This window comes from Dermacentor silvarum, chromosome 9 (genome assembly GCF_013339745.2).
Source record: "Dermacentor silvarum isolate Dsil-2018 chromosome 9, BIME_Dsil_1.4, whole genome shotgun sequence".
NCBI classification, from domain to species: Eukaryota; Metazoa; Arthropoda; class Arachnida; order Ixodida; family Ixodidae; genus Dermacentor; species Dermacentor silvarum.
The window spans coordinates 88,533,253-88,605,341 of NC_051162.1; the positions used below are offsets into that span (position 1 = coordinate 88,533,253).

General features: G+C 45.2%; 1 protein-coding gene across 1 annotated transcript; it reads left to right on the plus strand.

Moving 5' to 3' along the window:
- The first annotated feature begins 12,101 nt into the window (after nucleotides 1–12,101).
- Nucleotides 12,102–33,939, plus strand: LOC119465370 (uncharacterized). The gene is made up of 8 exons (XM_037726157.2): nucleotides 12,102–12,337; nucleotides 16,111–16,285; nucleotides 18,097–18,370; nucleotides 20,545–20,700; nucleotides 23,130–23,424; nucleotides 30,084–30,444; nucleotides 32,466–32,815; nucleotides 33,814–33,939. Exons 1-8 carry the CDS (start codon nucleotides 12,155–12,157, stop codon nucleotides 33,859–33,861), a joined length of 1,842 nt encoding a protein of 613 aa, XP_037582085.1. The 5' UTR covers nucleotides 12,102–12,154; the 3' UTR covers nucleotides 33,862–33,939.
- Nucleotides 33,940–72,089: the final 38,150 nt, after the last annotated feature.

A 72,089-nucleotide genomic window follows, 5' to 3' on the forward strand; every position in this document is an offset into this window, starting at 1 on the left:
AAAATAACGGTAACGCTTACCTGCACAATTCTCACCTCGTTTATTTCTCTGCAGGCAACGTGTGTACCCAGAACTACAAGTCGGCGTTAAAGAGTTTTTTCGAACAGCGGTACCTCCCCAGTCCCGCGCCTGCAGTGACCCATGTCGACGTAAAAAAAGCTCGCAAATTTATTCATTATATAACACGGAAATGAAAAAAAAAACACTCGCCGAGAGTGGTGCATGACTAATAGCGCGGGGTTCCTCGGCATGGCCTCTGAGGTAAGGCGTATGTATGTATAGCAATTGAAGTGGGAGTTAAGGCAGCAAAGCAACCAGTAGGTACCCTCTCCCAACAAACAAAGGACCTAATAAAGAAACGACAAAACATGAAAGTGGCAAACTCGAGAGATCAGATAGAATTCGCTCAACTGTCAAAACTGATCAACAAAAAGAAAGTAAGGAATATTCGAAATTATAACGTGGCGAAGATTGAGGAAGCAATGAAATATGGACGCAGCATGAAATCAGTGAGAAGAAAACTAGGCATAGGACAAGGCAAAATGTATGCACTGAAATATAAGCAGGGTAATATCATCAGCAATTTGGATGACACAGTAAAAGCAGCGGAAGAATTCTATACTGACGTGTACAGTGCCCAGAAAAGCCAAGCCACTTTCATTCGAAGTAGGTATGGACGGGATACAGAAGCCCCTTCTATAAACAGCGATGAAGTTAGAATGGCCTTGAAAGACATGACCAGGGGAAAAGCTGCTGGAGAAGATGGAATAACAGTAGATTTAATCAAAGATGGAGAAGATATGCTTTAAAAGCTTGCGGCGCTTTATCGCAATGCCTTACGATTTCAAGTGCACCAGAGAGCTGGAAGATCGCCAACATTATACTAACCCATAAGAAGGGAGACCTTCAAGAATTGAAGAATTATAGACCCATCAGCTTGCTCTCAGTAGTGTATAAAATATTCACAAGGTAATTTCAAATAGAATCTGGAGAACACTTGACTACAGCCAACCAAGAGAACAGACTGGCTTCAGGAAGGGATATTCTACGATGGATCATATTCATGTCATCAACCAGGTAACAGAGAAATCTGCGGAGTGCTATCAACCTCTTTATATGACTTTCATAGATTATGAAAAAGCATTTGATTCAGTAGAGATGCCAGCAGTCATAGAGGCATTACGTAACCAAGGAGTACAGGATGCATACGTGAATATCTTGGCAAATATCTATAAGGATTGCACACCAACCTTGGTTCTCTACAAGAAAAGTAGAAATTTACCTGTCAAGAAAGGGGTCAGACAAGGAGACACAATCTCTCCAATGCTATTCACTGCATGCTTAGAAGAAGTATTCAAGCTCTTAAACTGGGAAGGCTTAGGAGTGAGAATGAACGGCGAATATCTCAGCAACATTCGGTTTGCAGATGACATTGTCCTATTCAGCAACAATGGCGACGAATTACAGCAAATGATTGAGGACCTTCACCGAGAAAGTGTAAGAGTGGGGTTGAAGATTATTATGCATAATATTGTTCAATAGCCTGGCAAGGGAACAAGAATTCAGGATCTCCAGTCAGCCTCTAGAATCTTTAAAGGAGTACGTTTATCTAGGTCAATTACTCACAGGGGACCCTAATCATGAGAAAGAAATTTATAGAAGAACAAAATTGGGCATGAGTGCATACGGCAGGCATTACCAAATTCTGAGTGGAAGCTTACCACTGTCGTTGAAAATAAAGTGTACAATCATTGCATTCTACCGGTGCTAACATATGGGGAAGAAACTTGGAGATTAACAAAGAAGCTCGAGAATAAGTTAAGGACCGCACAAAGAGCGATGGAACGAAAAATGTTAGGCCTAACGTTAAGAGACAGGAAGAGAGTGGTGTGGATCAGAGAACAAACAGGGATAGCCGATATTCTAGTGACATTAAGCGGAAAAAGTGGAGCTGGGCAGGCCATGTAATGCGTAGTATGGATAACCGGTAGACCATTAGAGTTACTGCATGGATACCAAGAGAAGAGAAGCGCAGTCGAAGATGGCAGAAAACTAGATGGAGTGATGAAGTTGGGAAATTCGTAGGCGCGAGTTGGAATCAGCTAGCGCAAGACAGGGGTAATTGGAGATCGCAGAGAGAGGCCGTCCTGCAGTGGACATAAATACAGGCTGATTATGAGGATGACATAATTAGTTATTATGAATTAATCAACTGCTCAAATAATTCATTGAGATCAAAAATGTGAAGGAGAAATTGTAGACAACTTCTAAAAAAATTCACCATCAGTTACACGAAGCGTCCACTCGATTGCTCGGTCGGGCGATGGTTTAGTTCTGGTATTTTTTTTTTTTTGTTTATTTAAAGTTATTTTTGAATTCGCGGGGAAGTTCAACTATCAGACGCGTGACAGGGCTGTCTCAGGAGCATAAAATTACCATTAATCTGACATGCTCGAAAAAAAGACGGAATCTCTCTTTGACGTCGACATTCCTCTGAAATGGTTCCTGCCGGAATGTTTCTTAGCAGCTACATTGTCAAAGCTATAGCCTTGTTGTTACACGAAGACAGAAACTTTCGCTCTGTGTCGTGACATGCAAGTAACGTCGATGACGGCAAGTTCAGCATTTGGAGACGAAATTAAGTTCAGGGTTAAATTAAAATATACTATAATGGTTCCCTAACTTTCAAACTTGCTAAGTGCTCGCACTTTTACTTGTGAGAACGGTGTACTGTAGTGTCTAAAGCGTCGAAAATATGCGTGACCATGATAAAGAGTAATAACGCAACAATGTCAACTTTCTGGCGTTCTTTTTAAGGTAAGTGAAGGTCGTTCATCGCAAAACTTTATAAAAATACTAACAACGCTCAGGTCGCACAAAAGAATTATTTATTAAATAGCTCTCATATTAATCATTTTTTGTTTTCGCTTCCGAAGAGGCCACTATGTTTTGACGTCATGGCTCCCAAGGCGATCACGCGGGAACAGGACATCGCGGCATTATAACGCTCGTTCCGGCACGCTCGATAGTCCCTTATGGTGCTAAAACGGGTCGCTTAATGACGAGCAGCATATGCGACAACGGAGCGCGCCTGAACGAGTGCCAAAATATCGTGATGTCCTGCTCGCAGCCTTGACCACATAGCGCATCATGACATTCCGATTCATGCACATCCTGAGGAACGAAACCAAATATGGTTCGTAGGAAAGTTATTATAGTAAATTATTTAGAGCAAATGTTTTTTTTCTAGGGTTCTCAGGTTAAGGGCCCTCATTTAACGGGAATGTCATACCAATACTTGCTTACATTAGGAGATCTATTTCGTTATATTCAATATGAATACGCGTTTTCTTGTACAATCCGCAGTAAAGGGCAAGCGCCATTACTCGGGTATAAGAAGAAGAAGAAGAAGAAGCTCATGAAGATGGATGCGCGCCCCTCTGAGCATCAGCGCTCCACGTCAGGAAAAATGGCGCCAGCTACTATCACAAGTTCAACACCGCGCGAACTTCATTGTCCAGGGAGGAGCTCGACGCCCCGAATCAGCACGGACTCTCCCTACTCCTATCCGAGCATGGAAGAGTCCATAAACGCCGTGAGTATGGACGCCATCACGCGCTTTGTTTACAGAGCTATCGTGTGACGACTAGGACGAAGCTTCTCAGCACGCTGGTCCTGCAACACGGCCGTTAAGTTGACGTCAGTGACCCTTACATTCACAGCGCCGGATAACCTGCTTCGGTGCCATAGAGACGCGAACGAAATGCTGCTGGCAGCTCTGCCATAACCACGGCATTATTACCACGCGAGATGCCAACAGATGTAGTTTTTCACCGTGCCGGGTCCTCTAACCTATGTCTCTAAGATGGCGGCTAGGACGACGTCAGTGCGAGTCCTAAACCGAATACAGCAATACTTCCTGTCACAAATATTGCTTGCAATCAGTGCTTAAAATGTTGCCAAGATGATATGTTTATGATATTTCCTACACCCGCCGGGGTGGCTCAGTCAGCTAAGGCGTTGTGCTGCTGAGCACGAGGTCGCGGGATCGAATCCCGGCCCCGGCGGCCGCATTTCGATGGAGGCGAAATGCAAAAACGCCCGTGTGCTTGCGTTGTAGTGCACGTTAAAGAACCCCAGGTGGTCAAAATTAATCCGGAGCCCTCCACTACGGCGTGCCTCATAATCAGAACTGGTTTTGGCACGTAAAACCCCAGAAAGAAGAAGATATTTCCTACTATTCTTTGTTTTGCATTAGATGAATATGTATGACCTCCAACCACACAGAAAGTACTTTAACGCCTCAGAACGCAATAAACATTTTAATGTAATAGCTTTTCCACAGCAAGTTTCGGTTTCGCTTCCCAGGAGGTGTACTAGTCGCGACATCAGAGGCAGGAGGTAGTCAGGTGGAACTGGGACGTCGCTGATGTACATGTTTTGGCACTCGATGAGGCTGGCAAGGTCGCCGAGCATGCTGCTGCATCGGGCCTAACAACTATTTACAGCACTGGAGGCAACCGAGGACGCAGGTGAGAATGGAAAAAAAGTCGTAATGGTCCTGCTCTCACGTGACCACCTTCTGCGTCATGATGTCGGGACTCGTTCACCTCCTCGGAAACGAAATCGAAACTGGCTGTGGAAAAGCTATTATATTATTTAGGGTGCTCTAAGGCTTTCCCAGTATTCGCTTTCTTTTTCGGTTGTGGTTTCAAGGCACAGGACCTTAATTACATTAACAACAAAAATGAATACCCAAAAACACACTATTAGAACTCTTTTAAAGTTAGATGGGAGTTAGGGATGGGGCGTGGTGCTGGTCGACATCTCTCACGTGAAAAAATTAGCCGTTCAAAGCGACCGAAATGAACATGCGCAAATAACAACTAGCGACACAAGAAATATGGCTTGCACTGCTAACCATAGGTTAAGTGGATAATTTGCAATATTTCATCGATTGACTCAATTATTATTAATCAGCCGGACCGGCAGTAATTCCGTTATCCTGTCAATGTAATGGAAAGGCTAGCGACTGTTTAAGTGTACCTGAGACTTGGAAGAATGCAATCATATTATAATGAAAAAATAGTGAAACGTCGAAGAACCCATTAGGTTGCTCTCGTTATTTTCGAGAATATTCATAAAGGCAAGTTTAATTCAACGCTCGAATTCAATCAATCCAGACAATCGCCACTCTAGGCCACCAATGCACATAGAGAACATGCAGCCGGAATTACCAAGTCATGACCGGTACCTTACTGCGATTCTTGAGAGGAAAAGTGCACAATTTATTGCATACTACCAGTACTAACATATTTAGTAAAAAAGTTGATGGTTAACGAAAAGGCATGAAATGTTAAAGACCGCGCAACCAGCGATGAAACGAACAATGTTAGGCGTCACGTTAAGAGACAGCAAGACAGAAGTGGGGATTTAAGAATAAACTGGTTTAACCGATATCCTATTTGATATTAGGAGCAAAATGGAGTTGGGCAGGCTCTGCAATGCATAGGGCAGATAACCGGTGTCCTATTAGCATTGCGGTGTGGGTACCAAGAGAAGGTAGGAGCTGGGGACGACAGAGAAATACGGGGTTTGATGATGGCATTAGGAAATTTTCAGCCATACGATGGTGTCAGCTGGCACAAGTGTGTCTACTGAATCTTGTTGGGAGAGGTCTTCGTCAGGCAGTGGGCATAAATAGGCTGATGATGATGACAATAACGATGATGACCATCAGCTCAAGCGCTTCATCCTGCGCAGTCTGCACCGTTTATCCCCTGGGAGCAGCGTGGTCGCCGCCGAGGCCATCGGCTCAGGACGATCTTCACGCTGCTACTGTCAGCAGTAACCGTGGCCGTTCTTCTGGTGGTGTTCACCTTGCTGCTGACTCGGTCGCACACGGCCCGGAGCACCAGGGAGCCCTGCTGGACGCTGTCGTGTCGCCGCTACGTGGACCTCCTCGAGGCTTCCATGAACACCTCACTAGACCCGTGCCAAGACTTCCACGCTTTCGTATGTTCTCGCTGGAAGCCCGGTGGGTGCGAGAAGATGCCGTGATTGAATTAAATACTAAGGTATTAAGCGCCAAAACTATACAACGTCACGATGGGACACGCCGATCGAAGAGGGGGAAACTGGAATAATTTTGATTACCTGGGGTTCCTATAGCGAGCACATAATTCTCAATACGAGAGCGTTTTTGCGTTTCGACCCCTTCGAAATGCAGCCGCCGCGCGGCCGGGATCATCAAACTTGAGAACTGTAATCCAAAAGCACAACGTAATAGCCACTGGGGAACCGCGTTGGGAAGATGCTGGGTGAAGAAAATCGGGTAGGCTGTATCAGGGACGCAGCCGCAGTGTGGGTATACGTGAAACGTCTTGTGCGTGCTTTAAAGGGTGTATGGGCACTATAGAGTACAGAAATGCCGTAACCGAATGCCCAAGTTACTTTTCTTTAGGTATTAAAAAGCTGATATGTCTAACCTACGTAACAGCTAGCGGGCGTCTTACGATATAATTTTGTAATCGTGCTCACTCCCTAGCTATTCGTAGTGGGCCGGTTTGTTTCTATATAGAGAATGTCTGGCAAAGAAATGTACTCTTTTTGGCCCTGCGTATCAAAACAATCAAAACAAAAATGGCGGCCAGTACATTGAGCGCGTTGAGACGGTGCAGTCTCTGTCAATAATAAATGACGTTAACATCAATGAGTTGGTTCATTTGCTTCGTAACGTCGCCAAGTTCACTTTGAGGTAATAGAAGCCAAGACGGCCGCGCTTGGCTACCAACGGACATGATAACCGCTGCTGACACGCTAGGAAATTTTATTTTTCGGATACAGTACGCTACGTTACCGCAAAATAAACGTCGCGTAAATTTTCCCACGCGGACAAACGAAGGAGAACCTGAGGAATGTGCCCGACCCCTTCCGGGAATTATCAGAGCATTTCACAACGCGACAGCAAAAGTAGGCTTATCGGAAGTGGGAGAATAAACTTTCAAATATGATACTATTAGTGGCGGAAGTTTGCTGGAGAAAGAAAAATGCACATTCATGTAAACAGTGGCGTATGATTATATGCGATACAATAAAAAGAGTACGACACGCATCTACCGTATACATGTGAACTCGGCTAGTGGTTTTGGTGCTCTGCTGTTGAGCATGGTATTGCGGGTTCAATTATCGGCCACGGCAGCCGCACATTCATGGGACCAAAATGCGAAAACGATCGTGTACATAGATTTAAGTGCATGATAAAGATGTCCCACGTTTGTAGGTGTGCAAGCTAATTACTAAGACGTTCTTCATGAACATGTCTTGTTACGGAAAATTAAACCTTGTGAGATTGATCATAATTTTGAGTCATGGGGAAATTACTGCTTGAATATTTTAGGATACATTGTTCACAAAACGTGGTAAATTTAAGCCGCAATGGTTACGACATGTTTATTGTATTGCAGTTGAAGGTTTGGTGCATGAAGGTTGCTTTTAAAACAAATATGGATGCGTGGTGACAGACATTGGCTTCTCCAAATAAGAACAAGCGGCCAACCACAGACATTAATGATGGCCCCACTAATTTTCATTGTGCCAAAGAATGCCAACTGGATTATATTCACAAATTCATAGCCGCATGCGTTGGTTCGGGACGTTCAACCTCATGAAACATAATGGCTGGCATCAGTAACATAAACGCATCTGTTCTCGCAGAGGCCGGAGGTCGTACCTTCTTGGAAGACGCGATGCTGACCTTCCAAAACGTCGTCATAAAGCGCGCAACAGCCGCAAAAGTACCCGCGACAAACCAGAACCGCTTGCAGAAAGCAACCATGCTATACCAAAGCTGCCTCGCCAAGATGGTGAACGGAACGGATTCTTTTAAAGCATTCCTGGACATAGTAATGGGAGCACCGTGGCCCGACATCAACACCAGCACCGACCCTCTGGGGATCCTCCTAGACCTATCCTTCCAATGGCGATGCCCGGTGTTTTTCTACGCCTTCTACGCGCAGCATGCCTCTGACGTACCCGAGCTCGCGTTCCTCGACTCATCTGCGGGTTTGGACTTTCCTGCGCTCTTCACGGAATACCAGTCGCGGCACGACCACGACCGCTACATCTGCGAACTGCACGATGCACTCAACAAGGGGTCAGATTTAATTGACGATGAGAGAGACTCGCCCAACCGCACCGGATGGTGCAGGGATCTCGCTCGATTTCAACGCGAAGCTCTTAGCGAACTGGAACCACACGGCCGCGAGTCCCGGATGACATCTTACGCGAGCGTCTACGAGTTCGCCGTCGAAGCGACTCCGGATGTCTCCGAAGACCGCTGGATTCGCGTTGTGGCTGCGCACGCTCGACGAGACGAGCGCCTTCTGAGCACTACGCCGGTGGATGTAGAAAAGCCGGCTTACTTGAAGGCCCTTACGAGGATCTTTAGAGAGAAGCCGAGGGAGGAGGTTCTAAGCTTCATCGGGCTGACGGTCGTCCAGGTCATCGGGCGCTTCGCTAGCCCCGATCTTGCGACGCTTATATACAACGCAGCATCGGTCGCAGGCCGGAACCGTCAGAGGGACGTTCTGCTATGAGCTGGCTGACGTCGCCCTACCAGCAGCGCTCAGCAACGCGTACCTGTTCGAGGAGCACCGCGTCAATAAGGCGAGAGAAGTCGCCGGCGCCGTGGTGGCATCCACCAACGAACAGCTGAGAAACGCGGGCTGGCTGACCACGCGCTCGAGGGTCGAGGTCACCAAGGAGATTGCCGAAGCACCACTCATCTTTGAAGGGATGCTACGAGAATCGAAAGCTATGGACGAGGAGTTCCCGGCAATGAGCACCTATTTTCTAGAGAACTCGAAGAACCTGCCGAACGACATCTGGGTTCGCTTCAGACGCCCGTATACCGATGAAGTAAGCGCGACCAACGGCGGATGGATCGGACCTCCTTGGCGTCGGGTCGGCTCTCAGAAGGGGCCTTTCCGACTAGTCGTTCCTGACGTGTACATGTCGGAACACGTGTTTCCCGACGCCGCTTACGGGAGCATAAACTACGGAACCGTGGGGTCCCTCGTGGCTCGGCAGGTCGCGTCAGCTTTGGGCCTCACGGGACGACAGGTAGACAGCGCTGGATTGCGGCGTGATATGTTTACTCATAAAGAGAGAAGCACACTGGAAAGGATGATCGAATGCTTGGTCGGTGAGTTTGAGCGTCGCTACAACTCCACGAGGTTGACGTCGGAGGCAGACAAGTCGGCTCTTTACGCCGCGTGGGCGAGCCTCGCGCCTCTTATGGACGCTCAGCTTTCCAAGCTTCAACTTCCCGAGTTCAGCACGGGCTTGAAGCAGTACTCGCCGCAGCAGCTGCTCTTCATTACGCTTTGCTTTGTCGCGTGTAGTCGGGAGCCGGACAGTGACGTCAGTGCTGCGGGTTTCAGCGCGGCTTCATGGTGCAATTTCCCGTTAAGCCTCTTCAGCCCGTTCGCGGACAGCTTTGAATGTCCAGTGGAAAGTCCTATGCGCTCGGTGCATGCATGCAAAGAACTAAGTTTTTCAGGGTCACATCAAGCACTCCACAAACTAACTGTAGACGAACCTCCAATATCTTTAGAATAGCAGTAAATCCTGTAAAGGATAAACAAGAAAGTGCATCAGGCATCCGAACATTGGCATTTGTGCGCTTTTGGTGCATGAGAATGAGTGCATGGCAAGACACTTATTGTATACTCAAGATACTTATCGAATTATTTCGCTGAATAACGAGGTATACTAATTTACTTTTGTATCAGGGTTTCTTTACTTTGTGCAGCAACTCCCACTAACGTCGGTATTGCTGAATGGTATATGTATCGACCTGAGATAAATACATTCTTTTGCGATGTCTTGAGAACTGATGTCGAGCTTTTCTCCCCTGGGGTCCCTCCTCCTCCGTTCCGGTAGACTCGAACCTCGCATTGCCATTAGTAACCTATGCAGATGTATTACAGCACGTGTGCTTATCGCGACGAAAATACCCGGGTCCTGCCAAGGGATTCGATAAAGCAGAAGAATGCCATTTACGGAGATAACAAACCATGTAATTTAACAATCTAGCAAAGCTGCATGCTATCGAGCCACAATCCTTTTCAGCCGGACGTAAATTCTGTGGCCAGAAAGCAGATTTGTACTATATGGTATGGGGCCTGCCAGGCTAATAGTGTCTTAGACACCACACAACAGCCAACGTGGGAAGGATGGGTAGCAGCCCTGTCCAGCTCAACCCTCCAGGACCAGCAAGCCCTCGTGAAAGGAGACAGGGTGGCGGCCTTAGCCAAAGGAATCCCGGAACAAGGACCTGACCAGCCTCCCCCCCCCTAACCCCCTCCCCTTTACCTGTCAATAAACCGTTTTTATCACCATCTACTTATACGGAATCTTCACATTCAATGCGTATATTTGTCCTCTTGTGAAGGATATGGGTGAGGTATCTCGAAAAGTGACCATATATCTCCTTACCTGAAACTACACAAGAATAAAAATTAACAAGCGTGAACCTACCGATGATTTCGTGCCGTATCTTGGCTGCTTTCTTCGGAGCAATATGAAGAAAAAGCACATTGCATTACAGAGAAGGCTGGAACACCGAAAACACCAACGGAGGAAGATTCTGATGATGATGTTTGTTGGTACCCCCTTTGAAATGGGGTGGATAAAATTGTCACCTATTCTGCTTGATTTATTCAGTCTTTATTACATCTATCGCCATCTAGCCTTTGGCCTAACTGATCTCGACCTCAACTTTCGCCTCTAGTAAACTATATTTTACCATTACATACGCTTGCAGCGACTCCGGTTTTATTAATGTCATCAATGCTTTTTTTTTCACCGGTACTCTTTTTGTCTCTTGCTTATCTCGGCTGCTGACCAGTTAATCCTCGAATCTTCTTTGAATACCACCGCTTCTGGAAGGTGGACATTCCCTGCGGGTATCGCTGGGTGAACATCTTGGCATTCCATTACAATGTGCCGAGCCATTTCCGGGTGTTATTTGCAGCACACACGTACCTCATACTGCAGCGAATATTTGCTGCGGTATATTTTCGTACTCGGGCAGCCAGCTCGGCCCTCATATAGCAAGGCACTGCCCTTTGCGTTATCATACAGACTTTCTCTCCTGATTTGTTTCTTGCAATTTTTGTAGATCTCCATGATCTTTTTGTTTCCCCCCTTTGCATCTAATTTACCGTCTCTGTTTCTCTCGCTTTCCCTTTTGTGACTTTTGGTTGTCTACACTTTCAATTACCCTGTGCTTGTGTCGTAATCATCGGTGAATTTCCGCTACGCGAATTTCCGCTACAAATTTCTGCTACGCGAATAAGCGCCTCATTATCTCGTCGTCAGCAATGGTCTCATTTTGCATCTTTTTCTTTATATGTGGCAAGGGGTACACGGTGTCACTGTACTCTGGGCTAAGAACTCACTGGGCACATTTGCATTTGTATCAGCGAGGCTACAGACGTTAGTAAACTGGGAACACTTGGTGAAAATTTCTTTACTAGTTGGTGCGTTCTGCTGACAAGCACAAGAATAATTAATTCTGGGCTATTGCGTGCCAAAACCACGATATGATATTAGGCATGCCGTGGTGGTGGACTCCACGGGTTTGACCACCTGTGGTTCTTTAACGTGCACCAAATGCACGGTACACGGGTGTTATTGCATTTCGCGCCAATCGAAATGCGGCCACTGCCGGGATTTGATCCCGCGACAACATGCATGATTAGCAGCGCAAAGCCAAAGCCACTAATCAACCACGGTGGGTGTATGGCACAAGATTACTTACACATGCGCAAAACGTGTTTAGGAACAGCGCTTGATTGGCAGGACTACTCATCTTTCAAGAACGAAAGGAAATCGCACGCCACGAAAGTGCATATTTTAGCTTGCAACTTATCTCACGCGGCCCAAAACAACAAATCGCTGCCAGTGAGTGTTCAACTAAAGTTTACGGCTCACCCCGATGAAAACGTGACTTTCCACGCATGCGCAGAAGGGTCGCTTTTTGCTCTACTCTTGGTTAGGCTTCAAGCGGAGCCAGATGTTGGTCTGAGGCCCTTCACGGCGCTTCGTCGGCTTCGTACTCGAAGCTTAGGAGCAGATAGCGCGAAGCATGCGCTGTGCTGAAGAGCTCGGGAAAGCTAAGCGCCTCCGCCAGCGGTCTACCTCAGCCGATGAGCCGCCGAAGAAGAGTGTGAAAGGAGGAAGCGACGAGCGTCTCCCGTTTGCCGGTGAGGACAGCCTGGTCGCAGTCAAGTTGAACTCTTGGTTTGGGCCTACGCTAGCCCGCGTGAAGGTGAGTGCTGTGGCGACGGACGTTCGGAGTGTCTTTTACGGTTGAAGTGGCAAGAGGAAGGTTTCATTGTTCTTTTGCCTGTCGTATGCTAGCGCTACGAACCCACGGCAGTACAAAGAGTTCTATTTATTGTGTCCCTCTCTATTGTGCTCATGCGTTCAAGACACAGGGTTCACAGAAAGATTGACAATTTAGGTAATTAAAAGTGGTTCAGAACAGAAGCGTCCACTTAGTTGCAATGTTACAACGAGGGGATTTTGTACCCGTCGTGGTGGCGTTGCGGCTGAGGCGTTGTGCCCGAGGGCACGGGATCAAATCCCGGCAGCGGCGGCCGAATTTTGGTGTGGGCGAAATGCGAAAGAGCTCCTGAAACGTGCGTTGAGTGCAAGGTAAAGAACCTCATGTGGTAATATTTAAATCCAAAGTCACCTATTATGGCGTGCCTCATAATCATATTGTGATTTATTAACGTAAAACCCAAGAATTAACTTATATTTGTCAGTGGAATCATGAGGGCTTCAGGATGAGATTTTACTTGTTCGCACCCTATAATGTTCATAGTTATATTTTTATTGTAGTTCTGTTGCGTTTCATGGTATGTTGATTACTAGCCTTCTTATTCCTGATTGTGTGCGTTTACTTTCTTGGAAAGTGGTTATTTAAGCCAGGTTCGGATACGTTCGTATCTAGGCCAGTTGCGTGAGGCGAAACCGAACGTTGGCTTTTCGAACGCGTACAAGATAGCGGCCCTGGTTCAGATACGGTTGATTTTATTCCATCCTTATAAACTATTAACGAGCGACTGAAGCCGGTGATATTGGTGAAGCAGCACTTTGACCACTGATAAAGCGCGTGAATGAATAGCACTGAAATAAATTCGTTACATTATTCCGGCCCATATGTTGGCTAGTGAAGGGACGAAGCTTTCGGTTACTAATTGCAATGAACTCATCTGCACGTATAGTTAAGCCATGCGGAGGATGTACCGTAGAAGCATTCTTAGAATGACGCGTTGGTATCAATTCAAGGCCACAGCGGTCGAACAGCTCCAGCACCTAATGTATCTTGATTGCACATCGCACGGGCGAACGGGTGCTGCGTCGCAAGTGAAATGGCTCACTGGTAGCGCTTCCCACTTTTTACGACTAATACGACGAAAAAAGTGGATGATAACGCGAAAAAATGCTCAAGTCGTCCGTTGTGGCTTTCTGGTGGCGTTTTAGGGCTCTGAGCATGGTGAACTTGATTCAGTTTTTGTGATGGTCAATGGCGTAAAACAAACTTGCACCATACGGACAGGCCCCAACCGGCAGCTTTTCTTGTAATGAGACGTTCGACTTATGTATAGCCAACAGTTACGTGGTTAGCAATATTTTATAAGTGCAGGGCCATTATTTTGAAATGTTACGCTTTATTTTTATTATTTTCATAACCAGATCGTGGTTTTGACACGTAAAGCGCCTTAGTTTAATTTTTAATTCTTTTCATAACAAGGGTCCTACCGAGTGGTCCATTCCTACGATTACGGCAACGCGGTGGCGTTCAAGCCAATGAAAGAATGCAAGAAGGTCGAAAAGAAAATATAATGAAACCGTTTCTTTCCAGCACGTATACCCCGCAATTGATAAGAATCGTCTGAAAACACCGCCACTGAGCTCTTATTCACAAATATTTATCGTAAGATCTGCTCGCTCTTGCTTACCAATGTGTCCTACATCCCGATTGCCTCGTATCTGCCTTTGCGCACAGCATAAGAACTTTGTGTGAATACTGGCACAGTTCGTTATCGAGAATGAACACAGACGTCATGCCGGCACGTGCAATCCTTATCATTTCGTCCTTTACGTAACAGTCTTATAATACTCCTTTCTCTTTCCTCTTTTATTATGCCGAAAAATGTGGTCTGAGGAAGCTTCAGACAACATCAGCGCTGTTATAACAACCCGCCGTGGTTGCTCAGTGGCTATGGTGTTGGGCTGCTGAGCACGAGGTCGCAGGATCGAATCCCGGCCACGGCGGCCGCATTTCGATGGGGGCGAAATGCGAAAACACCAGTGTACTTAGATTTAGGTGTACGTTAAAGAACCCCAGGTGGTCCAAATTTCCGGAGTCCCCTACTACGGCGTGCCTCATAATCAAAAGTTGTTTTGGCAGGTAAAACCCCATAATTTAATTTTTTCAGCAATGTATAACAATTGGGCTGTCATAAACCGTTTCATATTGTTGAATCTGTGCTGCTAAAGCTCAGTTGCTACTTGGCATCTGACTTCTAATTTCTTTTGCCATCTCGTCTGTATTGCGCTATACAATGTCCTGAAATATTTAAACAAGCAGCTCTAACAAACATTTCGGTTCCAACGTGTTCCGAGCGGTGGCATGCGCCATAGATTTTCGCTTCGCCTGAACCACCGAGGTGTAACGCCCGTGAATTTGCCAATGCATAGAAAACGGCCAGCTGACAACGGGAACAACCTGGATGTGCAGGTTGCTCACGCAAAGACAAAACTTTAAAGGGACAATAAATGGTAGCACCAAATTAGTTTGGACGTGTGGGTCATTCTTCGATAAACCTTTTTTTTGCGATAGAAATTATATGGACACTCCAAAGCAGATTTCTGCCGTCGGCGCCGCCGTCGCCGTGAGGTTCCGTATGACGTCAACGGCGATGAAATAGTCGCTGCTTTCTGGACGCTGTATGTGCGAATGAAAGAGCGTGAGGGACGCGCGCTTTCACGGTGAGCGAACGCACGTCGGAGAGCAAACGCGCGTTCTGCACCGTGCTCCCTGAAGGGTTACAGAATTAAGCGTCTATTTCCTGCTTTTCATACATAGAGAGCAAACGCGACTTTCTCCGTCGCGCGAAAGGCTGTAGGGGGACGGGAGCGAGTGAGGGGAGGCGACGTTTAGCTGCGGCACCAAATATTTATATAAAAACCCCACGCGCGTTCGGTGCGAACGCGGGCAAAACGCCGACGGCGTCGACAAGTCCTGCGCGTGGCTGGTGCTGCTGCATGTCCAAGTTTATACAGCTGATAAAAGTACTATTTACTCCGTATAGCTCTCTACTAATTTGCTATCGCAATTCATGCTTCGCCTTGCGGGTAAAACTATGACAGTCTTTTTTTATATAGCGGCGGTGAGGCTTGGCCTTCCCGCCCAACGTGGGAGCGGCCCGCAGTCTTGCCGCTATAAAAACGGCGTGAAGATTCTTCTGGACCTAAATAAATTTTACTACCTACCTACCTATAGCGGAGAAGTGCTGATAACTGAAGGCGAGAATGGACGCCATACCTTTTCTTTTTGAATTTCGCACCGATGCCGCGGTGTAACGTCACTGATCCGAGGTTGTTTTAGAGACTTCAGTCGGCGATTCGAGAGCGTATAAGCAATTGTGTAGGGTACTTAGCTCAGATGTCAAGGACCACGTCACCACGAAAAGAGGCCCGGCAAACGTTGCGGTTTCGAAGCAGCACGTCTCTTGAGAATGCAATCCGGACGGGTATCCAAACGTGGAAAAACCAGTGTGCGCGGCTTAGTTGCATGCTTAGTTGATTCGTGAGGGCCGATGAAGTTCATTGTCCATTAACTGCTGGACTATGATGGTGACTACAGCATTTTACAGTCCTGAGGGGTCACACGGCGACAATCGCCGAGCCGCACAACGTATGGGTGCTTCGCAACTGCGGTTCGGACAAGATGGCGGGCGTGGCCAGTGTTGCCAGATCACACTGCATTTTCACTATCTCCTATTGAAATAACGAACCCTGTCTTAGGAGGAGCTGATACAGAACGGTGGTAGTGGCCTTGGAAATCAAGGATCTGCCAATCACAGTGTGGCCGCACCCAAATCAAGTGCCGCGACGGCCCTTTATCGTCGCGAAAGAAGTGCCCAGCCGAGCTCAAGCATCAGCCGCCCTGATAACGAAGGGCATCATGCAAGCACTAATGGTAAGTGATATGATTTACAATGTGAGAACCTTAGTTGGCTGCCTTCACTTTCATCTTTGAGTGACTGATTGCCCATGGAGCGGTATAGAAAGGCGTCGGCATTACGAAAGGTAACTTTAGCGATTGCGCTCCTGGGTTGGCAAAACCACTACGTCATTAAAGGAAGTGTGACTTTTTCAAAAGAATCAACAATAATAAAATACCCCCCCCCCCAAAAAAAAAAAAGTAAAACAAAAATTGCCCGCCCATCCACGCTGAGAAGGTGGTTGGAAAGCGAAGCTTTTTACGCCACCCTCAGGGTGACTGCGGCGCACTTGATATTTCACACACTACAACGTAACTTTAACCACGGCCTTTATTATTATTTACTTCACAACAATGTTCACTACTGCTTTATGATCAGTGTGATATACACTACTAGACTACCCCATAGTGGGGTAGTCTAGAAAATGAACCGAAGCAGTTACTAGGCTGGAAGGGTTTCGAATGACGTCAACCCTCTTTCAAGCAGCTGCATAAGCTTTGCAACAGCTGCAATCTAATCTTACGGACCGCGCCGAGCCTGTTTCCGTTGTTTGCACGCAGCCCTTATCATCCATCATGTTGGCTCATCACTTTGAAGCTTGTTTTTGTGTTTTTTCTTGCGAAAACGAGTGCTTAGTTGTACGCTGAATGCCTGAATTCAAGTAAGCTATACTGTTATACCTGCAATTGTTAGCGGTTCGTCGGGATCGTTTTTTGATTACAACGATGGACACGACAGAACCCTTGGCTGGTAGAGGTACAAAGCTTCGCTTTAATAAACATGCTCATGGTTAAAAGCATCATTGCCCCCCGCCCCCCCCCCCCGCCAAAAAATAAATTTGTGTTTTCTAACTGCATTGCATTAAATCTTGTGTGTTTATTTCCGCATCTGGTGCGTGAGCTTTACTAAGGCGACCGAGGTTTAGGTTCTCCTGGATCACCGTGACTATGTCCATATCACGTAAACTAATGTTGTAAGATGGTTGTGGCACTAAGGTCAGCTTACCTACACGTGCCGTGTTTATGCATAATTTTTATAGCAGTGTTTGGCCTCTAAGCCCTTAAGAAAACGCTTCTGTTAGGCCGTCTGATGATCAAGTCAACTGAGGGTGTGGCGGTTGAGCCGGAACGTTTAGAACGGCAGTTGTTGGAGGCTTAATGGCAGTCTGAGAAAGGCGCCGATTAATATAGTAAACCCTCGTTCTAACAAGGTTGCTGGGATAGGAAACGGACTTCGCAGTGAGGGGTACTTCGTTAAAAGCACGGGTGCTCTAAATGAGCCAAAGTAAAGCTGGTTGTACACTCCAGCACTGCAGGAGCTCGTTGAACACTAATTGAAACAATGCCGCACTTGATATTGGCGACATCCCAATGGAGTATTTCTACTGCTTCCTCGTCTCTTTGTTCTCACCACGCCAAACAGTTAGGTGCAGGAAGCTGCCTCCAGGTGGCAGAAGAACCTTCTTAGCGTTCTTTGCCTTTCCGGGTTGTTACAAAACAACGCAATTGAAGGTCATCGTGCATGCTGTACCGAGCAATCTGGTACGAATTTCCTTCTACTTCGCACTTCGTAGTAACCGTTGTCCGGCGCCATCACGCTTAGAGTAATCTGGTTTAAAATGCGTACAATTGCAGTCTAGGACTGCAAAAGAGTTCGAAAGGAAAAGCGATTGTGTTAGATTGAGGAGTTGCTGTATTTAATTTTGAAAGTGAGAGTGGCTAATGTGGACTGATTCGTACTTGTAATTGATGTGCTGGAGTAAAATTCATAATTAATTTTTTTTCAGCTGACACACGAAGGTTGTTCGACGAGCACCCACAGCCACGCAAGGTCGCCATGTCACCCGTGGCTGATGGCCCCGCAATGCGACCCACTGTATTGAGGTTTGGAAGTCGTGCCCCCAAAAGTGGAGGTCAATGTTCGCGCCATTTTAACGGCCACGACAACGGTGGTAGGGTGGTTATAACTCCCCCTTCCGAAGCCGCATCAAAGGCGGAGTTTCCGGTGCAAGAAGTCACGAGATCCACTTCCGTTGAACAAGATATTCCTAAGTTCAAAAGGTAAACGCTTTGCTCAAGGAATCCTCTCTATCCGCAAGTACGACAGGTACCCTTTCAGAAAGTTAATTCAACAGCGAATGTAGCTGCTTAATTATGCCCCTTACCTCGACAAAAGTTATGCGTTTCTTTTACATCGCTGTCGGAGGGCTAAATCAATTGGCCTGCCTTCGGGACGTTGAATACATGCCTATTACGCGCCGAGTACGAAGAAGCCGTGAATGGCTTGTTCGTACTTTTTAAATATTTCTGTTTGTGCAGGGAAAGTTCCCGAATGCCATAAGATCGGTTACTCGCTTACATGAGAGCACAGTGTAATCCTTCTTTGTGAGGTGCACAATATAGCTTGCCCCCGAGCTCGATGACGTAGCGGGGATCATGACGTCACTTAAACACAATGTGGTGTCATCATGATTATTTTGTACATGCGCCGTTTATGGCTCACCAATCTTCCAGTCGTGGTCATGCTGGTCTGTCCGACGCACATGTAAGTGGCACGTCAAAAGAACCCCTGCTGGTCAAAGTAAAAGTCTCCCACTGCGGCCTGCCTCATAATCAGATCGTGGCGTTGGCACATCAAACCCCAGAATTAATTTTTTTATCTACTTGAAAGGAGGTATTAATTACTCCAGCGGTGTGCATTCATTCTACGCAACTAACGGCGATGCACGCATTTGCTTTTAGCGTCATCCTACACGTGCAACGTGCAATCTCATGCAATGTTTGTGGTTTATGCACGACAAAGGCCACTTTAATTTCGCGCTAATTTCGTATTTATCCGCTGCCCTGCTCACAAGATATGCCGAATGCAAGCACCGTAAATCATGAAAATGCAAATTGTGAAGCGTCTTCGCTGTGGTTTACGAGGATGAAAGAATACATAGCATCTAACACATAACAAGTGATCGCTCGTAGTCACCTAAGTATCTCTATATAACTCATACACAGTTAAAACGTCTGATATAACAGTAACACCATTGTTTAGCGAGGCTTTTTACACCTTTGTCACTAGGAGATTTTTGCCCCTGTTATATATGTCCGACTCTTGTATTTGTATTATAAACCATTGAATGTATCCATAGATTTGCCACTCTTTGGCCAAAAATGCCCTTGCGCCAGGTGAATAGGGATTTATGAGGCCGAATCCAATACGAATCAAATAAGACCAGGAGCGAATCAAATCTCGAATAGTTTTCGAATAATGAACAGCTGTTATCACAATTAATATAAGACGACGTTCACATTCCAGTATTCTTAAAGTTGGCAAGCGTGTGCCATTACATAGTACGTTATGAAGCGTTGTCTATTAAAAGCATTAGAAGCATTGAATTAATTGGAGCATTAGAAGCAAATAAGTAGTTTCGTCGCATGCACGGGACTCTTCAGAGAGTGCGAATGATCGATGTACAGCCTATAAAGTATGGCTACCTAAATGACGTAGCCTGCTTCACTACGCAAGCTGTCATGTTTTTTTTTTGTATATACTACGCCCCTGCAAGGGCTAAATTTTACCGTACTTTTGCTCCAATTTTATCTGTATTTGGGCGCAGTAGGCGTTCTAAATTTCCGAAAAGTTCTCGAAAAATATTCGCATTTACGAATAGCGAGTATTCGATTCGAAGATCGAATCGAATAGGACACTATCTAGTCGTTATTCGAAAGTTTCGAACTTTCGCACACACCTCGACGACATGTCTATGCACAGAGAAGTATGGCCTTGGACCTCTAGTGCCACATGCCCACTTTGGAGGATAGGCCGACGATGATCACACACCCAGTGGTGCATAGTGTACGGTTAAGTGAAAGAAAGTCTACGATATCAAAGAATCCTTTGAACATAACGCGTTATTCGATCAAGATTTCGATGAGCTTTAGAGAGATCTATGAACCGACATGATATGTTCAGGTTTTGTGTAGGAATTTAATTATTTAATACGCAGAACACAGGCGCGCTTAGCGACACTGCCTTGTCGGTGAGCATTCAGAGGCTACGTAAGCCTGTTTGCTGGTATTTGCATTCGGCGCACGTATAGCCTATACATATATATTCAGCCGAGATATCGGCCAACCTAGCGCCAGCATCCATGCCAAACCCAGGAGGGTAGGCAAAAAAAGCGTAATAAGCTTTAGTAAAATTTTCAATACAGTAGGTCAAGCTGTGATTGTCTTTTTTACAGTTCTGGCGAACAAAGCGTGCTGGACCGTGTGCTGAACGAGCGCCTTCAGCACTTTCATGCCCGCTGGCGGGCTGCACAGCAGATTCTGGACGAGATTGGTGCTCGGTTTGCCCCTCCCAGGCGCCAGACAGCTATGCCCGCCATCGTCGCTTACAGGTATACTAGAAGGCAGTTTTAAGGACCGATTGAATTTGGGCAGCGAGAAATTATGTCAGTGACAACCTACGATGTGCAACTCTAAATTCCACAAGAAAAAAAAATAATACTAGTTTGTAAAATACCGGACACACAAATGCGTGCTATCCTGCTGCAAATTCAATGAATGGAGACACCGGTTGTTCTATGCAAATTGTGGTCAGATGATTTTGCTTCGTGCATAAACTGCATAAGAAGCACCAGTGGCAAGAACAAAGCAATGTAACCAACTGACCGTGGCTTGCATGCAGGAAGATGTCTGCTCTCCATAAAATTTGAATTGGGAGTGCGCATTTGTGGTTCCAGTCGAAGATGTATATCTTATTACAACCAAGGAATTGCGTACGAGCTCTGTCCACTCAAAACAGCATTGCACCTGACCTTTGTGCATTTGCGCAGTGAAACATAGTTACAGAGAAACGCTGATATTGAATGTAGTTCTCCTGATATGCCACGGAAATGATTCATTGCAATTTCCTGGCGCAAGTATAAAATTCTGTTGGTTTAAGAGCGGTGTGTCTGCCACTTCATTCCTAGGTTGTCACCGACTATGGAATTGCAAGTTAGAACTTACACGTACACTTACTGCATTTCGGGTAATAGCAGAACACAGGAGATATGTACGACAAAAGCATGATGACGATTTATTGGCATCTCCTTTAAAACGGGGCGGTGACAAATAGTCGCCTAGCCTGCTTGATTTAATCAGCTATGCTTTACATCCTTTTCATTCTAACGCTTTTGTATGCATCCGCTTTATCTTTTTTTCTCTTCTTCAAAACTTCTCTACCTTGCACAGCTACCTATGCCTGTAACGGATCCGGTCGTATCAATCTCTTCCCAGATTTTTTTTCAATACTCAAAACGCTCCTTGCTTATCTCGACTGCTGATTGGTTGATGCTTCCAGAAATTTCAAATCCAAGCGCCTCTGGAAAGTGTAACGTTACCATGGGTCTCACTGTGTCAGCACCTTTACATTACATTGGGATTTGCCTAGTGGTCTCCGGAATTTTTCCGCAGCAGATACATAAGTATAATCTTGTTGCGAATGTTTTTTCCGGTATGCTTTTTTTTCCTCGAATAGGCCGACACTTTCTTTTGTGTTGACGCAAAGATTTTCTCGAACTGGAGCACTTCGCGCCACATGGCGGAGGTCATGGCAGTTAAGTTAGATGGCACTTGGCGGCGCCGCAGAAGGCGACATCGACAGATGCACTACTTTTGATTATATACTTAGTCGCTGACTACTGACGAGGTTTTTCGGCATATCGCTTGATACGATTTTCATGTTCATACGACATTCAAGTCATCTAGCCGACCTTGTTTTTTTTTCTGGAAGAGGTTAAATGATTGCGAGATCCCAGATACGCCAGCACTGTGTAAAGTTAGCTAAAAAGTTAAAAAGACTTTGTCCGCAAACTAAAAAGAAAGCACTGCGCTGCATAGAAGACATACCGTTGTTAGCGTGGTTATATGGTAACGTATAAACTGTGCTAACTTTTCATTTGGATGCGCATAATGATATGCTGTTTCGAAACTGGGTTTTAAATATGCGGCAAGAATGCATTGAGTATTTCATATGATAGATAAAATGTACTACTTTACTAGGATATACCACGTACATTTATTACGTTTACCCTTGGAGTAAAGCAAATAACAATTTGCTAAATTGTCGCGGTGGCGATAAAAGTTCGTGCCTTCCCGTCTCCCCCACCCCTAAGTTGACCAGTAAAACCGCCATTCTGTCATTGTCGAAAGGGTTATCACTCTTCCCTTTATATGTTTGTGCGGTCTCGGCCGACTCAAAACAGCTTTGCAGACATGCACGCACTTAATTACCATCCGATGTGCGAGGTTCGAATGCATGCGGCCTTAACACAGGCACGATCGAGCATGTTCACTCCTCATTCGGCGAAATGTCCCAAATTCTGAATGCTTTTCGTATAAAATTAGACTGATAATATGGCCACGTGTAATGTACTGGAAAACATAGCCCATGTAATCTGCACTTGCAGCTGATTCCAGTTGGAATAAACAGCCCGAATGTACGCGATACTGTCATGCCTTCAGCTGAGACGTGTACTTGGCCTATGGTCTAACGCTGCGTGTGCATCTCGCGCAACTAAGGCGCCTTTGACCTTTCTTAAAAATACTTCTCCCCATAAGGTACTGCAGTTTTCCGAGTGTTGCGTTTTGTGGGGGTTGTGCATCTGTGACGTGCACTGTATTTTGCTTTTCATCGTATTCATCCGGAGTAAGATGCTAGACATACTGTAAGGCAAACCACTAAAAAAATTGATTAAAGCACTCTCTCTCTCTCTCTCTCCTCTACATTGTATTGTTTGTTGAAAAATGAGGAGGGCTTTCTGTGTTTCTCGCATACTTGCAGGCAATGGCCGTGGCATAACAGCCAACGGCATAAGAGAGCTGCTTCAGAATCTTTGGAGCAGCCAGCCCCTCGCCAACCGCGGGAACCAGACTCCGGGTCTCAGAGCCCAGTGGAAGAGCACACGGTTCCTCCCACGTCGTTTGACGCGGAGTTTAAGCGCCCCTACCCGGTGTCCAAGGAGTCTACTGTGCGTTTGCAGCACCGCACTGCGGCGGCAGACGAGCGTGCTGTGATCGCTACGAAGGCGGCGGCTTCTTCAGAAGAGAGAGAAAGTGATGGCAGTGAATCGCCTCCGGTGAGCTCGCGACTGTTTTAAAAGAGACGACAAAGAGGAATACAGTCAAATATTGATTTAGCGAAAGACCATTTAACAAAATGATCGATTTAAAAGAGTACCAACATGGCACTTTTAACAGCGAAGCTGTTCTAGCTAATCGTAAAAAAGTGGCGCCTGCTGTCCCAAAACCTCGCAGAGCTATGACGTCACTGCGTTGCCTAGCAACCACCTCGCGGAGCGGCGTGTGCCTCGCCTCCTCTCCGTGCCGTGCACATGTTGTCTTGACATGGGACGTTAAGGAGAGGGAAGGAGAGCATGCGCGCGGCGCGCGTAATGCTTGGGAGAGGGAAAGAGAAAATGAGAGCGACATAGAGCGAGAAAGAATTGGTAGCACCACCAACGAGGCAACGCGCAGAGCTGCTGCCGACGCCGCCCGCGTTGCCTAGCCGCGCATGCGCCGAAGCAGTAGCGATGACGTCACCTCGCGCTCGCTTCGCCCGGCACAGACACGGCTCCTGCCTGCGTTTGTGGCATGCCAGGAACACTGTCGCTCGTAGGCGCCGAATCGTCCAGCGCTACTCACGCGAAATGTCGCGAAAGGGAAGGTACCTCCGAAAATGATCGCTCGAGAATACCTTCCCTACATGCGTAGTTAAGTTAAACCAAGTTAAGACCTAGCAGTAGCAGCCAGTAAGACTTGAGGATTGACACTTTCGCTGTGGCTAAGCTTTGCACGACCGAGTGCAAACTTGCCGGTTTTTTTAGTTTTCCCATTTGTCTTGCGTTAAATGAACACCCTAGGCCTCTAAACCTTAGAAAAAAAATACTTGCAGGGCTCACTCAAATATAATTTATTATAAGAGCTTTTAAGTCAGTTTTGGTTTCATTTTCTTGAACGTTATTTAATTAAACACCTTCCAGGCCCGATGCCTTTACAGAAAGGACAAAAAGGAGTGGTGAGTACATAGTAACAAAGAAATACATGCGCAGCCACACAGTTTACTGTAGTTGGTTGTTCACGGCTCACTTGAAGCTGTCATTGTCTGGAATAGTGGCGATGGAAGCAGGCAGGTGATTCAAATCCAGACTTCTCTTTTGAATAAAGTAATCTTGGTGCAATGTTTGGTGGACAATATGGCACACCAACTTTCAGGCTGTGATCAAAACGGGAGGACGTGTAGGATGGACGTGTTGAAAGTTGTTCACTTAAGGTGGGATTGAAATGATAGATCTTATGCAAAAAGATACAATCAAAAACATTTGCGACGAGATTCAGTGTTCAGGTAAAATAAAATGTTTAATACACGCAACATTGTCATAACGACAATAAGTAGACAGCATATAACGAGAATTATAATTTTGAACTTTCAATCACTAGAATTAGAGTACTTCGAGAAATGTCCCAGATAGCCGAAGCATACTCTAGTTTAGCGCACACGTGTCTTGCAGAAGGTTAGTTAGCACTCCGAAGAGGATTAAAGTTACGGAACAGCAATGGAAGTGCCACGACTGACATTGTTAATTCTGCAGTCTCTGTGTACGTTCCGTACAGTTATTAGGTGTTCCGTTTAACGTTATAAAGTCCGGGATTCCGCGGCGGCCGCATTTCGATGGAGGCGAAATGCAAAAACGCCCGTGTGCTTGCGTTGTAGTGCACGTTAAAGAACCCCACGTGGTCAAAATTATTCCGGAGCCCTCTACTACGGCGTGCCTCATAATCGGAACTGGTTTTGGCACTTAAAACCCCAGAAAGAAGTCATAAAGCCCGATATACTTGTATGAGTCAAGAGTCTAGTCTAGTAGTATTGAGGAAATGAGCAAGTGCGTTGCTATTGACGTTGAGACGAGGAGATACACGCATAGATTTGCATTTAATATTAAGATTCATGCGTCAGTTACTACACAAAAAATACATTTTGTCAATGTCACCTTGTAATTTACGCGAGTCACCAGAGCTACTAGCATTTGGTCATAGATGACAAAATTCTCTGCAAGTAGTTTACACAGTAAAAGTCAACGCTGTATGGCAAATGACGGAGTTTTGGCGTCATGACGCAGATGGTCACGTGCAAGCAGCACATCATTGCATTTTGACATTCGCCCCGGCTCCCTCGGTCATCTGGTACGCTGTTACATCGGGCCTCACACCGAGTAGCAACATAGGAGACGATAAATCGAGTACTAAGATGTGATTTCATGCTCCCACGTGACCACATTTTGCGTTATGACATCAACTCCCCGTCGTCAATTTTTACCTGTCAAATTAAGTTCTACCCAAAAGCATATCGGTTGCAACGCTGCGTGCTATAGCAGATGACCACGTCACGACTTTTTCAGTACACGCCTGCTCCGATTCTTCAGCATGTCCATAGGATGTAATTTGCCTCGACGCCACATTTCGTTCCATGATTGCTGCGGATCTATTGCCTGAACAAGCAGCGGCTCTATGCCGCCTTTTGGTTTCCCACCCCGACATCTTCAACCCCAACAATCGACAATCGTCACACTTTACTTGTTAGGCATCACATAAATACTGGTGATGCTAGTCCCATTAATTGCCGGTCATTTCGAGTGTCTGCACCAGAACGTAAGGTGATTAAAGATGAAGTGAACAAGATGCTTGCCAAATGCATTGTCAAACCCTAGTCGAGCCCTTGGGCATCGCCCGTTGTGCTTGTAAATAAGAAAGATGGCACGTGCCGTTTTTGCGTAAATTATTGTCATCTAAACAGAATTCCTAAAAAGGCAGTCCACCCCTTGCCTTGCATTGACGACGTCCTCGATTGTCTCCACGGTGCCAGTTTTCATTAACACACCTTGGTCTGGTTATTGGCAGATTTCTGTGGATGAGAAGGACCAAGAAAAATCGCGTTGGTTACCCTTGATGGTCTATTTATGTCATTCGTTTATGCAACGCTCCAGCAACGTTCGAACGTATGATGGGCTCTTTGCTTCAAAGGTTCAAATGGTCAGCATGCCTTTGCTGCCTAGACGACGATCGCGTATTTTCTCCTAAATTTGAGACACACTTGAGCAAATCTTCAATTCAGCAATTCAAATCAGCAATTGTTCGTCTTCAGCAAGGGTGGGCTTCAACTGAATTAATCGAAGTGTCACTTCAGTGACCGGCAGACTACGGTGCTGGGCCACCTCATCGACGCTTCTCGTATTCAACCAGACTAGGCGAAAATTCGTGCTGTCACGTCTTTTCCTGCACCTCAGTCTGTCAAAGACGTCTGAAGTTCTGTGGGACTATGCTCCTACTTTGGACGGTTCGTAAAAGATTTCGCAGTGATTGCCCGACAGCTTACTGATCTTCTGAAGAAGAATGTGCCTTTACGCGGGGTCTCGCTCGAGCTGCCTTTTTTGCCCGCCGCACCGCCATTCTCACCACGTCAGCTATACTGGCCCACTTTGACCCGTCCTCTCCTACAGAGGATTGTACCGATGCCAGTGGTCACGGGATCGGAGCTGTCTTAGCCCAACTCCAACGGTGACAAGATCGGCTCGCAACTATTTGATTATAGAGCGCAAATGCCTGCCTCTCGTCTCTGTATTTTTCAAATTTCACCCGTATTTGTATCGCACACACTTCTCTGTAATTACGGATCATCTCGCGCTCTGCTGGCTTTCGTCACTCAAGGATCCCACGGGCCGGCTTGGACGCTGGGCTCCATGACTGCAAGAATATTCCGATACAGTAGTTTACAAGTCGGGCCGCCTACATCAAGACGCAGACTGTTTATCACGACTTGAACGCGCAAAAAGTGACGCGCGTACCCGCAGCCAAGACATGTGGTTAGTACCATACAGGCGCACAAATTATCTCCTGCAGTCACTAAGACGCACCTACCCGACGCGGTGGCTCAGTCAGCTAAGGCGGTGCGCTGCTGAGCATGAGATCGCGGGATCGAATCCCGGCCGCGGCGGCCGCATTTCGATGGAGGCGAAATGCAAAAACGCCTGTGTGCTTGCGTTGTAGTGCACGTTAAAGAAAACCAGGTGGTCAAAATTAATCCGGAGCCCTCCACTATGGCGTGCTTCATAATCAGAACTGGTTTTGGCACGTAAAACACCTGAAAGAGCTAAGACACACCCTACCTGCACCGTTAAATAAATTAGGAAAAGAAAATCTTATCCTAAGTACCTTGACTCGAAAACAAATTAGAGCGTATTTTTGTAAAGCGCTCTGAATACACAATAAATAAAGAAAAAGTAATTTCTATTTTACAATCTGTACTGTATGTAATATGCGTTTGCACTCAGTCTTTCATAATCCAATGTATCATAATATGGTGCATCCTAGACATTTTGACTGTAGTGCTTATTTTTGAAATTTGATAGACATCTTTTGGGATCTATAATACAATATGCATCTTAGCTTTGTTGTTCACTCAGCATAATCAACTTTTAAATAAAAGCTATATAATTATCTGAAAAGGTGGATGTTGCTTTACATGTTCCATTTTTTTCTGCTACACTAGCTGTAATTGCATATCCTAAAAGATGAGTGTTTATATGCTGTACGTATGCCGGTAGGAGACTTACTGCGGCCGTGTGAGGGCCTTGAGGCACATTCAAACTGTATGTCGCAGCTTTTCGCCTGGAGGACCCCCAACAAAGTTTGTTAGAAATAAAGTCATTGTCATGTCATTATCCAGTTGATGAGCCGCCCGCTGCCCCTGACACCAATACCGAGACTGGCGTTTTCTGTTTCTCAACTGCTCCACGTATGATGCCTCTTTGCGTGCCGTGTTTGATCGCTTGGAATCTTCGCCTTGCGATTCGTCCCTTCGTTGTTTGTCTTCCGGGATGGTATATTATATCACCACAACCTTCGCCCCGACGGTCCTGCCTTACTCATAATTCTCAAACACCTCTGGTCAGCTGTTCTCTAGGAACTTCACGAGGTACCAACCGCCGGTCACCTCGGCTGATCTCGCACTTAAACCGGATTCGCCAACGCTTCTTTTGGCGAGGCCTTCCCCGTTTCGGCCGGAATTACATTGCGGCATCCGAGAAATGCCAGCGCCGAAAAAACACCATGGACGCTCCCTGCCGGGTGCCTTCAACCACTCGACACCCCGTCGGTACCGTTCTTTCGCGTTGGCTTGAACTTACTTGGCCCTTTCCTTCTATCAACATCTGGCAGCAAGTGGGCCGGTGTGGCAACAGATTACGCCACGCGCTACGCAATCACCAGAGCACTTCCAGAAAGTTGCGCCACAGATGTTGCCGATTTTCTTTTACACGAAGTGCATTTATGACATTCAGCTCCACGCCTACAGCTCACTGACCATGGCGGGAGATACCTTTCGAAATTCATCGCCGACATCGGGCAGTCCTGCTCAACCAGGCACAAGCTGACTACGTCTTACCATCCGCAAAATAATGGTCTCGCGGAGCGTCTGGATCAAACTCTGATAGATAGGCTTGCAAAGTATGTCTCGTGCACCATTACTGATTGCAACCTTGCTCTAGCCTGTGTCGCATTCCCATATATTTCTTCACGCCAGAGCAGTGACGGTTATTCCCCGTTCTTCCTGTTGTTCGGCCGAGAACCAGCATTACCACTGGACACATTCCTTCCATCCACCGCAGCAGAGGCCAGATAATATGCACTTGAAGCCATCACTATAGGCCAGCCCAAGCACGCGAAATCGCCCCTACTTGCCTCCCGACCTCCCAAAAGAACCAACGGCGTTTGTACGGAAAATACAGACTTGGTCTTTTCATCTGGATCACTGGTACTGCTGTGGTCCCCGATTCGTCACATTGGGATGTCAGAAAATCTCCTGTGTCGGTAAACAGGCCCATAACGAGCGCTACGTGCCGTGACTACAGTTCCATATGAAATCTTCCCGGCCAATGCCATCTGCCCCGCAGTCCACTGACGTTGTGCATACTGCACGCCTCAAAACTTATTACTCTTTTGTTAACACCAATATTTAGACACACCGGGACGGTGCTCCTGCCGCCGAGGATAATGCTACAAGCATATCGCGTGTTCCTTTAGGGCGATGCGCATGGGCGCCCCGACGCAGAAGACGTACTATTCCTTGGTCTCGAGCTGTTCGTTGAACTGGCCATCGCCGCAGATATCTTTATAAATATTACCAGATGTTTTAAATAGTCTTCTGTGTTTAATACCCCGCTCGCGTAACAAAACAAAATTAAGTGGCTGCTCATAATCTCAATTTACAACCACTGCAGGTCAGTGGTGGCATCAATTTCTAATTGAATTTTTGAGCAAATGAAAGCACAGGTTTCCATGGAATTTCTCTGCCAGTTACACTAGCAGCATGGGGCGAGGTGCGACTGGAATGGCATAGAAAAATAAATTCAATGGAAACCCATGGTATCGTTTTATATAAGCTGTGATCGGCTATATGTGAATGAATGCTTATGGTTATATAACCTAGTGCCTTATTTTACAATGCACGATAAAGTTACTAAATTTGTTTTATCCACGCTCAAAGTAAAATATACTACCCACTTAGACATTCGCATATCATTGTGCAAGTGCATTTTAATGGGGAAACGGAGTCGGTCTTCAATATGTGAGTTACTTTTCTGTTTATGTTAGCACGCGTTAGCACATTCTGGATGAGACACACGGGACTGCAACTGATACTACTCTTGCTACTATAACAGTGTAAAACTTCTTCAAAGCGCAGGAAGGCGAGGCTCCCTATTCGCATTACCTGGTCTCCTTGTCCACGTTTGTGCACCAACGGCAGCCGGTTCTCTTTCCGCAAGTCGAGAGCTTCCTGCACTCTGTCCTCGACGTGCATCGCACCATCTCCGAAGAACCTGTGGAAGTGCTGGACGCGTTGTGCACTCAAAGTGAGCGGGTGTGTTGCTGGCTCCTGGCTTACCAGGATACCATGAACAGAATGATGGCCCCTTATGAAGTCGAAGTCGTCGAGGTGCACCCGGGATCCTACACCATGCGCCACCTCGGCGACACCTTTCCCAAGCAGGCCACCGCCGAGTCGATCCGCGAGAAAGCACAAGGAATGTGCATAGGGGATAAACGTAAGTGCTGTGTTGTGCATTTTTAACTAATCCTTAAAAGCATTAAAGCTAATGGAAAAGCTTGGTACATTCAACGCACATGCTTGAATCCATGGGAAGCTAAGCTTTAACGCAATTTATGGTTTTTGTTTATTTTTGCTCTACGCAACGTGTAAGATTATGCAATGGATGTTGACTCACCGCGCGGGTCACGAATTGAATTTTATGATGCAATGTGCAATGTTTGCATAAGCAAACGTTGTATCTTACCTGAGCGGTGTGGTGCATAAATCGGGAGTGTGCAACCTGTCAGGTGTGTGCGCATGCATGTCACTAGCACTAACCCCCGTATTCTAGAAAGCTCTTCCATTCAACGTTCCACCTTGATGAGGATAATTTATTGGCATCCTCATTGAAACGGCGTTAGCTCAAGCAGGCTACGTAGTCACGCAGCCTGCTTGAGCTTTTCAGGTAGTCTGTACATGCGTATTCATATAGTATTCTGCCTACTGCTCTCTAATCTTCCCTTTCTTAACATCTCTAAATCTGCCTATGCCTGTAACAGATTTGGTCCCATCAATCTCTCTCCTCCTTTTTTTTACCAGTACTCTCAACATTGCTCGCTTAAGTCGACTGCTGACCCCTTAATGCTTCCCTCAGCTTTAAATCCCTGCGTTTCTGGTAGGTGGGCGTTACCTAAGGGTCTCGTTACGCGAATATCTTCAGCATTAAATTAGGATATGCTGAGTTGTCACCCGATTTTAATGGAATTCGCATTCTTTGGTACTTCAGGCACGTTGTGGGACTGTTTATCTATCTATGTCTCTAACCATATTCCCGCAAACTTGGGTCTCTGGGTAGCCCATGGTTATATGGCAAGCGAGTCGAGCAGCTGTGCTGAAAGCACATGGTCTAAACTAACCTTCGGACCAACTGGGGTCAATGGCTATGCAGCACGAGGGCGCGGAATCAAATCCCGACCCTGGCGGCTGCATTTCTATGGGGGCGAACTGCCGAAACGCCCTTCTTCCGTCTACTGAGCGCACGTTGAAGAACCCAAGTTAGCCAAAATGAATCGCGAGCCCCCTTTTAATGCCGTACCTTATAATGAAATTATGCGTTTGTCCTGTAAAGCTACACAACCGAAGGTCAATTCGCTCGCTGCTGCCGCCGCACTTACTCACTTCCAGCGTTTTGACAGTGAGCTTCCGCGGTCATCGAGTGTCGAGTGAGATGCGTTCATGTTTGTGCGCGCGTGGCACCATGCTTGTTAATTTAGTTAGTATGGCTATGCTTGTGAGTTTATACGGCCGATTAAACTACTATCCTTACTTCGTATAGCGGTCCACTAATTTCCTATTTCAATCGATGCTTCACTCTTCGGGCGAAACTGCAAAATTTTTTTCATGGCAGCGTCAATGCTTTTCATTCTTGTAGAAAGCCTTACGCGTGTGGCGACACCAAGTGCATGATCATAGAGATAATAGCGCGTCCGTGCGTTGTTGAAACATGCATAACTTCCTACATAAATTACTGGAGAGAAATCTGGCGTGGGCGTCTGCCGCATTGAAATTATGCGCATTGTAATTATGGACCAGCAGCTTACCCAAGGCGCGCAATCATTACATTATACCGGTACTAACATATCAGGCAGGAATCGGAGGGCAATGAAGAAGCTTGAGAATAAGTTAAGGACCATGCAACGGGGGGGGGGGGGGAGGCGACGGGAGGAAACGTCAAGATACAGGAAGACAGGGGTATGCATTGGGGAGCAAACGGTAGTATCCGATCTTGTACTTGACATTTAGGAAAGTTGCATGCATACAATAGTGTCGGATGGCACATAAGAGGTGTAATTGACGATCACTGGGAGAAGTTTTCGTACTGGCAGTGTACATAATAAGCTGATGAAGATTACAGGTTAATAAGGCTAGAGGGCTTTCCCTACCAAAACTGCTCCTTGCTCTCACTCGTCTGTATCGTGGCGCTGCTCTTGGCGTATATGGAAGCGTGTGCACAGCCTACTATGCGGGTCCTTGCAGAGTTTGTCCACGAGCGAGAGTGCCTCGTCACGTGGATGTTGCGAGTGCATTGCTGCATTCAGCGGCTGCACCTTGACCTGACTGCGGTGGCAGGGTCACCGGGTGAGTTCTGCCGACGGTTTAGGCTGCACGAAGGCTACAGGGTCGTCGAACTCGGAGTCAGTGGAACAGCGTCGCCCAGAAGGCCGCTTCCTTTTTCCCTTCCTTGGTCACGTGTCCCGCCTTACCGAGCTGTCGCTCTTCGGGCTGTACCTGCTCCTCCCCGAGGACAACTTCCGCCTCGCCGCTCTTGTTGCCTCCAACGTGCTCCTCCGGAAGCTCTCATTGAAGCGGTGCCACATAGCCGACAGGTAACGCCATCTATTTCTTCGTGTGGTGTTTGTTAATACGTGCAGGACCTTTGCGCACAGATATCGTCGCTTCGATGAAGTTACGACTGAGAAGCGACCACAGCTGGCACCAGGAACACGTACTAGATGCAAAAAATGCAGGTTAAAAGGTTTAACATTGAGTTATAAAAGTTCGATGAATTCCTGTTGTTAACGACGACCGAACATCTAAAAAATTCAGGTGTCGCAATCCTGCCGTTTTCTCACGGCAAATGCTTTCTGTCGCAATGACAACTGCTCTTGTCGAAACAAGAGTTCAGGTTTAAGACAGAAATGGCGTTTTTACGTCAGAATCGACTTTCATGGGAAAAACAGGGCTGTAAACCATATTATGCAATCTTCTGTCGCGATGTCGTCAAAACTATTGTAACAAGAGCTTTAGAGGCCGAAATAAGAGTCTCTTAAAAAGGGAATATATTTTCTGATTTCGGGAGAACTTAACCGTAGTCCGGCTTTATTCACGCAGGAAAACGAAGTTGACAGCTTCAACTTTCCTTGAAAATATACTTGCAAATACTGTCGCTTTCCTGCGTGGATACGGCATCACTTATTAATATTATCGTGTTAACAGTATGGGTATTAAAATATATCAACAGCATAAGAAATCGAGATATAGCCATTGATCATTTGTATTCGTACAGAAACCGATGCTAAGCTTAAGTCTATAACCTAATAAGCTATAAATAAGAACCTCAGGTTAGTGGGCTGAACTGTCTTGCAACTTCACGTTGTTAGGTACACGTACCCACATGCCCTCATTACTTTTGTCTCCGGCCTGTGCACGGCTACTTGTTTGTGCACTGATAGTCAAGTGTATGCAACTTTGGTAATTTAGACATAAAATATATATTGGAGTAGACGCAGTAGTCTTCGGTCATGAGAGAATATTCTATAAGTGGACCCGCCACGTCAATAAATGTAGACCAACGTCTCAACTTTTGCATTCATTCCACTTTCAGCAACTTGGCCGGACTGATCGATGCGGCCGTGGGTCTGCCACTCCTTGAATGTTTCTCCCTTTCTCTGTGCAACGCCGGACTCTGGTTCAAACGAAGCCAACAGCTGGCGCTGCTGCTGGCGAGCTCTGGCTCTGAGCGTCTAAGACAAGTTCAATTCGGAGTTGCCTGCGACCTGAAGCCAATCTTGGAGAACTTACGTGAAAATAAAAACGTCGTTGAAGTCCACATCAGTCATGAGCTTGTCGCTCCTTCCGAGCTCATGAAACTATGTGACCTAGCCGAAGCCAACACTTCTCTGAGGCGCCTTGTTCTCTCTGTGGACCTCGAGTCAGCCCTTCCCAGCCGCTACTACCAGTTCATACTGACCAAGTTCATAGAAAACGCGAAAATGGAGCATTTAATGCTGAGTAATTCTTTCTTCACGACGCGAGGTGTACAAGCCATAGCAGGAGGTCTCAAGAAAAATGGAATTCAGAAAAGAGCGTGCCTCCCTTTCGAAGAACCTCCTACAATGAATGATGAGCGTGAACCACGGTTCCTAAAGGCACTCTACCTCAGAAGTTCCAACCTAACTTGCGAGCACCTGAGTATTCTTGTGGAAGCACTGAATGCCAACGATACCCTCGAAGTGCTCGATGTGGGAAAAGTTCAGTCTTCGCCATCAGTCAGTCACACGGACGTAACGCAGAAAATCATTGACAACGCCATCTGGCAGAATCAGCGGAAAACCGTTTCCCAGCAAAACATCTCTGCACCGATTGTTAGGGTCAACAAAGTTCACTTCGCTGAAGAAATTCCGCTTCTGATCTCCGCCATTCGTAAGGATGTGACGTTCCGCAAGTTGAATCTAGCATTTTGCGATGTTCCTGGGGAATCCCTGGGAAGTCGCTCTCTCCAATTCAGCCACCTTGTCGCAATGCTACCGTTTTATCGAGCATCGGACGCGCTAGAGTCATTGGAGATAGACGTGCATTTGCCGGGGATCCGCAACCACAGTTTTCTGGGACTTTCCTTGCTCGCTGCCAGCAGCAAAACCCTGACTGAACTCAGCATCAGTTTGGCGGACACGTGCTGCGAATTCACCTCCATCCTACTGTTGCAAGGTCTCGCCTCGAGCGTCTCCATTCGCTCTCTCATGATGAGCGGATGGGGACTGAAGCATCCGGTGTCGGTCTGGTTCTGGAATTTCTGCCGCCTGAACCAGAGCCTACAGAAGCTTCACATTCACGTTACCAGTACGCAAGACGAAGGAAGCGCAGGCTTTCTAGACGACCTGCCCGATACTATCGAGGAATGCCGCTGGCTCGTAGACTTCAGGCTCACGCACGGAAAACTGCGAGAGCCAATCGTACTTCCGGAAGTGCTTTCAATTGTCAGGAAGAACCAGCAATTGCATCCGGTCGCAGTAACGCAAACCATAACTGCTGCCATGGAGCCTCACCGAGTTATTCAGACTTTTGAAAAGAAGTTAACGGTAGACATAGGCGTCAGACTCCGTCGTTCGTTGGACAAGACAGGATTTAAAGAGGCCCTTGTGGAACGCACGAACTGGTACACGGAGAAGATTGACAAAGCAATAAAGTTCACCAAGGCCTTGATTTCTCGCACCTTGGGCCAGCGAGCGAAAGTTCAACGCCGAGACAGCTCACTGGGGCCTAATTTGAAGGCAAAGGTCAGGGGCCCGTTCGGGGATCTGGACGAAATCACTCAAGAACGAATTTTTAGAAGGCTCCAAGTTCACAACGCTTGTACATTGGATTGTTCAGATATTTATGTGGCTGAATACCAAATGCGTCTTTCCGAGGTGAGTCATGCCATGAGGACAATTTACAACGAAGAGCATCAGTATTATGCATCCGTCTGCAACAAACTGCAACAATTGTTTTTAGGCATCGTGGATATGACGTCACTTTGAAAGCCCTGTCGTCTTCCCTTTCCGGTCCATCAGCAACTATTCTTAACAATGTGTGCCCTTTTTTGTGAGGGGGGTTGGATTAATCGATCACAACGTATGAGAGTGTAACTTCACTCTGTCGAATTTTAATCAGCCGTTGGCGCCTAAAGTTACATAACCTTAGGTCTTGGGGTAATAACAACCCTCTTTATGAAAATGTCACATCAATTCATGACGCTGGAGTCATGAGTCATGCATAAAAAAACGTCCTACCTCCGTCCATTCACCATTTTTTAAAGAACGCAGCTCTGTTTACATACCCAGTCGTTTTTATAGTGTAGCGACGTTGTGTGTATGTGCTAAGGGGTGAAGATTTTACCTGTTTTAATGAAGTGGGCAAGGCAGAGTGTTGACTATCGTAAGGTACTTCAATGAATTATATTTATTTTATGGTACATTTATCAGATAGTGCATGTGTGTAACTCTGTTTCTAGATCACATTGACGAACGGCTTCGACGCCATCGCGGGCATCCGTGGAGAGCATGGCGATTTCATCTTTGTTGTGATAAAGTGAATTGAGAGTCTGTTGTGAAAAATTTAGAAGTTTGGCGCTTTTGTTACGCCGACTTTATGTATGTAATCCGTCGATGCCACATGCTGCGGGGCCAAAGTCGAAATAAAAGGCAAGGAAAACGCATTGTTTCTCATCAATATGCATCAATAAAGGGACATTACAGGAAATATTGAGCTGGTTCGCTAGATTACACTTCTTTGGCATCAAACAGGTAAGCAGAAATGAGACGGTAGGTTTGGCAAACCAGGAACAAAGCATACGTAAATACTAGTGGCAATACCGGTTTCGCATTTCCGCGCTGGCTTCATGAAGTTCGAAAGCGTTGTTCACTTCAACCAATTTCACTTTGAGCTCGAAAATAAACGACCACGCCATCTGGGAGCTTTAAGACTCTTTAGCGCACTAAATGTCACACCTACGAAAATGCCTTAAAGCTGGCTGCGTAGCGCTTACGTCATTGGCGTAAGGGGCATCTCTCTCAGCCGAGGCACAGAGGCAAAAAACTAAACAGTTGTGGCGTTTGCGTGGAGGTGTTTATAGAGAAAGCGCTTGCATGGTGCCCCTCCCCTGCTTTAGGTCACAAATGGCGTGTGTGTACACGAGAATATATTTGTGAACATTTCATTCAGGAGCATCATTTGGTAGCGTCTTTACAAGGGCTGTAGACTCGTTATACGTCGAGCATTAAGCTTAGAACTTCTCAACCTAGACACCTGTATTTGTAGTTCTACGTAAACCACGAGAGCGACAGTGTCTTTGCAATTAGAATGGAATTCAAACCGTTGAGAAGCCTCGCGCCCTCCGAATCGCAGAGATAGCCGCATATATTTTAGAAGCTTATTCGGCACCAGCATAGCCGCAGCCGTCAAAATTTACTAAATGTGATTGGGATAGTCCACAGCTCTATAGCATAGAAGAGTTTCTTACTGAAATTACTAGAGTACTCTGGCTTGTAGTGTTCATGTCTTCAATTGTAAGAAATACGCCTTGTACATCGAGCTCATGTTTACAGTTTCTTTCGTATGTACAAATAAAATTATTACATTAGAAACTGTATTCTAACACACAGCAAGAATGATGACAGCTGGAGAGTTCTGTAGACTGTTGCAACTTGTATTCGCTTGGTAAAAATGAGCTTACGACATTGATGTACATTCCGTTTCATACATCGCAGGCAACTTGTTTCACTGCCCACATTCCTGACCAAGAAATGGGGCATCGCATAGAAAGAAAGACACCGGCTCTGCGTATAGGCAAATTATTTCTTGTCAAAATCCGTGAGCTGGAGGAACGTTCACGAAAGGTAAAATTGCCATTCACCCGCGTATATAACAGGAAGCGACAAAACAAAAAAGTTTATCAAAAAACTTTGCAGCTGAAGAAAAATTTCGTCGTTGTCTGGGGATTGGACACGTCAACACGTTTCCGGGTGGTCACTCTACCAACTGAGCGAACCACCACGAGGCTAACAGACCGCATTTGGAGGGCGAATTGATTGACAACTCGAATAAGCCTAATCTGCAGTTCTGCGGAAATCCTCTAAGTGGAGAAAGTTTCCGTTTAAGTTATGCGTAATGTAGCTCGACGTAGAATTTAGATTCTATGCTGTATGCTGCAAATAATAATGTAATTATACTATAGAAAAGCGTCGCAGCTTTTAATTAACAACCGAGCTGGTTGGTTGACACGTTTCCCCGACGAGCGACAACAGAGCACCACTTACACACCGTGAACAAACTGATAAATTTGCAAATAAAGTTCATGTCTCTCTCTTTGTTAGCTGCTAAGCTTTGAAACTTGTTACAGAGGCTGAAATCGCGACTCTTTCGCGACTTGCGTAAGATAACAGTTAAAAATATCTAATTCTCTACCCCTGCTTGCGGTTGCTGAGGCAAGGATTGTCCTTTCTTTCAATACAGACTTCTTCACAACTGGCCAATGTATTATTTTACCGATACGCATATTCGTAGTTCGGCGATATTGTTCAACTATACTTTAATCAACCTTTTAAGCCAGTACCCTAGTGCAGGTATAAGTTTTTGTTATTAAATGCGTAACAAGACTTGGGACCTCGAAGAGTCACTGGCTACCCTTCTGCTCCGACTGGCAATAAGAACGAAGGTCCTGAGAACAAAGCCATAGCTGCACAAGGGGAACTCGAGGACGAGTTCGAGCGAATCGTTCGCGTGTCGCGACACGCAACCCACGAGTTCACAAGCGAAGATTACAAGCGAAAATGCAAACCTAATGTTGTCCGTCTAAAAAATGACGGTGCATCCATTATTTGAAGTTGACTGAGTGATGTTAATGCGATTAGTAATATATCTTATGGTGTTTGTGTAATTGGTACGCTTTACTTGTTATGATAAATAATATGAGCACATGCCAAGTTGCACATTTTCAGTGAACCAAGTTGGCGACACAGAGAGATAGAAGCTCTTTATTAGAAAACATATTTTTGCCGGTGTGTATAAAGAGGTTATTGAAGAGCTCGCGACACATGTTGGCATGAGGTTCATTGAAGATGGGCACATGCCCAGCATCACATACCTAGTGATCCAGGTTGGTCTGACACTACGTTTCGAGCTCCGCTTTCTCAGCAAAGCAGCACGACGCTCTGCCCATGATTATTTACAGTGACTCAGGTTGGTGTGAAAGAGGACAGACGAAGGCGGACGAACAGACAGACGTACAGACCGCAAGCTTGAAGTAAAAAGAAATATTAAGACACAGTTACGAATTAAGTATGGTAGTTTTTTCGGCCGTATGAAGTTGTAAACATTCGCTTACTTTCTAAATAACCGAGAATGGTGTCACGCGTGCACAAGCAAACATGAACACATGTCGCTCGATGACCGCGCACACTGCGGTGCGAGTATCTTCAAACACTTCATTATATCCGAGCCTAGTGCTTTTATACTCTCCGCAGTATCTAGCGCATGTTCCTGTATGCTGTGCCAGCTCCACCGACTCTGCCGTCCGGCTGCGCCTTGTTATATGGGTTTGTATTGCTGCTACGACGTTAGCTTCGTTGCTGGCTATCTTCTGAGATTTGACGCAGACCACATCACCAAACATCACTGTGAAGTTCAACAACGCAAAGGAAAGAAGGTAGGTGCTTGGTTGTACTTCAGTATCGTAGCTTACGCTTGGCAACACACAAAGAACAAGAAGGTCGTTTGTGCCAGCTTTCAACTAAACGCGAATCACTAAAACGCAGCAATAAGGTTTTCAGAAGAATAACTGAGCCAGTGCAAAAATACGCCGAAATACGGTGTTATCCTAGTCTTATCAAACTATCGACGGACCCTGTTTTACTGAAGGCACTTACAGAGATTAGAATGAAGGACAGAATCGCGCCGAAGCAGATGGTAAAAAAAGACGCGTCTCGACTGAAAAATGCCTGCTTCCGCGCAGAAAAAAATAGCATCAGTAGTTTCATTAGGAGCTCCTTCAATCTCGCAAATAGCTGGTTATATTGGAAGTAAATATAAAGCTAAGTTGGAGATACAGATCAAAGGCTGTACAAGCCTACGCTCCAAACTCCACTCATGTTGATGATGAAGAATAGTTTTACGAAGATGTTGAATTAGCAATGAGAAAGGTGCAAACTCAGTATACTGTTGTAAAAGTATACTGATCCAAAAGCGGGGGGAAAGCAGGCTGGGATACAAGAAATTGGCAACTACGGCATCGATTCTAGTAATAAAGCAGGATAGATGTTGGTACAATTCGCGGATATGAATAGGCTCCGGAAATGAATACCTTCTTCAGGAAACGTAGTAACAGGAAGTGGGCAAGGAAAAGCGCTAATGAAGAAACAAGAAAGGAAATTGGTTTTATACTCTCTGCGGATTCCAGCGCAGTGAAGGATGTAGAAGTGTTAGGTAGAGTTAAGGGCAGTGATCAGAGGTTAGTTAGACCTAAGGTGGCCCTCAATTTGTAGAGAGAAATAGCAAAATTAGCCAAGAAGAAACAGGCCAACCTAGAAGGAGGAAGGGTAAAAAAGACGAATTCAGGATGGTACTCGGAAACAAGCATGCAGCTTTAGAACAGGAAGAATAAGATAACAAATAGGTAATGAATGAAACAATAACTAAGCTGATTGAGAAGCAGCAATCGAAGTGGGAGGTTCCGAGGCAACCAGTAGGCAAGCTCTCCCAAGTCACGAAGGACCCAAAAAGAAGCTAAAAAGCATTAAAGTGTCCAACTCAAGAGATCATATAAAGTTCGCTGAACTTTCAAATTTGATAAACAAGAAAAAGGTAACCGAAATTCGAAAATTAAATGTTGGATATATAGAAGAAGCAGTAAAAATAACCGCAGCATAAAATGAATGGAACGAAAACTTGGCATAGGACAAGGCAAGATGTATGCAGTGAAAGATAAGCAAGCTGCCGTCGTCATAAATTTCAGTGACCTAGCTAAACACCTGAAGAATTCTATACTGACCGGTCGAATACCCAGAACAGCCACGCAACCTTCATTGGAAGTAGTGATGAACAGGATACAGAGGCTCATTCTATACCAAGCGATGAAGTTAGAAGGCCCTTGCAAGGCATGTTCCGGGGGAAAGCGGCAGGAGAAGATGAATGGCTGAGAACTTAATGAAGCAGTTACTTTAAAAGTTCACTAAAAATTATCTTTGTCTTTCAAATTAGGAAAATTCATTCAGATCATTTCAGCACTCAACAAATGAAGGCGCTTCATTGTCGTTAATTCTCACGACACCCATAGTATGCGGTATTCGCCTTCTTTTGGCAGTGCTAGGAAGTAGAGCAGTGCAGGTTGCAATGAAATACACCAGGTGCCACTAGTGTGCGGGAGCCCGCTAAATCTGCTGTGGGAGCCGCTGCCTATGTACGTTTTCTTTACCTTCAGGACATTTTGGATAGCGCTATGGAAACGCTGAGGCATCAGTGCGCATCTCCCGAAACACCAAACTTACTTGAGTGACATGCAACATTCAAGCCAGCAGAAGAGCAGGATGTATATTATGAGTCTTCCTTTGCGTGTTTCCTGACAAGTTTGACGGTTTTAGTTTCAAAACAGGAGCCTGTTTTTCAAGCATGATTCAATGTGTTCGTTCATCGAGCATGATCGAATACCGCAAGTGACGCACATCACAACATATATCATTGCATGTTTGCCTAAGGCTACTGACGCTTAAGGTCACACACGCTGTTGCATGCATTCCTGTTATGGCCAGTTCATGTTAGGGATGATGCTGGCGAGACTTTAAAAGAATTCATGATCACACGATGATGTGTGTCAAAGCATTGAGAGGTAAGCCTTCGCAAACAATATTTTCAAAACACATAACTGTACGCAGTCTGAGCACGTTATGAGTACGGGCCTCAAACGATGAAATCTTACTAACGTACGTTGCTTCATAATTACCATCTCACACCCTGTGGGAATGGATGTTATGCGAAGCAGTGTGCGGGGAGCCTACTAAGTTAACAAAACGACCACGAGAGCACCAAGACGTAGGCGGCTCTTTCATGACCTACACGACACGCATGTCATGTAGGTCATGCCATGTAGGTCATACCTAAGAGACCTTAAGGCGAAAGCCTTAGTCATGCTCACGACTATGACTTCGACCTTTAGCCTTTTCCTTCACTTAGTACCATATCCGAACTCATTCCATTGGTTTTTGAGTGTTAAATCTTTTTTTTGCTGAGTCACTGTAATTTTTGCTCAGTCATGCTCATGACTATGATTTCTACCATCATCCTTTATTGTTTCCTTCACTTAGTAGCCATGTCCGAACCAATTTCAGTGGTTTTTGAGCGTTGATCTTTTTCGCTGGGTCATTATCATGACCTACATGACACACATATCATGACATTCATGTCATGACGAATCATTTATGTTCGTCACATACTCTTGTCATAGTATGCTAATTTTGGTACATAGCAAGTTAATGAAACGACCATGAAAGCACAAAGACGTTAGCGGCTAGATAGATAGATACTGTCAAAGTAGCAAATGCTCGCCAAGAAATGCTTCCCATTTAAAAAGCAAGGAAGTTTCAAAACAGCGAAATATTATTTCAGGTTAAGTCTATGATAAGGTTTCTTCAACTTCATCGCAATCGTGGACAGCGCGACATTTCTCTTTCCTTGTTTTTAGTTCGAAGAAATAAAACAAAATCGCCTGCGACATGCAGCCTTCCGCCTTTTCAGGTACATTTATTGTACCTGAGAGGTAAATTGTTCCGTGAAATTACACAAAAAATCCAATAAATCTGACGGAACAATTTACGGGTGAAACTTTATCTGTTTTTAGAAATCATAGTCGGGGCATGCCTGTGGCACCATTCAGTTTTCATATATCTGCATTTTTAGGGGACCTGTCTGTAGTGTGTATACAAGGTGCCCCAACTATCATGCCCCAAAATTTAAAAATTTGCAAATGCCACGCAGCTGGACAGAACCAAGGTTATGTTTGCCGTCGCTTGGAGATACTCAGATTATTTCTTGCATTCCGCCTAATTACATAATTCGACTTAATTAATCAACTTCTCAAATATTATAACGAGATGAAAAGTGTCGATGAGAAAATTGTAGAGCATCATGAAAAACTCCATATACAGCTTTCTGTTGCTCAATACGTGCTAAATATAAGAGTTTTCCCGAGCGGGAAAGAAGTCCGCGAATACACGCAATGTGCCTAGAGCGGCCAGTCGCGAGGCAGTTTTGCCTGCATTCGCGGGCTTCGTTCACGCTCGCAAAAACACTCTTATGTATAGCACTTATTGAGCAACAGAAAGTGTATTGGGAGTTTTTCATGATGCTCTACAATTTCCTCATCGGCACTTTTCATCTAGTTATAATATTTGAGAAGTTGAATAATATTTAGACTAATTATGTAACTAGACGGAATGCAAGAAGTAATCTGAGTATCTCCAAGCAACGGCAAACAGCATTACATTGGTTTTGTCCAGCTACGTGGGGTTTGCATGCTTTTAAATCTTGGTGCATGATAGTTGGGACACAATGTATGTATATTGCTCTCGGGAAAAAAGAGGCCCTTTGAAAGACATTGCAGAGAGACTTGTCTCCAATTTCAAATTTTCCTTGCGCAAATGGGTTTGCGTACCCAAAGGGACCGTTGCGTACGCAAAGTGCCATGCCAGGCTAGAGTTCTTTTGTTGTATCTCTTGCGTTCTTTTGTAAGCCCGGCTGTTCGCATGCGCAAAACCTAAAACTCCACATTGTCTTATCTGTGGTGGCTGCTTTTAAAGCGACGCTTTTGCTGTTGTCTGGTACGGTGCGTCGTGGGGGGGGGGGGGGGTCTTTTTGAATGTGTACAATGTATATATGGCCGGGGCGCGGGAGTCGGGTCTATGGGGTCTTTCAAATGAGAACTCCGCCACTATGCCCTCTAGAGCTCCCTGGCTGTTGCTTGCAACAATGCCTGCTGAACGGCTGTACTTACGTGTGAGCCCCCCGCAAAGGCACTGCAGAAACTGCAGGGCTTACCTTCGCACTCACGCGCAACAGCTCAGCTCAGAGGGGAGATAGAATGGCAGAAAGAGGAGGAAGAGAATGCTTAACGACGCGTCATCCATAAAAGGAAAACCAAACCAACGTCATGGAAAAACGCATGAATGACAGCATTGCTACTCTTCGCTCGTGGCAACTTGGCTGAATGGGAGGATCGCGGGATAAGAGAAAGGCGCCATCAGAAAACATATTTCCATTGCGGTCTAGTGAATTAAAAATTAAAAATGACGCTACTACTAGATATGACAACAGTTGCGGACAAACTGTAAGCATTTTATTTCAAGGTACGGTACGGCCCGTTTAGGCTATTTCTGAAAAAAGTTAATGCGGTGTTGCTGCGACGGAAGTAGCATTGTCTCGTACGGTCAAGGTTAACGCCCAGCCACTCTGGAAGGCCCCCGCGGGCATTTCAAGCGCGTCCAGCTTATCGCCAACACTGCAGGCTGCTCAATTTCAATGTAGAATAGACGGAAAAGAGTCGTAAGGGGCGCCTAGCAAAAAGAAAAGCAGCCAACATATTGGGGTGACATTCCTCGAAATACTAAATGCAGGGATGCCAGGCGTTCACTCGCTTAAATCAATTTTTTGAGATAAGGACATTCATTCACGCCCTGTCGTCTGAAGTAATGCGCACTAGGTCGTTTATGAGCCCTTAGCACTGATGCGAGTGCTACTGAAGTGGGCCGGTGGGTTTCTATCAGCAGCTAAAGCACACACTGGTCGCCTTTTTGATCTACGGTACAATCTTTCCAGGAGCTCGGGATTAGCATTTTTAGCTGCCCCTTCCTCCTCCTCCTCCTCCTCCTCCTATAAGAAGCTGTTGCGTTGTTGATTTCCTTTTCTTTTACTCGAGTGTGAAGGCTCGAGACCTTCACACACTCTGTTGGCTGAAAGTTGAACTGAATGCTTCATATTCGCAGTGAAGTGGGCCCACAAATATTGTCGTGCAGTAAAAATGAAGGTAAAAAGCCTTATAGTGTGTTTTTCTTGCAACAACCAACAATATTTCTGAGAATGTTGTTTCAATAACTTTGTTCTTTGCAAAATTTATACATTGCCAAGAAAGTAAAGGCATGTTTAAATATGAATTTACCTTTATTTTGTCTCGTAGAGCTAGGTGATCTACGAAAGGTATTTCACTAGAGCGTTGGAGGCATGCTTTTCCGGACGTTAAATGAATTAAGGGGTGTCAACCAGACGTGACTACAACACCACAGTAAACGAACAATGTTTTTTAATACTTGCTTCAGTACGTACCATGATTCTCAAACCAGGACCTCTTTTAACTTTGTTTATAGCCTTGAAAAGTTTATAAATCAGCACTTATTCGCCTTTGTTCGTATGCTGCGAGTTCTCAGTCTAAAGTTTTTATTTCCACGCCATAACATTTCTTAAAGTTAACATTTTATTGTATTCATTTAGTGTCCATGAAATTATTAAAATGCAACAATTCTTACTTCTTGTTTCAAAGCTGAGGAAATTTCTCAGCAGCTGCAATTTTTGCGCTTGTTTTCGTGCGGGTAAAAGTTATCAACACCAGCATTTCTTTGTGCTAGTTTCTGAGTTGTCAAAGGTTCTCAAGATAAACATTCTTTTGTGCTTGTGTCCGTGAAGTGAATAGTTCTATAGACCAACATTTCTTTGTACTTGTGTTTCTGTAGTGAAATATTCTCAAAACTTGCATTTCTTGTCCTCGTTTCTGTGCAGTGAAAAGTTCTTTACACCAACATCCTCTTTGGTTTATGTCTGTGCAGTAAAATGCTCTCGACACCTGCATTTATTATGCTTGTTTCTGTGCAGTGAATAGTTCTCAACACCAACATTTCTTTGTGCTTAGTTCTGCAATGAAATGTTCTCAAAACCAGCATTTCTTGTGCTCATCTCTATGCATCGAAACGTTCTGGACTCCAACACTTCGTTTATGCTTGTGTCTGCACAGGAAAATGTTATCAAAACCAGCATTTGTTGTGCTCATTTCTATGCAGTGAAAAGTTCTGGACTCCAACATTCGTTTATGCTTGTGTCTGCACAGTGAAATGTTCAGCATTCCTTGTGCTCATTTCTATCCAGTGATAAGTTCTGGACTCCAACATTCGTTTATGCTTGTGTCTGCACAGTTAAATATTATCAAACCCAGGATTCTTGTGCTCCTTTTTATGCAGTGAAAAGTTGTGGACTCCAACATTCGTTTATGCTTGTCTCTGCACAGTGAAATGTTATCAAAACCAGCTTTCTATATGCTCGCTCTTGTGCAGTGAAAAGTAGTTGACACCAGCATTCTTTTGTTCATGTGACTGTGAAGTTAAATATTCCCAGAACAAGCAGTACGTGTGGACATTTCTTTGCAGTGAAAAGTTCTCAATACCAACATTCCTTTGTGTTTGTGTCTTTGCAGTGAAATGTTATCAAGAAACAAGCACTTGTCTTGCACATTTGTGTGCGGTGGAAAGTTCTCAACAGCAACATTTCTTTCTGCTTATGCCTGCAATGAAATGTTCTCAAACCAGCATTTCTTGTGCTCATTTCTATGCAGTTAAATGTTCTGGACTCCAACATTCGTTTATGCTTGTATCTGCACAGTGAAATGTTATCAAAACCAGCATTTCTTGTGCTCATTTCTATACAGTTAAATGTTCTGGACTCAAACATTCGTTTATGCTTGTGTCTGCACAGAGAAATGTTATCAAAACCACCTTTTCTTGTGCTCATTTCTATGCAGTGAAGAGTCCTTGACTCCAACATTACTTTATAATTGTGTCTGCACAGTGAAATGTTATCAAAACCAGCATTTCTTGTGCTCATTTCTATGCAGAGATAAGTTCTGGACTCCAAAATTCGTTTATGCTTGTGTCTGCAAGTAAAATATTATCAAAACCAGCATTTCCTGTGCTCATTTCTATGCAATGAAAAGCTCTGGACTCCAACATTGGTTCATGCTTGTGTCTGCACAGAGAAATGTTATCAAAATCACCATTCATATGCTTAGCTCTTGTGCAGTGAAAAGTAGTTGACACCAACAGTCTTTAGTTCGTTTCTGCTGAAGGTAAATACTCTCAGAACTAGCAGTTCGTGTGCTTATTTCTATGCAGTGAAAAGTTCTGGACTACCAACATTCGTTTATACTTGTGTCTGCACAGTGAAATGTTATCAAAGCCAGCATTTCTAGCTGCTCATTATTATGCAGTTAAATGTTCTGGACACAAACATTCGTTTAGCTTGTGTCTGCAGAGTGAAATGTTATCCAAAACCAGCATTTCTTAGTGCTCAGTTTCTATGCAGTGAAAAGTTCTTGACTCAACATTCGTGTATGCTTGTGTCTGACAGTGAAATAGTATCAAACCAGCATTTCTTGTGCTCATTTCTATGCAGTGATAAGTTCTGGACTCCAACATTCATTTATGCTTGTGTCTGCACAGTGAAATATTATCAAAACCAGCATTTCTTGTGGTCATTTCTATGCAGCGAAACGTTGTGGACTCCAACATTCATTTATGCTTGTGTCTGCACACTGAAATGTTATCAAAACTACCATTTCTTGTGCTCATTTCTATGCAGTGATAAGTTCTGGACTCGATTCTTTCATGCTTGTGTCTGCACAGTGAAATATTATCAAAACCAGCATTTCTTGTGCGCATTTCTATGCAATGAAAAGCTCTGGACTCCAACATTGGTTTATGCTTGTGTCTGCACAGTGAAGTGTTATCAAAACCAGCATTCATTATGCTCGCTCTTGTGCAGTGAAAAGTAGTTGACAGCAACATTCTTTTGTTCGTTTCTGTGAAGTTAATTGTTCTCAGAATTAGCAGTTCGTGTGCTCATTTCTATGCAGTGAAAAGTTCTGGACTACAACATTCGTTTATACTTGTGTCTGCACAGTGAAATGTTATCAAAGCCAGCATTTCTAGTGCTCATTTTTATGCAGTGAAAAGTTCTTGAGTCCAACATTCGTTTATACTTGTGTCTGCACAGTGAAATGGTATCAAAGCCAGCACTTCTTGTGCTCATTTCTATGCAGATAAATGTTCTCGACTCCAACATTCGTATATGCTTGTGTCTACACAGTGAAATGTTATCAAAACCAGCATTTCTTGTGCTCATTTCTATACAGTTAAATGTTCTGGACTCAAACATTCGTTTATGCTTGTGTCTGCACAGAGAAATGTTATCAAAACCAGCATTTCTTGTGCTCATTTCTATGCAGTGAAGAGTCCTTGACTCCAACATTTCTTTATAATTGTGTCTGCACAGTGAAATGTTATCAAAACCAGCATTTCTTGTGCTCATTTCTATGCAGAGATAAGTTCTGGACTCCAACAATCGTTTATGCTTGTTGTCTGCAAGTAAAATATTATCGAAACCAGCATTTCTTGTGCTCATTTATATGCAGTGAAAAGTTCTGGACTCCAACATTCTTTTATGCTTGTGGCTGCACAGTGAAATGTTATGAAAACCAGCCTTTCTTGTGTCAATTTCTATGCCGTGAAAAGTTCTGGGCTGCAACATTCGTTTGTGCTTGTGTCTGCAGAGTGAAATATTATCAAAAGCAGCATTTCTTGTGCTCATTTCTATGCAGTGAAAAGTCCTTGACTCCAACATTCCTTTATACTTGTGTCTGCACAGTGAAATGCTATCAAAACCAGCATTTCTTTTGCTCATTTCTATGCAGAGATAAGTTCTGGACTCCAACATTAGTTTATTCTTGTGTCTGCAGAGTAAAATATTATCAAAACCAGCATTTCTTGTGCTCATTTCTATGCAATGAAAAGCTCTGGACTCCAACATTGGTTTATGCTTGTGTCTGCACAGAGAAATGTTATCAAAATCAACATTCAATATGCTCGCTCTTGTGCCGTGAAAAGTAGTTGACACCAACATTCTTTTGTTCGTTTCTCTGAAGGTAAATACTCTCAGAACTAGCAGTTCGTGTGCTTATTTCTATGCAGTGAAAAGTTCTGGACTCCAACATTCGTTTATACTTGTGTCTGCACAGTGAAATGTTATCAAAGCCAGCATTTCTACTGCTCATTTTTATGCAGTTAAATGTTCTGGACACAAACATTCGTTTATGCTTGTGTCTGCACAGTGAAATGTTACCAAAACCAGCATTTCTTATGCTCGTTTCTATGCAGTGAAAAGTTCTTGACTCAACATTCGTGTATGCTTGTGTCTGACAGTGAAATGTTATCAAAACTAGCATTTCGTGTGCTCATTTCTATGCAGTGAAAAGTTGTGGACTCCAACATTCTTTTATGCTTGTGTCTGCTCAATGAAATATTATCAAAACCAGCCATTCTTGTGCTCATTTCTATGAAGTGAGAAGCTCTGGACTCCAACATTCTTTTATGCTTGTGTCTGCACAGTGAAATGTTATAAAAACCAGCATTCATTACACTCGCTCTTGTGCAGTGAAAAGTAGTTGACACCAACATTCTTTTGTTCATATGTCTGTAAAGTTAAATATTCTCAGAACAAGCAGTTCGTGTGCACATTTCTGTGCAGCGAATAGTTTTCAACACCAACATTGCTTTGTGTTTGTGTCTGTGCAGTGAAATGTTCTCAAGAAACAAGCACTTGTCTTACTCATTTGTGTGCGGTGGAAAATTCTCAACACCAACATTTCTTTGTGCTCATGCCTGCAATGAAATGTTCTCAAAACCAGTATTTGTTGTGCTCATTTCTATGCAGTGAAAAGTTCTGGACTCCAACATTCGTTTATGCTTGTGTCTGCACAGTGAAATATTATCAAAACCAGCATTTCTTGTGCGCATTTCTATGCAATGAAAAGCTCTGGACTCCAACATTGGTTTTTGCTTGTGTCTGCACAGTGAAATGTTATCAAAACCAGCATTCATTAGGCTCGCTCTTGTGCAGTGAAAAGTAGTTGACAGCAACATTCTTTTGTTCGTTACTGTGAAGTTAAATATTCTCAGAACTAGCAGTTCGTGTGCTCATTTCTATGCAGTGAAAAGTTCTGGACTACAACATTCGTTTATACTTGTGTCTGCACAGTGAAATGTTATCAAAGCCAGCATTTCTAGTGCTCATTTTTATGCAGAGAAAAGTTCTTGAGTCCAACATTCGTTTATACTTGTGTCTGCACAGTCAAATGTTACCAAAGCCAGTATTTCATGTGCTCATTATTATGCAGTTAAATGTTCTCGACTCAAACATTCGTTTATGCTTGTGTCTACATAGTGAAATGTTATCAAAAGCAGCATTTCTTGTGCTCATTTCTATGCAGTGAAAAGTTCTTGACTCCAACATTCGTTTCTGCTTGTGTCTGCAGAGTGAAATGTTCAGCATTTCTTGTGCTCATTTCTATGCAATGATAAGTTCTGGACTCCAACATTCATTTATGCTTGTGTCTGCATAGTTAAATATTATCAAACCCAGGATTTCTTGTGCTCATTTTAATGCAGTGAAAAGTTGTGGACTCCAACATTCGTTTATGCTTGTGTCTGCACAGTGAAATGTTATCAAAACCAGCTTTCTATATGCTCGCTCTTGTGCAGTGAAAAGTAGTTGACACCAGCATTCTTTTGTTCATGTGACTGTGAAGTTAAATATTCCCAGAACAAGCAGTACGTGTGGACATTTCTTTGCAGTGAAAAGTTCTCAATACCAACATTCCTTTGTGTTTGTGTCTTTGCAGTGAAATGTTATCAAGAAACAAGCACTTGTCTTGCACATTTGTGTGCGGTGGAAAGTTCTCAACAGCAACATTTCTTTCTGCTTATGCCTGCAATGAAATGTTCTCAAACCAGCATTTCTTGTGCTCATTTCTATGCAGTTAAATGTTCTGGACTCCAACATTCGTTTATGCTTGTATCTGCACAGTGAAATGTTATCAAAACCAGCATTTCTTGTGCTCATTTCTATAGAGTTAAATGTTCTGGACTCAAACATTCGTTTATGCTTGTGTCTGCACAGAGAAATGTTATCAAAACCAGCATTTCTTGTGCTCATTTCTATGCAGTGAAGAGTCCTTGACTCCAACATTCCTTTATAATTGTGTCTGCACAGTGAAATGTTATCAAAACCAGCATTTCTTGTGCTCATTTCTATGCAGAGATAAGTTCTGGACTCCAACATTCGTTTATGCTTGTGTCTGCAAGTAAAATATTATCAAAACCAGCATTTCCTGTGCTCATTTCTATGCAATGAAAAGCTCTGGACTCCAACATTGGTTTATGCTTGTGTCTGCACAGAGAAATGTTATCAAAATCACCATTCAATATGCTTACTCTTGTGCAGTGAAAAGTAGTTGACACCAACATTCTTTTGTTCGTTTCTCTGAAGGTAAATACTCTCAGAACTAGCAGTTCGTGTGCTTATTTCTATGCAGTGAAAAGTTCTGGACTCCAACATTCGTTTATACTTGTGTCTGCACAGTGAAATGTTATCAAAGCCAGCATTTCTACTGCTCATTTTTATGCAGTTAAATGTTGTGGACACAAACATTCGTTTATGCTTGTGTCTGCACAGTGAAATGTTACCAAAACCAGCATTTCTTATGCTCGTTTCTATGCAGTGAAAAGTTCTTGACTCAACATTCGTGTATGCTTGTGTCTGACTGTGAAATATTATCAAAACCAGCATTTCGTGTGCTCATTTCTATGCAGTGAAAAGTTGTGGACTCCAACATTCTTTTATGCTTGTGTCTGCTCAATGAAATATTATCAAAACCAGCCATTCTTGTGCTCATTTCTATGAAGTGAGAAGCTCTGGACTCCAACATTCTTTTATGCTTGTGTCTGCACAGTGAAATGTTATAAAAACCAGCATTCATTACACTCGCTCTTGTGCAGTGAAAAGTAGTTGACACCAACATTCTTTTGTTCATATGTCTGTAAAGTTAAATATTCTCAGAACAAGCAGTTCGTGTGCACATTTCTGTGCAGCGAATAGTTTTCAACACCAACATTCCTTTGTGTTTGTGTCTGTGCAGTGAAATGTTATCAAGAAACAAGCACTTGTCTTACTCATTTGTGTGCGGTGGAAAATTCTCAACACCAACATTTCTTTGTGCTCATGCCTGCAATGAAATGTTCTCAAAACCAGTATTTGTTGTGCTCATTTCTATGCAGTGAAAAGTTCTGGACTCCAACATTCGTTTATGCTTGTGTCTGCACAGTGAAATATTATCAAAACCAGCATTTCTTGTGCGCATTTCTATGCAATGAAAAGCTCTGGACTCCAACATTGGTTTTTGCTTGTGTCTGCACAGTGAAATGTTATCAAAACCAGCATTCATTAGGCTCGCTCTTGTGCAGTGAAAAGTAGTTGACAGCAACATTCTTTTGTTCGTTACTGTGAAGTTAAATATTCTCAGAACTAGCAGTTCGTGTGCTCATTTCTATGCAGTGAAAAGTTCTGGACTACAACATTCGTTTATACTTGTGTCTGCACAGTGAAATGTTATCAAAGCCAGCATTTCTAGTGCTCATTTTTATGCAGAGAAAAGTTCTTGAGTCCAACATTCGTTTATACTTGTGTCTGCACAGTCAAATGTTACCAAAGCCAGTATTTCATGTGCTCATTATTATGCAGTTAAATGTTCTCGACTCAAACATTCGTTTATGCTTGTGTCTACACAGTGAAATGTTATCAAAAGCAGCATTTCTTGTGCTCATTTCTATGCAGTGAAAAGTTCTTGACTCCAACATTCGTTTCTGCTTGTGTCTGCACAGTGAAATGTTCAGCATTTCTTGTGCTCATTTCTATGCAATGATAAGTTCTGGACTCCAACATTCATTTATGCTTGTGTCTGCATAGTTAAATATTATCAAACCCAGGATTTCTTGTGCTCCTTTTAATGCAGTGAAAAGTTGTGGACTCCAACATTCGTTTATGCTTGTGTCTGCACAGTGAAATGTTATCAAAACCAGCTTTCTATATGCTCGCTCTTGTGCAGTGAAAAGTAGTTGACACCAGCATTCTTTTGTTCATGTGACTGTGAAGTTAAATATTCCCAGAACAAGCAGTACGTGTGGACATTTCTTTGCAGTGAAAAGTTCTCAATACCAACATTCCTTTGTGTTTGTGTCTTTGCAGTGAAATGTTATCAAGAAACAAGCACTTGTCTTGCACATTTGTGTGCGGTGGAAAGTTCTCAACAGCAACATTTCTTTCTGCTTATGCCTGCAATGAAATGTTCTCAAACCAGCATTTCTTGTGCTCATTTCTATGCAGTTAAATGTTCTGGACTCCAACATTCGTTTATGCTTGTATCTGCACAGTGAAATGTTATCAAAACCAGCATTTCTTGTGCTCATTTCTATAGAGTTAAATGTTCTGGACTCAAACATTCGTTTATGCTTGTGTCTGCACAGAGAAATGTTATCAAAACCAGCATTTCTTGTGCTCATTTCTATGCAGTGAAGAGTCCTTGACTCCAACATTCCTTTATAATTGTGTCTGCACAGTGAAATGTTATCAAAACCAGCATTTCTTGTGCTCATTTCTATGCAGAGATAAGTTCTGGACTCCAACATTCGTTTATGCTTCTGTCTGCAAGTAAAATATTATCAAAACCAGCATTTCCTGTGCTCATTTCTATGCAATGAAAAGCTCTGGACTCCAACATTGGTTTATGCTTGTGTCTGCACAGAGAAATGTTATCAAAATCACCATTCAATATGCTTACTCTTGTGCAGTGAAAAGTAGTTGACACCAACATTCTTTTGTTCGTTTCTCTGAAGGTAAATACTCTCAGAACTAGCAGTTCGTGTGCTTATTTCTATGCAGTGAAAAGTTCTGGACTCCAACATTCGTTTATACTTGTGTCTGCACAGTGAAATGTTATCAAAGCCAGCATTTCTACTGCTCATTTTTATGCAGTTAAATGTTGTGGACACAAACATTCGTTTATGCTTGTGTCTGCACAGTGAAATGTTACCAAAACCAGCATTTCTTATGCTCGTTTCTATGCAGTGAAAAGTTCTTGACTCAACATTCGTGTATGCTTGTGTCTGACTGTGAAATATTATCAAAACCAGCATTTCGTGTGCTCATTTCTATGCAGTGAAAAGTTGTGGACTCCAACATTCTTTTATGCTTGTGTCTGCTCAATGAAATATTATCAAAACCAGCATTTCTTGTGCTCATTTCTATGAAGTGAGAAGCTCTGGACTCCAACATTCTTTTATGCTTGTGTCTGCACAGTGAAATGTTATAAAAACCAGCATTCATTACACTCGCTCTTGTGCAGTGAAAAGTAGTTGACACCAACATTCTTTTGTTCATATGTCTGTTAAGGTAAATATTCTCAGAACAAGCAGTTCGTGTGCACATTTCTGTGCAGCGAATAGTTTTCAACACCAACATTCCTTTGTGTTTGTGTCTGTGCAGTGAAATGTTATCAAGAAACAAGCACTTGTCTTACTCATTTGTGTGCGGTGGAAAATTCTCAACACCAACATTTCTTTGTGCTCATGCCTGCAATGAAATGTTCTCAAAACCAGTATTTGTTGTGCTCATTTCTATGCAGTGAAAAGTTCTGGACTCCAACATTCGTTTATGCTTGTGTCTGCACAGTGAAATGTTATCAAAACTACCATTTCTTGTGCTCATTTCTATGCAATGAAAAGCTCTGAACTCCAACATTGGTTTATGCTTGTGTCTGCACAGTGAAATCTTATCAAAACCAGCATTCATTATGCTCGCTCTTGTGCAGTGAAAAGTAGTTGACAGCAACATTCTTTTGTTCGTTTCTGTGAAGTTAAATATTCTCAGAACTAGCAGTTCGTGTGCTCATTTCCATGCGGTGAAAAGTTCTGGACTACAACATTCGTTTATACTTGTGTCTGCACAGTGAAATGTTATCAAAGCCAGCATTTCTAGTGCTCATTTTTATGCAGTGAAAAGTTCTTGAGTCCAACATTCGTTTATACTTGTGTCTGCACAGTGAAATGTTATCAAAGCCAGCATTTCTTGTGCTCATTTCTATGTAGTTAAATGTTCTCGACTCCAACATTCGTTTATGCTTGTGTCTGCACAGAGAAATGTTATCAAAACCAGCATTTCTTGTGCTCATTTCTATGCAGTGATGAGTCCTTGACTCCAACATTCCTTTATAATTGTGTCTGCACAGTGAAATGTTATCAAAACCAGCATTTCTTGTGCTCATTTCTATGCAGAGATAAGTTCTGGACTCCAACATTCGTTTATGCTTGTGTCTGCAAGTAAAATATTATCAAAACCAGCATTTCCTGTGCTCATTTCTATGCAATGAAAAGCTCTGGACTCCAACATTGGTTTATGCTTGTGTCTGCACAGAGAAATGTTATCAAAACCAGCATTCATTATGCTCGCTCTTGTGCAGTGAAAAGTAGTTGACACCAACAGTCTTTAGTTCGTTTCTGTGAAGTTAAATATTCTCAGAACTAGCAGTTCGTGTGCTCATTTCTATGCAGTGAAAAGTTCTGGACTACAACATTCGTTTATACTTGTGTCTTCACAGTGAAATGTTATCAAAGCCAGCATTTCTAGTGCTTATTATTATGCAGTTAAATGTTCTGGACTCAAACATTCGTTTAAGCTTGTGTCTACAGTCAAATGTTATCAAAACCAGCATTTCTTGTGCTCATTTCTATGCAGTGAAAAGTTCTGGACTACAACATTCGTTTATACTTGTGTCTGCACAGTGAAATGTTATCAAAGCCAGCATTTCTAGTGCTCATTTTTATGCAGTGAAAAGTTCTTGAGTCCAACATTCGTTTATACTTGTGTCTGCAGAGTGAAATGGTATCAAAGCCAGCACTTCTTGTGCTCATTTCTATGCAGATAAATGTTCTCGACTCCAACATTCGTATATGCTTGTGTCTACACAGTGAAATGTTATCAAAACCAGCATTTCTTGTGCTCATTTCTATACAGTTAAATGTTCTGGACTCAAACATTCGTTTATGCTTGTGTCTGCACAGAGAAATGTTATCAAAACCAGCATTTCTTGTGCTCATTTCTATGCAGATATAAGTTCTGGACTCCAACATTCGTTTATGCTTGTGTCTGCACAGTGAAATATTATCAAAACCAGCATTTCTTGTGGTCATTTCTATGCAGCGAAACGTTGTGGACTCCAACATTCATTTATGCTTGTGTCTGCACACTGAAATGTTATCAAAACTACCATTTCTTGTGCTCATTTCTATGCAGTGATAAGTTCTGGACTCGATTCTTTCATGCTTGTGTCTGCACAGTGAAATATTATCAAAACCAGCATTTCTTGTGCGCATTTCTATGCAATGAAAAGCTCTGGACTCCAACATTGGTTTATGCTTGTGTCTGCACAGTGAAATGTTATCAAAACCAGCATTCATTATGCTCGCTCTTGTGCAGTGAAAAGTAGTTGACAGCAACATTCTTTTGTTCGTTTCTGTGAAGTTAATTGTTCTCAGAATTAGCAGTTCGTGTGCTCATTTCTATGCAGTGAAAAGTTCTGGACTACAACATTCGTTTATACCTGTGTCTGCACAGTGAAATGTTATCAAAGCCAGCATTTCTAGTGCTCATTTTTATGCAGTGAAAAGTTCTTGAGTCCAACATTCGTTTATGCTTGTATCTGCACAGTGAAATGTTATCAAAACCAGCATTTCTTGTGCTCATTTCTATACAGTTAAATGTTCTGGACTCAAACATTCGTTTATGCTTGTGTCTGCACAGAGAAATGTTATCAAAACCAGCATTTCTTGTGCTCATTTCTATGCAGTGAAGAGTCCTTGACTCCAACATTCCTTTATAATTGTGTCTGCACAGTGAAATGTTATCAAAACCAGCATTTCTTGTGCTCATTTCTATGCAGATATAAGTTCTGGACTCCAACATTCGTTTATGCTTGTGTCTGCAAGTAAAATATTATCAAAACCAGCATTTCCTGTGCTCATTTCTATGCAATGAAAAGCTCTGGACTCCAACATTGGTTTATGCTTGTGTCTGCACAGAGAAATGTTATCAAAACCAGCATTCATTATGCTCGCTCTTGTGCAGTGAAAAGTAGTTGACACCAACAGTCTTTAGTTCGTTTCTGTGAAGTTAAATATTCTCAGAACTAGCAGTTCGTGTGCTCATTTCTATGCAGTGAAAAGTTCTGGACTACAACATTCGTTTATACTTGTGTCTTCACAGTGAAATGTTATCAAAGCCAGCATTTCTAGTGCTTATTATTATGCAGTTAAATGTTCTGGACTCAAACATTCGTTTAAGCTTGTGTCTACACAGTCAAATGTTATCAAAACCAGCATTTCTTGTGCTCATTTCTATGCAGTGAAAAGTTCTTGACTCCAACATTCGTTTATGCCTGTGTCTGCACAGTGAAATGTTCAGCGTTTCTTGTGCTCATTTCTATGCAGTGATAAGTTCTGGACTCCAACATTCATTCATGCTTGTGTCTGCACAGTGAAATATTATCAAAACCAGCATTTCTTGTGGTCATTTCTATGCAGCGAAAAGTTGTGGACTCCAACATTCATTTATGCTTGTGTCTGCACAATGAAATGTTATAAAAACCAGCATCTCTTGTGCTCATTTCTATGCAGTAAAAAGCTCTGGACTCAAACATTCGTTTATACTTGTGTCTGAAAAGTGAAAAGTATTTGACACCAACACTCTTTGTTTCTGTCTGTGAAGTTAAATATTCTCAGAACTAGCAGTTCGCCTGCACATTTCTGTGCAATGACAACTTATCAACACCAACATTGCTTTGTATTTGTGTCTGTGCAGTGAAATGTTCTCAAGAAACAAGCACTTGTCTTGCTCATTTCTGTGCGGTGGAAAGTTCTCAACAGCAACATTTCTTTGTGCTTATGCCTGCAATGATATGTTCTCAAACCAGCATTTCTTGTGCTCATTTCTATGCAGTGAAAAGTTCTGGACTCCAACATTCGTTTACGCTTGTGTCTGCGCAGTGAAATGTTATCAAAACCATCATTCATTACGCTCGCTCTTGTGCAGTGAAAAGTATTTGACACCAACATTCTTTTGTTCGTGTGTCTGTGAGTTAAATATTGTCAGAACTAGCTGTTTGTGTGCTCATTTCTGTGCAGTGAAACATTATCAACACCAACATTTCTTTTTCTGTGCAGTGAAATGTTCTCAAGAAACAAACACTTGTCTTGCTCGTTTCTGTGTGGTGGAAAGTTCTCAACACCAGCACTTCGAGGTCTTCAGGCGGCAAAACGTTCCGAAAACCAGTATGTCCTTGTAGTCGTTTCTGTGCAGAGAAAAGTTTTGAATACAAGCATTTATTTGTGTTCTGTTTTTGTCTTCTGTAAAGTCCCATAAACTAGGACATTTGCGTACTCGTTTCAAGGTATGAGAATTTGGAACAATTGAATTTATTCATAATCGTTTGATTTTTGTAAAAGGTTCTTCAAATTATCACTTGTTGGACTCGTGTCTATGTGGTTAAAAGTTCTAACTACGAAATTTATCTGCTCATCTCTGGGCACTGAAAAAATGGTAAAGTCTGTGCTTCATACTTGTTTACTTGCTGCGAAAATGTTAACAAGGAACATTTCTTTGTCCTCATAGGTTCGCCTTGAAATCTAGAGAACAGAATTCAGCATTAGTGCTTGTGCTCCGAAATCTGTTCAAAAGCGGGACAATGTTGATCTTCGTTGCTATGTCATGAAAAGTTCTGAAGACAAGCACTTCGTTTTATTTGATGTACTGGAAAATTTTCTAAAATAAGCAGAAAGGGATCGAAATGTTTAACCTTGCACTCGGCCACGCAATGCTTGAAACAGCGAAGCTGCGCGATCGTAGCCCAGCATTTCCCGGGAGTGCGCGCGAACTTTTCATCTTATTACTCATGATGATGATAATTTCTTTTTGCGTGTTTCATACTTACGGCCGTCAGTGCATGTTGCATAGCGCAGCTTACAATATCGACACCGCGTTTCTGGAGACCCACTCCGTGAATGCGGGTCGCCAGGAACGCTCTCTCTCGCTCCCATAGCGCGCAAAACCTCTTCACTTCGCAGAGCACGAGTGTACGAACGCGCCAGCTGTGGACGAAGACGACGACGCTCGAACGCAATCATATGGTTCACATAAATGCATGTTCTGCAAGCGTGGCTGTGTAGCCTAGTGGTTACGACGCTCGCTTTGGGACCATCTAGCCTCTCTACCTGCGGAGAGACCACACGCCTCGTTCTGCCGAACGGTATCCACACATCGTGAGGCTATACCATCTTGCTTCACACCTACCGCGAGACCTTCCACTCCTCCTTGGTGCCTCATTCAGCCAACGATCAACCTGACAGTACCTAGCGTCCGGAAAAAAGTAGATATGTCATCGCCAGCTCCTAAACAGCTTACAAGCTTACTCCCATTATATGAAAAGTACCGGAATTACACCCACATATACACCGACGGCTCCGTCTTGCAGAGCAGCTCTACCGCCGCTGTCGTTATTCCAAAAAAAGCCACCACTATCAGGATGAAAATATCACTTGACAACGTCGACGGCAGCAGAACTCGCAGTGCTTCGAGTTGCACAGTATTTTATTAATAACGAACCAGCACACAAATGGTCCGTTTTTTGCGACTCGAAGACGGCACTGCAGAGCTTACTGTCAGTCTTACGGCACGGTCCACAGGAACAACTGGTTTTCGAAATTGCAGAGGCCATACACCCCCTGACTGAGAAAGGACACGAAATAATCTTTCAGTGGCTGCCAAGTCACTGTGGAATTATTGGCAATGAACGTGCCGATAAAGCTCCTCGTTCAGCTCATGAAGAAGACAACCGCCTATCGATCCCGCTGTCTAGGACAGATGTTTCACGTATGCTCCGCCTACTTGCACGCCAATGCACTTCATCAGACTAGAATAAACCACATTTTATGCACACCCGATAATACACCTTGGATCCAACCTTAAGCCTTCGACTTCCACCAAGACTTCCCCGAAGAGATGCGACCCTTCTGTGTAGGCTATGGTTGAGCCTACGCGTTCCGCTTAGGGATGGCCGACAGCGCAGCATGTGACAATTGTGAAGATGCGGAAACAATTCGTCATGTTCTTTGTCAGTGCCCACAATACAGTGTGCAGAGACAATCGCTTTCCGTCGTGCTGAACCAGTTGGACGACCAGCCTTTATCGGAAGAAAGAATTCTGCAACATCAACGCGACTCAACATCGCATAAGAAGACCGTGCAAGCGCTCCTGTGCTTCCTGAAGTCCACTGGCCTACAGGTGTGAACGTCTGTGACCTCATCTGTTACCTATGCCTGTGTCTTTTTTGTGTTTTTTTTCGCTCTCTCTCTCCCTCTCTTTGCACTATCTCCAAGCCCTTTATCCCCCCACCCCAGTGTAGGGTAGCAAACCGGAACCTCCGTGCCTTTCCTCTCTCGCTTGCTCTCTCTCTCTCTCTCTCTCTTGAGACCGGGCGTACGCGGGCTCGAATCCTTCCTCGGCAAGAAAGTTTATTTTCTTTCTTGGTAGTTTCTTGTTACGCACCACAAATTATGGCTGACTTAAACAGCCTCGCTGTTAAAATGCCGAATTTAATTTTCAGAAATGAACATTTTAGAGCCTCACACTCAGTCTTTATTGAACAAAAACGCTTTACCATGCACTCAGCCGCGCAAGGCTTGAAACAGCGAAGGTGAGCGATCGCAGCCCAGCATTTTCCGGAAGTGCGCGCATACTTTTCATCTCATTACTCATTATAATGATAATGTCTTCTCGAGCGTTTCGGACGTACGGTCATCACTGCGCGTTGCTTAGCGCAGCTTCCAACTCCGACACCGCGTTCCAATGCCGACACCGCGTTCCACCGCGTTGCAATGCCGACAACGCGTTCCGGCAGACCCGCTCCATGAATGCATCTCTCTGTCCCTCTCGCTCTCATTTTCTTTATCTCTCTCCCGAGCATAGCGCGCAAAACCTTTTTATTGCGATAGCAATTATTGCGATAGCAATTATAGCACCGGGCGGCCATCCGACTCTGCCTGGGCGTCCCCCGGAGCTCCCAGATTGCCGCTACCCTTGCGGAGGCTGGAGCATGGCCCCTGTCGCTCCTCTTCCTGCAGCAGGGGCTGAGGCACGTCGACCGCCTCCACCATGCTCCTGATGGCAGAGGCCTGCTGCGTCGCCTCCAGTCCCGGCCTTCCTCAAGGATGGGTCAGCTGTGCCGCCTCTACGAGGAGGTGGTTGGCAACCCACCGCCGAATGCGGTACAGCTGCCCCCACCGCAGAGGCCTCCTGTCCCCATCGCCACGGAGCTGCCCGGGATTTCGAAGAGGCGCTCGCCCGCTTGCGCCCTGCAGCAGACGGCCGCCTGCCTCCTGGACGAGACCCTCGGAGACCACCTCCTGGTGTACGTCGACGGTTCGGTGGTACCGGACACCGGCTCTGCCACGGCGGCCTGCACGGCACCAGCCCTGCAGAAGAGCAGGCAGTGTCGACTGCCCAGACACGCCAGCTCGACTGCAGCGGAGGTGGCAGGCCTCCACCTGGCCGTCGACCTACTTTCCGAGGAGCTTCCTGGGGTACCAGCGGCCATCCTCTGCGACTCCAAGGCAGCCCTCCTCGGCCTGCAGAGGCCAGAAAGCGCCAGCCTAGGAGTCGCACTGCTGTCTACCCGGCTGGCAGCGCTGCAGGACGCAGGCCACCCGGTGTCCCTGCATTGGATCCCCGCCCACGTAGGGATCCCGGGCAACGAGGCAGCCGACACCCTGGCGAAGGACGCCCACCACACCGACTGTGCCCCTCAGTCGGGCCGTGACGGAGGGCGACTTCACTGGACTGAGGCTGCGGCGACACCTGGCGACCCACCACCCAGACAAACGGGTGGCACTGGGATGCCCCCCACGACCACTCCCCCAGCGAGGCCTGGCTCGCAGGGAGACCTCGCTCCTTCTCCGGCTCCGCATCGGCTGCAGCTGGACGGCAGCACGCAGCTACCGACTGGGACGAGCGACGTCCCCGGCCTGCAGCTCCTGCGGGGAGCCGGAGACGATCGAACATCTCCTGCTGGCCTGCCCGGCGTACCTCCAGCAGCGGGGCCCACTCCTGCAGGAGTTCCGCCGCCTGGGCCTCCCCTCTGGCAAGGAGGAAGATCTCCTCTTCCCCGGCCGACACCACCTTTCTGCACTTCGAGGCGTCGTGGAGTTCCTTGACTCGTCAGGGCTCTCCGCACGCCTCTAAGGACATTTCTACAAGCGGGAAGGCCTCACGGCCTCCCACCCCACCCCGGGCCTGACCGGCCTGGCACAACACCCCTGCAGACTCTGCAGCACACCAAGGCCTTCCATCTCGGCCTGATACGTGCCGCCTATGCCTGCCGGTTTTGCTTCGCCCAGCCGTGGCGACTCCACTCTATCCCTTCTTTCGCTCCCACTTACCCCTCCCCGTTGGCGCTGAGCCGTGCTCCCTCAAGGGCTGCAGAAGATAGCGCCAACCTTTCCCTTTCCCTCAAGAACCACTTATCATCATCATCATCATAGCAATTATATGGACACACGAAAGCAGATTTCTGCCGTCGGCGTCGCCGTCGCCGTCGCCGTTGCCGTCGCCGTCGCCGTGAGGTTCCGTACGACGTCTATGGAGATGAAATCGTCGCCGCACGCCGCCGAACGCTGTATGTGCGAGTGAAAGGGCGCGAGAGACGCGCGCTTTCACGGGGAGTGAACCCACGGCGGAGAACAAACGCGCGTTCTGCGCCGTGCGTTAAGGGCTGCAGAAGTAGGCGTCACTTTCCTCCTTTACAATCACCATATATGTAGAGCAAACGCGCCTTCTTCGGACGCACGAAAGGCCGTGGGGGGGGGAGGGGGAGGGGAGGGAAGAGAAGTGACGTTTAGCTGCAGCACCAAGTGCCTATTTATATCAGAGGCTCCCGCAACAATCACCAACGCCGCACGCATTTTGTGCGAACGCGGGCAAAACGCCGACGGCGTCGACAACAGTTGTGCGTGTTGCCGGTGCTGCTGCATGTCCAAGTTTATACAGCTGATAAAGCTACTACCATTACTCCGTATAGCTGTCTACAAATTTGCTATCGCAATTGATGCTTCGCCGTTCAGGTGAAACTGCGACAACTTTTTTTCAACTCGGAGAGCATTGGCCCGAGCGCGTGCGAACGCGCCAGCTGTGGAAGAGGACGACAACGCTCGAACGCAATCATGTAGTTCGCATAAATTCATGTTCTAAAAGCGTGGCTGTTTTTGGGACATTTTGCAAAGAACTATCAAAAAAGAATTTTCTCTCACACCTTACGGTATCCGCTTCCTTTCAAAAAGACAATCAGTAATGCACCATATGATTTGTTTGTGTTATTAGGACTGTATTCACTATGGAGAAGCCGAATGATCGACAGACATGCCGAGCCACCCCGCTCGACAAGGCCTGTCTTTCGAGAAGAGGCTGCTCAAGTGCGGAGTGTGATTGCAACCTTTGACCCCGTTCCTGAATGGATTTCGTGTTTGGACGCTTATGTTTGTTTACCCGATTTTTGAACTTTCATTGGACGGCCTAGTGTGGGTATATATGTAACGCAACTAATTTTTGCATATAATTACTAACATTTCCATGCAATAAAGAAAAAAATGTTGCTGTGTAGCCTAGTGGTTACGACGCTCGCCTTGGGAACGTGGGTACGCGGGTTCGAATCCCGCCTCAGCAAGAAAGTTTTTATTTCGTCATTGCTGATGATGATAGTTTCTTGATAGGAACCACAAATTACGGCTGCCTAAACAGCCTCGCTGTTAATAACGCACACTCACATATATACATATATACGCCACAAAAATGTAGTTTCGCCCGAAATAGCAAATTAGTAGAGAGGTATTCGGAGTAGGGATAGTAGCTTTATCGGCTGCATAAACTTGGACACATTCGCTTACTGAATTAACAAGCGCGGTGTCAGTGCGCACAAGCAAACATGAGTAGATCACACTCGACGAACGCAGACAACCACTGTCAAAACGCTGGCAGCAAGCGCAGCCGAAGGTTCGTGGGGTCTATTGCTTCGACGGAAACTGAGCGGCGAATGACATGGCGCATACAATGGTCAGAGCCGTGTAGTGATCGCTTGCAAGATACAGTGCGTGCGACAACACCGGCAGCCCGTACCGGCGCAAAGTACAAAAACGCATTTGTTGGCAGAGTAGAAGCCCCCTCCCTCCCGCACTGCCTTCCTGTTTTCCTCGTTTCGCCTGGGGGATTGCGTCGCCAGTTCCCCTTGCGCCCGGTTGCAAGATACGCATTTGGTGCCGCAGCACAGCGTCACTCCCCCTCCCTCCCTCTCATACCCCCACAGCCTTTCGCGCGACGGAAGTCGCGTTTGCTCTCCGCCATCTGTTCGCTCTCCGGGATAGCGCGCGTCCTCCGCGCGCTACGGTACACCGCCAAAGGGTATACGGCAAAGGCTGGCACGTTCTTCATAAACACGTCACCAGCGCCGCGCACGTTCGGTGCGAACGCGGGCAAAAAACACCGCCGTCGACAACAGTTCTGGGCGTTGTTTGTGTGACCACGCACAACCGCTGTCAAAACGCTGGCGTGAGCAAGCGCGCCACCAGCAAGCGAGCGAAGGTTCATGTGGTCTCTCGTTTCAACGGAAAGCATAGCGCATACAAAAGGTAGAAGCCGTGTTGCAGATCGCTTTCAAGATACGGCGCGCGCGACCACCCGGCGCCACGCAAAGTCCAAGTTGCTCGGAGAGCAGAAGCCGCAACCCCTCCCTCCCGCGCTGCCTTCCCGCTGTCCTCCTTTCGCGTGAGAGATTGAGTCGCCTGGTCCCCATGCGCCCGGTTGCAAGATAGGCATTTGCTGCCGCAGCTAAACGTCGCCTCCCCTCCCTCCCTCTCTCCCTCCCGTCCCCCCACGGGCTTTCGCGCGATGAAAGAAGTCGCGTTTGTTTTCCGCCATGCGTTCGCTCCCCATGAAAGCGCGCGTCCCTTGCGCGCTTTCACTAGCACATACAGCATACGGCCAATGAGAGTTTTTCTTCTACATCCGGACGCGACCATCGAAGACAGCCCTCAACAGCTTCGCTGTAAAAAAATTATGTCAGAAAGCTCCGACCACATCAGTTGCCACAGCGCGTGGCAGCTGCAGAATCTTTTAACAGCGAAGCTGTTTAAGCCAGCCGTAATTTGTGGTGCGTAGCCGTGGTAGCCATGGCAACCCAGAGGAGGAGACAGCGTGCTTGCGCACGCGGTCTCCTCCTCGCCAGCTCTCTGCCTTCCTGACCCCTGCCTCTCTTCTCTCCGCGGCGCGCTGAGCCAGGAGAAAAAAAAGGCGAAAGCTTGCACTACGCCGCGCAAAGCTCAAGACACAGCGAAGCTGGTCGTTTGATATCGAGCGGCTAGCCTCCAACGCATTAGGCGTCGGCAAGCAGCAGTGTTCTTGGTACTGTGCCAACCTTGGTTAACCTGCCTGCGTTTGTGGCATGCCAGGAGCGCTGTCGCTCGTAGGCGCCCACGCGTCCAGCGCTAGTCAAGTGAAATGTCGCGAAAGGAAAGGTACCTCCGAAAATGATCGGCCTAGAATACCTTCCTGCATGCGTAGTTAAGTTAAACCAAGGTAATACCTAGCAGCAACCAAGTTCTTACCTAGCAGTAGCAGCCAGTAAGCTTCACTGTGCCGAAGCTTGGCGCGACCGAGTGCAAACTTGCCTGATTTTTTTTCATTTATTATTTTCCTGGAAACTCATTTCACAATGCCAGTTTGAGGCGAGCCTCCACATATTTCTTTCACAGTATCGTGAAACTCCTTTCTGCTCAGGCGGTATAGCTTACGCATTGGTCGGAATGCGACGTTATTTTTCTGTGTAAGCTTCCAAACTCGCCTTTATTTAGTGGGCAGTTTACAGTGAGAGCACAGGAGTACAATTCCTACTGTAATATATTTAGTGGAATGCTTTGAAAAGCTGTTCTTATTTGTCTATTGATTATAGTAATGGTGAATGTCATTCCATCATGTAAAGAGATCATGATGTTGCTCAGCACAGTTATTGAGCTCTGTGATGATAAATGTCATAGCACAGACTGCTATAAACGCTCTGCATTTTTTATTAGTGGAAATTGACCACTTGGTGTTCACTTATTTTTTATTTTCTAGGGGGGCGGGGGCGTTGTCTTGTAGTCATAGTTCCTCCGGCTTTTCGTAGCCGTCTTATTCCCACTTGTGCACGCAATAGGCACGTAATTTTGAAGAAAACAATTTCTGTACACACGCAACGTGCCATAGACCGGCTTAATGTTAGATCTGTTAACTTTTGAAGAAAGATTACGCCTAGCTGTCAGAAGGGACAGGATGGGATAGGGATAAACTTTACTTGTCCAACAGTTATGGCTGTTGGGGCCCGGGGCTAGGCTACCAAGGGTTCATCGCCGGAGAAAAATCTTCCGATATTCGCGGCAATGGCCCTGGCCCGCTGGACGGCCCACTCCTGGTCCTCGGCTGCATCGCTGAGGAGGGTGGCTTGCCATCTCTCAGCGAGGCGCCCCGCTTGAAAGGGTCCTGCTGTTGTCTTCCCCCTTCCCCTTGGTCCTTCTTCCTCATGGTGTTGGCATTCCCAAAGCATATGGGCCATATCAGCCCATTCGTGCTCGCACCACGGGAAGCCGGGCGACGGGCGCAACGCGGGCCACAGGCGGCGCAGGTGGCTGAAATGATAGCCCATCGGTCCTCGGATGACCGACGATCGCACAAAAGGTACACGCCCGCATAATACTGCTCCACTGCGGTGTTTTTTCAACGAAAGTGTCTCTTGAGCCTCGGTGACTTTCCGGAATTAGTAAAACTTGACATTTACCAATGAAGCCTCGTGGATGGTTACGTACGTCGGTTCAAAGATACGAGTTCAAACACTCCTGTAACCCAGGTCATATTCTGTAATAAAGCCAGACTTGCTGCTCGGGGAGAGGATGTCCTATAAGTTTATGTCACTCAAGCGATTTCTAGGCAAGAACAGCTAGCTGCTACACTTTAGATAATCTTGAAGACGTTCCCCACAGGTGGCGCTAGTGGTTGATGTTCCAAATTCTTGGCCATGTCACGAGAAGTGAATGGTGTTGTAAACTTTCGCTTTCCTTTTCTCACTGCAGCAGCAAAGTGCCGCCGTTATCTCGGTGGTCTCGTTGATACTGATACTCGATGCCGAGAGAATGAATGTCTATAAACCACAGTGATGGCACAGTGAACGCCCACCCCTCGCTATGGGAACACACAGACGGCTGGCCATGTGAGTGACTTTTAAATGACATTCATGACTTCCGGCAGCACACGCTAGCACGCGCTCTTGTTCTCTCGTCGCATCTCGCACCTTGTAACTAATGATTTGTCTCTTGACTAGCTCGAAGAACTCAAACGCACAAACTAGTCAGAATGCTTGAAGACGCAGGCATTGCACACGTAAACAGTTCTTACCCTTTCTGCTCTCCTTCGCTCGAAAGAGCTGGCACCTAGAACCAATTAAAATGATCTTGGTCACTCACAAATGCATGAACGTATCAGAAGGTTTTTACAAATATGTCTGGACATCTAAACCCACTTTCGACGATCCGCCCTGATCTCGTCGACCTCAGCTTCTTCGGTCGTCTATAATTTGGTCCGGCACCCAAAAATCAAATATTGCTTACGAGCGTGCCCAAGCTGCTTTCGTCGCTTATACTAGAGTCGTAAAGGTAACAGACCCAGACTTGGCAGTAACTTGCTGGCGCGCAATACAAAATAGCTTGTGTTGTGCGCAAACCAATTATCAAAATTTTAACTTTTTCGGCACACCAACGTATATTTAGCTATTCCTGAAACTCCCTAATTATGAATCCGGCCAATTTTACTTCCACCCTTGTGCAGGCGTTATTCCCGCTGCTCGCAGATGTTGCAAGTTGGAATTCGGGGCGGCATTCGAGAAGCGGCGTCATTCCTCTCTCTCTCGTTAGGCACTAGCATAGGAAATAATTAGGTTGGCGGCGGCGCGCGATGGTTGCCTATACCGGGGTATTTTTAGGAAGCCGCCGCACCGCGGGCATCTGCATCACAGAAGAGTTCTCGTGCATTGACCGCGAGTCTTCGTCGCGGCTACAATGCGAGCAACGTATACGTGAAAGTTGTTTCGCAGCTTGCAGCTGCCACTCCTTTCACGCGCTCTTCCTTGTCCTGGGAGAACAGGAAGGCCTGAGCGGTGGTATATGTACTATTCGCAAAGCTCCCAGGGCCACTTATACGCGTGCCGCTGGGACAATGTTCACGAACGTCAGCGTTAAAGCGAGACTGAAGCGGAAAGCTATGACGTCTTGATGCGAGGCTTTTTTTCTTCTTTTTGTTACCGCGAATAAGACTGGGCACAAGAAGACACAGCTGTGAGTCCAGATACGTAAATGGAGGTTGGAATTGAAAAGAAAAATAAGAAGAATGATCGCAAAACATCGAGTGATAGTAATTTAAAGTGATTACAGTAGGAATAGTAAGTAAAGTAGCAATTAGTATCGTGTGCGTCAAGTTGCATGAATGACAGCACTGATTTCGTCAAACACGTTCCTGCGACCAAAAAGCTAGTATACCATGACACAGAAAGAGAGTAATATTTCAGCGCGCAAACTTCAAACCTAGTTTACCCAGCGGCGCTTAAGATGCTTTTTCCTTCGTAATTTAAACTGACGACGTAGAAAAAAGACAACTCTCAATAGTTTATATTTCCTGGCAGGATTGGCATACGAGCGATATCACCAGACCAGACCTGTGTAATAGACTATAGCCTTCCTTCAAGCCATGCACTGAACTCGACACACGACTCTAGTGTGACCTCAACGTGATGGACATGTATATACGCACCTCCTTACCTTATCATCGTCATTCATCGCACTTTTTCTCCCCCTCCCCCCCTTCCCCAGAGTAGAGTAGCAGGCCAGAGCAAACTAACGCTCAAGCCGACCTCACTGCCTTTCTTCAAAAAAACTTCTCTCTCTCTCTAGTTTAGCAGAGCAACACGGCAACCTAACCTGTTGATTATAACCTCTAATTATCTTGATGGGCACAACTGATTTCTTCCCGGGAATCTTGAGGTGTTTGAGTTCTATCCAGGTTGTTATTGATTCGATGGAATCTGTATACGTATTGAAAATTTCCGGTATCTAATCGGTGGGATGCATGCCGATACTGGCAGAAAGGAAATTATTGGTCCATTCAGTGATGCTCGCGTTAACGAGTGGACCATTTCATATAAACGTAACCCGCAGTGACCCGGTACCCATAATAACCTGATAATATTTAGCTGCGAGGGAACGCTTTTAGAGCTGGCGTATTTAATAAAGTTGTAAGAGAATTGCAGAACGAAAAAGAATCTGGTATATATAATCACAGCCCTCACTGGGTTCAAGGGGAGTTTAGGCAGTGCAGGAACCACTGTCGAAAGCTCAGCTTCAAGGACGGGAGTGAAATCTGGAAGTCCTAAAGGAAATGACCAGCCAAGTGTAGGGGTGAAAATACCAACACCCGCCTTATCCTTACAAACTCTTGCGAACGGCCGTTTAAATGCTTGAATGATTGAGCGCGTCTGCTACGTCTTCATTAGTGCTCTTCTTCTAGCACTCGGCTTCTTCTCATGTTTACTATAGATGGCGCTGACGTCATCTTGTTTTTCTTCAGGGACAGCGCGTGGCCCATTCTGTCACGCATCACGCGGCTCTTCCACGTAAAGTGCGCAGAGACGCTCAAGAAGCGGGGCACAGACGAACTATCGTCGCTGCAGCAAGGGAGCGCGGAGCATGACGGACTCCAGAGCAGAGGGCCGAATGAATCTATAGCGGTGGGAAGGTAAAATGTTGCTTTAGCCGCGACTGCAGTGGCCACGTTTTAGCAGACACTAAGTCAGGATAGGTATCAGAGGAGACAGAAAAGCCGAGTCTTTGCACTTCACCACCGGGAGATGCAACTTCCACAAACGAATATGACTCGCACTTCTTTTACTTCTGGAAAGAAGACTGTTCGCTCGCACCTGCGAGTTTTCACTCCAACAAACACCGCACGAGACAGCCTAAGGCTTACCATGCATTATATCTCGCGAGCTATCGCGTCACTGGTTCTAGTTATAGCGAAATTGTGCCCCTTTTTTACGATGTAAAATATTAGGAACCCACTACCATAACGGGCCCGTCATAATAGTCTACAGACTATTATGACGGGCCCCTACACCGCATAGTTGCTGAAGTGAGGGATACCCTTATGTTCTATCGCATGTTAGATGCAAAGAGTTTCGCTAGTCATTGGTAGGTCCGTCTCACTGAAGGAACAATAAAGACGTAACAATGCGTCATTATATTAATTATCCTGTGGCCGCTAAAGCGGCGTCTATCGAAGGCCCCCAACTACCCAATTAAGGCCCCCTGGGCTACGCAACGGGTCGCTTCGCTCCCCTTGGCAGAAGCCTTCCGTGTCAGGCGTGGTAGTAAAGCACAGGAGTAAAGAACAAGTACGGCAGAAGTCAATCGAGGGAAATAATTAGGCAGCAACGCACAAAACGACTGAACAAAAAAAAAGAAAATTGCCGAAGACGTGACTCGAACACAGGACCCCACAATCATGAACCTGATGCTTTTTAAGTATGCAGAGCCATGAAACCAAACGGAAAGTTTGGCTAGTACACAGGTTATGAATCGGTTGTTATTACCCTGTCACTATAATGTTGGGGCTATAATGAAGGGCCATCTCACTATAGTGACTATATTTAAGGTACGTCGAGTCCGTCCGTTTGATGAAGTGGTTTATATACGTTACCTAACACATGTACTACCACTGAGAAGTTCTGGACGTTAAAACAACTCTGTAAACAAAAAAACTTGTAAATAAGAAACGACTGAAAGATGACCGAATCTGGCGCATCATGACAATCACAGCAATGGAACGAAGAACGGCACGTCACCAGATGCACGCGCGAATAAACGAAGAGCGTTCGTCAAAGAAAATAGGCGTAGCATTGCAGTAACGCGCGTCGTTTTAAATGAATACATACGTGGCGAGAGTGGCTAAATAACAAGTTGTCTTGCACTTGTGGCGACTAAAATTTCGCAAGCTGTGTAAGAGTGGGGGATCTTTACTGAAATAATTGAGCAGAAGTTGTTCTCTCAAGTAATGGCTCCCGCTCGCAATAACCCCTGGCATCAGAGTTTTTGCCAACAGCCATCACTTGTATCGATCTTTCTCCCTGCAGACTCCGCGCGATAAATATTATCTGCGATATAGGAACGGAAACGAATAAATATTCGGCAGTTCTAGTATAGTGAATTCTCGAACCCAAAGTGCGAATCGAATATTTCCTATTTCACTCGTATTCGAAAATTCCAGCATTCACACACGCCTGCAATTTTGCCCTGCAGCCTGTGTCTACAGCTGAGGTGTGCACCGAGACTTTATTGCTTTAATGTTGCATTTTTTCAGCAAATACTTTGAGAAACGTTGGCTCTTTGACATTCATATTTCGCACACTTTTGCACCACATATGCAACAATCCTCCACTGCTCGGCTGCTGCGTCTGCAGCGGATGCCCACCATCTAGTTTTGACGTGTCCAGGGACAAGCCGGGTAATTACACTCGGAAGTGTAAGGTCGAGAACTGACGAACCTGAACACTCTGAACGATGGCTCACTGTATAGACAATACGCTGTTGCAGTGTCCGCATGAAACGAACCTCCATGCTCACAAGTCATTTCATTCCCACATTATGCCGCTCGGCAACTCAGGTGAAAAAGGCCTCTTCATTTATCGAGGTAAATTATTCCAAAGGACCTAATTTAGAGTAATAAAGATAGTCTTAGAACAGCGCTGAAAAGGTAATTGGTGCTATATTGAGCCCAGTAGAAAGGTCGAAAGGCTGTAAACATGCAGCCTGGGCATGAGCGCTCCGTTGCACTTGTGGGGAACTAGAGATTACTATGTGTCTCGATTCTTCGTTTAACGAAAACACTGTGTCGATAATGATGGGATGACACCATTTGGCGAATTTGAAGTCCCCTTGCTGACACAGGTTTCATACGAGTTGGAGTAAACATTCTAAAGTGCACATTCAGCACAACGAATCATTACCGATGTGAAAACATAAGAATTCATTACGAATTTGCTGAAAACAAACCTCGTGTTTCAACTCTTCGGTCGCCATGGAAATCAAGTATCAATTAAGGCTCCGTTATAATGTCAATGTTGTAATGCTTTTTTTTTCTTTTTTCTTGGGGGGGGGGGGGGCACGTGAAGCTTTTGTATCGTTGTATATTCGAATACCACTTTTCAGGAAGGGGATTTTGCTCTTACATAGCCTAAGACAAATGCTTTTATTTGTACAATTT

Excerpts from the sequence above, each read along its gene's own strand:
- LOC119465370 (XM_037726157.2), top strand. The coding sequence starts at position 12,155 with ATGCGCTGTGCTGAAGAGCTCGGGAAAGCTAAGCGCCTCCGCCAGCGG. Across the intron at positions 18,371-20,544 it reads GATATTCCTAAGTTCAAAAG|TTCTGGCGAACAAAGCGTGC; the intron begins GTAAACGCTTTG and ends TCTTTTTTACAG. Across the intron at positions 23,425-30,083 it reads ATGGCAGTGAATCGCCTCCG|GAAGGCGAGGCTCCCTATTC; the intron begins GTGAGCTCGCGA and ends TTCAAAGCGCAG.